Here is a 72089-nt window from a genome sequence, read left to right on the forward strand (position 1 = left end):
ACAGCTACTTTGTATTATTTTTTGAAATGTGAATTTCACTGAAAATTTAATGTTTTAATGTTTCTTACTTAAACTGAGCAATCTTTATAAGAACATCTTTATAAGAACTAGATTTTTTGTTAACGCAAAGGTGGTTCTTTGAAAAATGTGAATGTATCGTATCTACTGTATTTTTCCGTGTATAAGACACCACCTATTTTGGGGGACGCCAAATTAAGAAAACACCCCTCAGCACTACCCATATATAAGACAAGCCCCAATTTTTAACTAACTTTTTTGGTAAAGAAAGCTAGTCTTATACACGGAAAAATACGGTACTTTTGCCATAGAAATGCTTTCTTTAAATAAATGGCTTCTTTTCATTTCTCGTTTTCTTATGCATTTTACAATAATCATTCTGTTTGCTTCTTCTAGTACAGCATTAATTCATGCAGCTATAGCCAAAGTGAATTATTTTTCTCTAAAGGAAAAGTTAAGAAGGAAAGCTTCACAAACCCTTTGAGCAATTATGGCTGACGTGTGAGGCTTTTCAGCACCACCAAAGCAAATAAACAAAAAACAATTAGGGCCAACAAGACAACTGAGGATCAATGAGCAAGCAAACTTTTAAAATAGCCAAATAGTAAAACAAAGTACTAACTCTTTGTGTCCTCCCCCTTCTCACAATTTTTTGGCCTTTTTCCCACTCTTCCACTCCTGCCAAACCAGCTTTCCCCTTCGTTTGTCATCTTTTGCCAGCTGAGCAGAACACAACCCAGAAGCTGTCCCCACTCCCCAATTTATCCTAACCCCGTAATTCCTGAAACTATCCCAAAATTCTGCAGGTTCATTTTCTAGGGATACATCTACAGTGTATTGATTGATTCATTTTTAAAAATACCCCAAAAACCAAAAAGATGCTAATCTCTCTTAGTCCACCCACCCAAATAACAAATAACTATAAAAGGTACTTGGCACACAAAAACAACAACCCTGGATCTATTTGTTTGTAATTTGGCTGGTTTCTATGTTGTATGCCATTTCCATATAAATTGCTCATAAAACAATAGGAGAGAACAAAGGAATAAGGGAAAGCCTTCTGCTCCATGCCTTGCTTGTGAGCTTGCAGGGATCCCTGGCTGACTACATCTCAGAATGGAGTGCCTAGTTGGATATGCCTTGGTCTCACCCAAATAGGCAAGGTTTCTGCTCTTGGCCAGAAAACGACCGAGTGAAAATTTCCCCTTGCATAGCTAGGTGCAGCAGATGAACAGGTCCTTGGAGGTGCCATGCATGGCGTAGGAAGTTCACCCTCAACAAATTTATGATTACAGTGGTACCTCTGGTTAAGAACTTAATTCGTTCCGGAGGTCCATTCTTAACCTGAAACTGTTCTTGAGAGCCAGTGTGGTGTAGTGGTTAAGAGCGGTAGTCTCGTAATCTGGTGAACCGGGTTCGCTTCCCCGCTCCTCCACATGTGGCTGCTGGGTGACCTTGGGCCAGTCACACTTCTCTGAAGTCTCTCAGCTTCACTCACCTCGCAGAGTCTTTGTTGTGGGGGAGGAAGGGAAAGGAGAATGTTAGCCGCTTTGAGACTCCTTTGGGTAGTGATAAAGCGGGATATCAAATCCCAACTCTTCGTCTTCTTCTTCTTAACCTGAAGCACCACTTTAGCTAATGGGGCCTCCTGCTGCTGCCGGAGCACAATTTCTGTTCTCACCCTGAAGCAAAGTTCTTAACCCGAGGTACTATTTCTGGGTTAGCGGAGTCTGTAACCTGAAGCGTATGTAACCCGAGGTACCACTGTACTCATGTTTGTAAACAACAGTAGCCTATAAAAATCCAAGTCTTCTCATGTGTAAACTAAAGCCCAAGAATTACACAACTTTGAGAAAACATCTGAAGGCTTAGGGAAGTTTTTAATGTCCAACATTTTATTATTTTTTATATCTTGCTGGAAGCCGCCCAGGGTGGCTGGGGAAACCCATCCAGATGGGCAGGGTATAAACAATAAATTTATTGTTATTGTTATTGTTATTGTTATTGTTAATTCTCAAGGAGTAGCTGCATACCAAACTATTGGGTTCTTTATTTACTCCGTAAATTAAGTGTAACAAAAGGAAGGATGGCCTAATGTGTGCCATCTGAGACCCATCAGTTGTAGGGGAGAGCTACTTTTCTTATGTAACCCTCTCACCTCTTCACTGGAAGAAAGTAAGGTTGGGGTCCTGGGGGTCTACTAGTGTTCACAAGGCAATTCTGCACGCACACACCAACACACACACAAAAGCCTGGATTTCAACTGTTTTTTATTTAAACGTGGGGGGAAAGGGACAATAACTTGCAGCATCAACTGTTTTGTATTAGAAAAAACAAAGAAAGGTGATAACACAGGGTTAAAGGGCAACCCAGTAGTCTAATATACTCCCTAAAGTCCAGACATGACAAAGAGATGCGTCACATGGGCAATTGGGAACCTACAAATAACTCTACGAACGGTGCAAATTTCCCTACTTTTCCCTGCAAGATTCCTGTTGCGTTTGCCCCCTGCTTGCAGGCTTTCCGTCGGCACGTGGTTGGCAGCTGCAAGAATAGGATGCTGGAGTAGATGAGCCTTTGGTCGGATCCAGCAGGGCTCTTCTGAGGTTCTCTGAAACCACTCCAAGTAACGTTGTTGTCTACTTACTGCTGAGTTGGTCCACGTAGGTCTTGCCTTCTCAGGCATGCTAGGTTGGCCAGCCTTCTCAGTGATTGAGGTTTTGGAGAAGACCTGAGAAAGATGAGGCCACCACAATACCAAGCCCTCTCCAGGTGTATGTTCATAGCAGTTCTCACAGACTGGCAAGTCCTCAGACAGCAGCACTTCAGCCAGACAGAAAGGAGACTCAGGAGATCTCATCTTCGCCTCCACCCAGTTCACGGACTTGTTACTATTATTCTGTTTTTTAGTCATGTTGGATTAGGATCACAGTCATTCATTGGGCAGTGGTAACAACATCCAACCAAATGTAGTTTTTGCAGCCTGATCATTTTACACGAGTCCGTGTACTCTCAATTCACACGTAAGTTGACTTATTCCCAAGTGATTGAGCTGTTTTAGGGGTTCAGCCTCCTGCAGTACGTCCAATCCTAGGCACATTTGCTCAAAATTAAGTGGTTTGCACCCAAGCAAAGGATCATAGGATTGCAACCCCAAAGTGTGACCCTAGGCATATTTACTTAGAAGTAAGTCCTATTCTGTTCAATGGCTTTTGTCGCGAGTAAGTGTATGTAGGATTGCAGCCTCAGCACCCACACTTTCATGGGAGCAAGCTTCATCGGACTTACTTCTAGGTAAATATCCACAGAGATCAGCTGCATGCCTTGTAAGATTTATTCACACTGAATAGATGTCAAGTGGGTCTGAAAGTATGGCAGCAGCCATCCTAAAGGAGAAGAAGTTCCCCATTCCCCAAAAGGAGCTTCAGTTATTCTTCCTTATGACTGGATCATGAGTAGCTGTGTCTACTGGCAATGGAGAGTCGACTCCGCCTTATTTTCCCAGAGTTTCTCATCTCCTTGAAAAATAGGGCTGCAATCCTTACCCCATTTCTGTGGGAGAAAGTCCCATTCTATTCCTATAAAAGGAAGCGGGAGTCTTCCTTTATTTCCCTTTTGATTAACTTCTGGCCTCCCCAGGGCTGACCTGAGATACCTTTCATTTTGTTCTTGTTGCACATGAAAAGAGTTGCACATGAATAGCGCCTGCTTAACAACACTTTAGACAAACAAAAAGAGGGGAAGGTATACCTTCACCCCCTCAAACTTTTGCTTATACTCTTTGGCTACAGAGCTGCAATACCAGAGGATGAGGGGAAGGAAAGGGCAGCCAGCTGCCTAACTCAGATTGGACTGGTTATCTTCAGGCAAGTGGATGGTTTCTGATCTGCCAGAAGGCAGAAACATCTTGTATTATTGTGGATGAGGTGGGTAGCGCCGCTGAAAAATCCTTGGGCCGGTGCCTGAGGCTGCTGGCGTGGTAACCTGTTAAAGAAAGAATTAAGTTGAATTTCTAATGCAAACCATTCAAAAATAATGCAGCCCAGAAGCACATGGAATTAAATAAACATTTGCACATGCAACCCATTTGGATACAAGGCCTGCATTTTCATGCATTTTATAGTCATGGATTTTGAGATGCTTGACAGAATTTTAGACACGCACCCTCTCAAATAGTCTTAGCTCTCCCTCTACACAATGGCACAATGGCAGGGCCAGCCTTGAGCACAGCTCTACACTCAAACCAGCACCTGCATCAGACGTGCTTCATGAGCTTTGACAAAGGAACTTTGCAAAATGGTAACTGTCCATGAAACCAGCCAAAAAAACAACAACACTACAATGGAGAGGTATCATGGTTCTTATCCAAGTGGAACCTACACGTGCATAAGCAGTATAGCTCCAGGGAGAAAGAGCAGGAAAGGCGACACCCACCCCCCCATACCCTAACAACAGGCTGCTGTTTGAACGAGAGAGCTGGACTTGAACACGCTTCCCCAACTTGGCTACTCCAGTTGTTGTTGCACTGAATGCCTTATCACCCCTATGAGTCAGGCTCTCAAGGAACTTGATAGCCCAAACAGGGGTCAGCAAACTTTTCAGCAGGGGGCCGGTCCACTGCCCCTCAGATCTTGTGGGGGGTTGGACTATATTTGCGGGGGGGAATGAACGAATTCCTATGCCAAGGAGTGTGGTGGAGTCTCCTTCTTTGGAGGTCTTTAAGCAAAGGCTTGACAACCATATGTCAGGAGTGCTCTGATGGTGTTTCCTGATTGGCAGGGGGTTGGACTTGATGGCCCTTGTGGTCTCTTCCAACTCTATGATTCTATGATTCTATGATTCTATGCCCCACAAATAACCCAGAGATGCATTTTAAATAAAAGGACACATTCTACTCATGTAAAAACACCAGGCAGGCCCCACAAATAACCCAGAGATGCATTTTAAATAAAAGGACACATTCTACTCATGTAAAAACACACTGATTCCCGGACCATCCATGGGCCAGATTTAGAAGGTGATTGGGCTAGATCCGGCCCCCGGGCCTTAGTTTGCCCACCCATGGTCTACCCTTTGCAGATGGCTGAACAAGGAGGGGTGCCTGGCCTCACCCAAGAAAACAATTCTTACATTGCTGCTCCTGCTGCGGTTGTTACCATCATTACTAGAGTTTATTTGTATACAACATTGTGGGAACGCACATGCGCAGAAACCATACCTGAGCAGGACGGTAAAGTGGAACTGCCCCTCCTCTTGGGGGTGGAGGCACATGATCAGGGATGGAGAAAGTAGCCTGAAACATGAACCAGAAGAGCCAAGGCGTGAAACCCAGTGAAGACGCCAGGATCCGTTGCTGGGGGGGGGGCAGAGGAGGAAGGGGGCAGCAGAACCACCAGAAATGCAGGACATTATATTGGGAGATAAGTGGGTGGTGCTGTGGATTAAACCACAGAGTCTAGGACTTGCCGATCAGAAGGTTGGCAGTTCGAATCCCTGTGACGGGGTGAGCTCCTGTTGCTCTGTCCCAGCTCCTGCCAACCTAGCAGTTCAAAAGCACACCAGTGCAAGCAGATAAATAGGTACCACTCCGGCGGGAAGGTAAAGGTTGTTTCCGTGTGCTGCTCTGGTTTGCCAGAAGCGGCTTAGTCATGCTGGCCACATGACCCAGAAGCTGTACACCGGCTCCCTTGGCCAATAAAGCGAAATGAGCGCCGCAACCCCAGAGTCGTCTGCAACTGGACTTAATGGTCAGCGGTCCCTTTACCTTTACTATATTGGGAGAAATGCTCTCAAGGCAGCTGGATTTGCACTTCTGTCAACACAGATTCAGAGGAGCAGTTTTCCAAAATTGAGGCCTCTCCTCACAAGGAACATGTTATTCCCGCCCCCACTTTCTCTCACCTGGCCTCCGGCATCTGGAAACATGGAGCCTTCCCTGCTGCTATGGCCCAGTGGAGTTTGGGCACCTGTGACGAAAAAAGTGCAATGAGATTATGTCAGTTTGTACAAGGGGGCTTTTCTGCCACAGCCCCTTTGCCTTACCACTCCCCACAAAAGCTTCTGCAAAAGTCTGGGGGATCCCTCCAGAGTTATTTGCGGGGTCCTATGGGCCACAGCAAGGTTCGTACACAAACAGCCTTTATTATCACCCGTCAAGAACACATTCTGCAATGCACACAGGAAGATACTTACGAAGAGAGCTTTTGGGGAGAGGGTTGACACCTGTGGGTGGCAGGTGAGGAACAGCTGGAGGAGGAACTAATGCAGGCCTTGTCTCCTCCACAGGAGGAAGGGATGGTTGTGAAGTCACCTGCTGCTGCAGAATGGAAATAACATTATCAGTGATGGAGCCAGGTAGAATTTACCCTCAGTCTACCTTTGTTAGGAGGGACGCGGGTGGTGCTGTGGATTAAACCACAGAGCCTAGGGCTTGCCGATCAGAAGGTTGGTGGTTCAAATCCCCGCGATGGAGTGAGCTCCTGTTGCTCAGTCCCTGCTCCTGCCAACCTAGCAGTTCGAAAGCACGTCAAAGTGCAAGTAGAGAAATAGGTCCCGCTCCGGCAGGAAGGTAAACGGCGTTTCTGTGCACTGCTCTGGTTCACCACAAGTGGCTTAGTCATGCTGGCCATATGACCCGGAAGCTGTACACCGGCTCCCTCTGCCAATAAAGCGAGATGAGCGCCGCAACCCCAGAGTCGGCCACGACTGGACCTAATAGTCAGGGGTCCCTTTACCTTTAACTTTGTTAGGATCCCAACAGATTCCCCCACCACTTCTTTTTTTAATGTATTTTTTAAAATGATCACTCAGTACTAGATCCTGCACTTCACTTGGGGGGTGTGTGGTTTCCCTAACTTGTTTTGTTTTGTACTTTCACAAACCTTGCAGTACTCCCAGACATGCTGATACCTGCCTCTGGTTTCTTCATTTGCCTGCAACCCTGTTGGCACTCGCCAACTGAGCTTGCTATTAGAGGAGCGAGTCATTATTTTTTGACCACCATCGAGAAAACTTATGACAGGCCACATGGCTGCAGGCTCACCATAATGACATGGGGAATTGGGAACAGAATACAGGATTTGAGAGGCATCTTTCAGAGGAGACAACCCTGAAAATATGAAGCAAGGTCCTATAAAGCGGTTCGCTCCCCCCCCCCCCCGAACTCTTGGGTGTTGCTGAAATTATTGGCAGGCCAGTAAAGGATTATTCAGCCTGTCGTAGCAATTGTAATGCACTGTGATAATGCTATATGATTTTTAATTGCCTCTTTATTGCCTCTTTTATTTCATATATTGTATTTTGCTCTACTACAATTTGAATCCCACAGAATTCAAATTGTAATACGATAAAACACAACGGAGGAAATACAAGAAGCAGTAAAAAAAAGTACAATTGGATATCAATGTGAATATTTAACATATGGACGTGCCATTTCCCGTCTACGGCCACAAATCCACAGTTTGGGAAACCCTGGACTAATAAAACTCAGAAGTCAGAGTTCCAGCAGATGAACTTCAGTAACTTGGACAATTCCCTAATCCTTTTCCATCACTCCTGTTCGCTCCTCCTCTGGCATTCCTGAACTGTGCCCCTTCCTCCTCCTTTATTCTCTGTCATAGAACCATAGAATTGTAGAGTTGGGAGGGAGCGATGCAGGACTCTCAGCTGAAGCATCTATGACAGATGACCATCCAACCTCTGCTAAAACACCTCCAAGGAAGCAGAGCCCAAAGGAGCCCATTCCGTTGGCGGACAGCTCTTGCTGTCAGAAAGCTCTTCCTGATCTTTAGCCAGAATTTCCTTTCTTGCAACTTGAAGCCATTGGTTCGAGTCCTGCCCTCCAGAGCAGGAGAAAACAAGCCTGCTCCATCCTCCATGTGACAGCCCTTGAGATATTTGAAGATGGCTGTCATATCTTCTCTCACACTCCTCTTTCCAGGCTAAACATATCCAGCTCCTTCCATCGTTCCTCATAAGGCTTGGATGCTGTCCTCTAGACACTCTCCAGCTTGTCAACATCCTTCTTAAATTGTGGTACTCAGAAATGGATACATTATTCCAGCTGTGGTCTGACCAAGGCAGAATAGAGTAGTACTATTACTTTACTATACTTCTGTTGAGGCAGCCTAGAATAGCAGTAGCTTTTTTTGCTGCTGCATCACACTGTTGACTCACGTTAAGCTTGTGGTCCACCAAGACCCCTAGATCTTTTTCACACGTACTGCTAGCAAGCCAGGTGTCCCCCATCTTATATTTGTGCAGCTGGTTCTTCCTTCCTAAGTGCAAAACCTTACATTTGTCTCTAATGAAATTCATTTTGTTAGTTTTAAAGCCTGAGTCTGTTGTTTCAGTCAAAGAATTCTAAATGCCATGTGAATTATCGAACAAACAAAATCTGTGCAACCTAACTTTTTAAAGCACAGGACTGGCCTTGCTTCATTCCAAGAGCATATAATCCTAGTTATTTTTAGCTTATTGATGATTTTATATTTTGAATGATTTTAAAAAGTTGTTTTTTACTGATCATTCTGGGATTTCACTGATCATTTCATTGTTCTTGTTGTAAACACTTTGAGGGCTTTTTTTAAAAAAAGCATTCAGAAGTGGTGTATATAAATTATGAAATAAAATAAGTAATTGTAGACACTGGGATTAAGAGCTGCTATCTGTTACTTCTGCCCCTGTTTGCCCTCACACCTGCTTTCCTTTCCGCTTCATTTCTGATATTACAATTTTAAGCCCACCAATGTCTCATGACACCAACATACGACAGGCGCTTATGAACTACACTCCTTGCATGGATCTGTGGCAGCTGTTTTCAGGCTGTGCACCTGAAAATTCCTCTTAAAGAGATCCTGCATTACCTGAGAATCTGGAGCAGCAGCAGATGGTACCTTTTTGGAGGGTTCAGCTTCTTTAGAGGGTTTCGATCGGAACCAACGGAACCAGCCAGACCCAGAGGCCTGGAAAAATAGAAAGGGTGGGTTCAACACTGTGCTATTGCAAATGTTGCATCTGCATATCAGCTTGCCAGACAGAACAACCCGCCCTCTTTCCCTGAGCTCTGCTCTGCAGGTTCTCCAGGTCCCTTCAGAGGAAATTTCAAAGGGATGCAAGAGAATTGGGGGGGGGGGAGCCCTGTTGCACAAGCAGAAGCTCTTGTACAAGACTTCTGCTGGCAGAGTTTGGAAGGTGAACCCTGCCCAAAATCTGGAGTGAGAGAGCTGGTAGCTTTTTCTTCCTTCAAGAGAGCTAATAAGCACCAGAGGAACACAGAGAGGCACCAAAAACCCATGTAGACAGTCATTTGTTTGTACTGCAAACCCTGATGTTTTGCAAGGCACACATACTTTTACAAATAAATAAATAAATAATTTCCTGTTTTGCTCTGCCTGAACACAAGAAATGTCCCAAATTCTTAACTCCGTTTCACATACGACACCAAGAAGAACATGTGAGACGTGTTCTCCCTCTCCCTCCCTTCTCTCACACACAAACACACACACACACACACACCTACCGGTAATACAGGACAGAATGTGGAAGACAAATGATTGTGAAATTCTAGCCATAGATTTTATGTTCCAATTATAAAAGCACAAGTCTGTGAAAATACCCTTAGACTTTGCGAGAGAATATCAAGCAGATGAAGGAAACCCCAATCGCACCTGTTGGTGACACAGGAATATAAGCAGTGCCTTACTGGATCAGACCACAGTTCATCTTGCCCATTACTCAGCTTCCAACAGGATGCCATTCGGGTGCTTCCTCCGAGAAGCCTCCAAGCAGGGCGTGAAGTTCTGCAGCCTTCAGCTGTTGCCCTGCTATCTGCCATTCCTGCTGCCTCTCAACAGGGAGATTCTATTTAGCTACCATGGCTAATAGAATCACGTTGCCTCGTCCTGACAATGGCTATCAAATACTTCTTTTAAAACCATCTAAGCTAGCAGGTAAGGGACGCGGGTGGCGCTGTGGGTTAAACCACAGAGCCTAGGGCTTGCTGATCAGAAGGTTGGTGGTTCGAATCCCCGCGACGGGGTGAGCTCCCGTTGCTCGGCCCCTGCTCCTGCCAACCTAGCAGTTCGAAAGCACGTCAAAGTGCAAGTAGATAAATAGGTACTGCTCCGGCGGGAAGGTAAATGGCATTTCCATGTGCTGCTCTGGTTCGCCAGAAGCGGCTTAGTCATGCTGGACACTTGACCCGGAAGCTGCACGCCGGCTCCCTCGGCCAATAAAGCAGCATGAGCACCGCAACCCCAGAGTCGTCCATGACTGGACCTAACAATCAGGGGTACCTTTATCTTTAAGCTAGCAGGTATCACCATATCGTGCAGCAGGAGAGAGTGTTGAGAGGCAGAGGCACTTCCCTGACTGGTGAGTCACTGCTGTTTACCAGTGTGCTGGGCCCGGGGGTTAACCCAAGCAACGCGGTCCAGGTCCGGCCCCGAATCCAAGGATTCCACGAGGAGTCAGTCCAACAGGGCTAAGGCCAGTCTCAAGGCAGGAAACCAGGCTAGGTCGGGCACAGGGTCTCAGGCAGGTTCCAGCAAGCAGCAATGTTGCTCCCGCAACCTGGGGCAGGGCCCAACAGCCTTTTATCTCTGTCGGGGTAGCGGCCTGTCGTGATCCCCCAGCGACTCACCTCCCTGTTTCGCCCGAAGGTGAGCACTACTCCTGCGAGTACTCAGGTCTCTCCTCTCAGAACTGAGTCTCTGCAGCTTGGGAAACATCGGTGGGTTACTAGACCCAGAGGCCGCCTCAGCCTCCCCTGACCCAACCAGTAGTGGAGCAGCTGTACTTGATTGCCCAGAAGCAAAAAGGTAATCCCCGCATGTGTTGCCAGGGCAGGCTCAGGCCCCTGACTCGGGCCCAGCTGGTGCTCGTTGCAAGGTTACCTGTGCAGACTGGGGCTCTTCAGAATCAGGCCCCAGACTCGGTTCAGATGCTGCCTGAGGCAGAGGATCCGGTGCAGACTGAGACTCCTCTGGTTCTGAGTCCGAGCCCAAGTCCATCACAACCAGGCGGAATGAGATCAGCTCAGTGAAAATGCCCTAATGAGCCACTCTGATGTTCCTGCCAGCGCATTCACACTGCCCTGTCCTCCCCACCATCTCCCACTCCAGTAAGCGCCAGTGACTCAGCTGCCAGGAGGTCAGGTAAGTGCTTTTGCCCCACGGCCCCACCACACCATCTGCTACTGGTATGTTCAAGACAAAGAACTCCATATATTAAGGCTACAAACCCTCTGCACACTTACCTGGCCATAAGCTAAACACAGCGAGAGTCACTTCTGAGGAAACATGTATAGGACGGGGCTGTACTTAAAAGGCTGTGTGAAGTTCTATATGAATGAATTAATTGCAATACTCCCAGCCACCTGAAAGGTGAATTAGACCTTGATCATGGCTCTAAATCCAAGAGGACATGATTCTGTCCTTCCTAATCTGCTGCAAAGCAGAAATGAAATCCTGTGGGCCTGGGCATATTTTTCAGACACCACAGATGCCCTTCTCAGCCAGATGCCTCACCTTTGCTTCTTTTTGTTCCGTTTCATCCTGTGGTAGCTTCTCTGATGTGGCTTCCTCCCCTGATGCTTCTGGGAGCTGTGGGGCATCCTCGACCATGGATATTGTGGAACTCTCAGAAATGGTCCGAGTCCGGGCATTTAAAGTGTTCTGGCACCAAGAAGAAAACATGGAGCAGGTTCTCTTCACTGAAAAAACTTTGTGGCTTCATCTTACCGGTTTATATTTTAACCTTATCCCCTAAGGGCCTCTCCTGACATCACTCACCATCACAAGAGTCCTGTGAGACAGATCAGTATTACTCCTGTGGGAGCGGAAAGGGCCAAATGAGGCTGGAACATGGCAGCCTCGGACAAGTCACAAAGGAAGTCCTGCTATGGCAGAGTTGGGACGTGAGCCCAAGTTTCCTGAACCCACTTACTTTTTGAAATTGCTGTATAGTTTAAAGAAAGATTAAAATGTCATATAACCATTAAAGCAACAGCTCTCCCCCTGGCATTCCACTAGACCACATGGATCACTGTTTGTTTGTTTGTTTGTTTGTTTGTTTGTTTGTTTGTTTGTTTGTTTAATAAAATAATGCTTGATTGTTCCGCCTGGCCTTTGGCTTGGAATCAACTTGATCCCCTCCCCATCTTTCCTTTTTCCTTCCTATTTGGGGACTTCCCTGGCTTTTTTCTGGCCCACGTAGGACCATTCTGAATAGTTGGCCTTGGTGAAGATTTGACGTTTTCATCCCTCAAAAGTTTTTGATTTGAGTTTCTATTGAAATGAGGCTGAATTTTAATGTTGTATTTTAATCTTGTTTTTAAGTTGTATCTTAATCAATTGTTTAATATCTGGTGTTAGCCGCCCTGAGCCCTGTCTTGGCTGGGGAGGGTGGGGTAGAAATAAAATTTATTATTATTATTATTATTATTATTATTATTATTATTATTATTTTAAAAACCAACCACCTCAAAGCGGTTTACAAAAAGATTAAAAGCAATACAGTACAATCGAGAAAAATTCACAACCCTACTTTAAAACATACAAAAGTTAAAATACTGAAACAGATTAAAATTCCCTCAGTTTTCTAAGCATTTGGGTTGGCTTGTCTAAACAAGAATGTTTTCAAGCAGGCACCAAAAAGAATCAGATAGGAAGGGGCCCCGAGGGTCATCTAGTCCAACCCCCAGGGTAATGCAGGAATCCTGCCCACAGCTGTCTCTGGTGGGCTCAAACCACTGACCTTCTGGTTAGCAGACAGACGCACTGACCCATTGCGCCACAGGAGGGCAAGGGCAGAGACACGTCAGCTGAGAAGGGTAGGTGCATGTGTCAACAAGAACAAAATAGCAATAAGAAGATGAGCCCTGCTGGGTGAAACCAAAGGCATATCTCCCCATCTGAGAAGCTCACAAGCAGGACATATAGGCAGTTGCCCTTTCCTGGTGGCTTTCGCCATCATGACTAGCAGAAATTCAATTCAGTTCACATTGGAAGCAGAGGTTTATCAAATTTGGACTTTGCAAAACAATATCACAATTGAAACACAACGGTTCTTCGAAATTCATACTTTCGAAATTCATCCAGATTTTGTGACACAGTTCTCCAGCCATCCAAAGTTCACAAAAGTGATTGTATTAGGTGAAAGTGTGCATAAAAACCTAACATGTTAGTGAAAATAGCATTTAAAAAACAGGTCAACAATGCATATGAAGTGGTGCAAATTAGGAGCAATTTGCACAAAAATGTTGAAGGATGCTCGTGAGCAGCTATTAAAAGGAAATCCACCAATTGCTTCAGAAAGGTGGGGAACTAAATTTATGATTGGATTAAAATGAGAAACGGAGAGATCTTTCCACCCCTAACAGACACTGTAAGTAAGCCTTATCCTCTGTGGATTTGCCTAATCCCACTTTAAAACCATCCAATTTATCACCATATCTTGTGGCAGTGAGTTCCATAGTTCAGCTACCCCCCCCCCAAACTCTCACCTGATGCTCCGGAATGCTCTCCTGATCACCCAGGAAGTGGTACGGGCCACAGGATTCCGCAGTGCCCCCTGCAGATTACACCAGAACAGGTTTTATTGTACCCACCAGCCAAGATCTGGAGTTCAAAATGGCAAGAGCTGTTAGGAGGCAGTTCCCTGGAAATGGCCTCTGCAGCCAAAGCGTCCAGGAGACAAGCAGGTACAAACAAACAAAGGCAGAAGCAAGAAGCAAACTCTTACGCCTTTCCGCAAAAGCAGGGGCCTGCTTTTCTCTGCTCTCCCCGCCCAATCCTAAGCATGTCTGCTGGGAAGAAAGTCCTGCTGGTTTCAATAGTGCCTTGTTCTTTGTTGGGACAGGGCTCCTTTGCCTTTAAAAAAAACCAGCCTGAGAAGTTGAAATTTTATGGGTGAAGCGCTCTCCATCATATAGACCAGGCACAGGCAAACTCGGCCCTCCAGATGTTTTGGGACTACAACTCCCATGATCCCTAGCTAACAGGACCAGTGGTCAGGGGTGATGGGAATTGTAGTCTCAAAACATCTGGAGGTCCAAGTTTGCCTATGCCTGATATAGACTGTCAAGCAGCTGTTAAATGCTTAGGAGCCCCTCCACCTGCAAAAGAGGAGCGACAATCATTTTCCAGAACCCTGATTTATCACTGGTTCTTTTGTCCACCCTCCGTTTTGGTCATCTTAAATATATCTGTGCCCCCCAGCAGAGACAGAGGCAGTGGGAAAGGTCATGGCTTGCCTTATCTCCCAAGGCCACCAAAATCAATACATTTAAAAAAATGCAATATATGTTTTCCAGATGGAGACCAGGGAACTAGTACATGCACACACCATCGCAAATCATTTCAACCGTCTCTTAACCTGGTGGCTGATGTGAGGAGAGGTCAGCTGGATGTCCTCCAGGAGGGGAAACATAACCGTGGTCACTTCCTGGAAGACAAGTCTCCACACCCGCATCAGTTGTATCTACAGGAGGCCCAGGATAGAAAGGCCTTCTCTGTCCCACATCGGGCTGGTCCTGAGCTGTGTCCACCGGTGGCAGGTAAGTCGAAGGATGAGGCTCCAGGTCCTTCAAGCAGCCTTGGCTTTGTGCAAACTCAGAACGGGGAGCCAAATCTGGATAATGTAAGGTTTGATGGATTAGATCAGTATATCCCCCATTTCATAGATGGCCTGCACACCTGTTCAAACTCCAAGGCTACAAATGAGATACTTTAATGCCAATAGCTATTAGATCAGAACAGCTGAGCAGCTGGATCCAACCCTCTTATTATTCCCACTTACTGTTTCCAGCAGAAGCCAGTCTCTTAATAAAGCATGAAAGAGTGGGGCTTCTCCTTTAATTTGTCCACAGCATCTGGTATTCAAAGGTAGACTGCCTTTTACCATGAAAGTTCCATTTAGCTACCCGTTAGAAAGCCTATATCCCATGAATAGGCTTCAGTTATATTTTCAGCTTTAAAAAACAACAACAAAGCCTTTCAGAGACTGGGGCTGAATATCTGGGAACTTTAGTAGCTGATCCTGTTAAAACTCCTCAGAATCTTTAGGTTTGAACAGTAGTGGGGAAACCCAGCTTGACAGACCACTCATCCAGCTAACATTGCAATCTTCCCCATAAGACCCATTGAACTCTCCTGGGCTTTATTCAAAAGCATACAGGAAGCAAACAGGCCTTCTGAAGGGCTTGTAGAATTTAGATCCCTTGCCCCATGAAGGCTAGAGACAGGAAGAACAGAATGAGACCCTCAGAAACAGCCAAACCCGAGCCCCTTTTAACCTATTCCGATGCATTTACTGCCTGAGCAACAGGGTCCACCTGTTGTTCAAATTTCAGGGCATCCACACTGTTAACAAGGGGCTGTTATGGTCCAAATTGGAGACAATGGGCCTAGAACCTAGATTACTTTACCTGATCAAAAAGCTTTACACAAAGAACACCTATTGCATAAGAACAACACCAGGGAATGTAATGACAGATCCTGTTGTTATAAACAGAGGAGTAAAGCAGGGCTGTGTACTCGCTCCCTCTCTTTTTAATCTTTTTCTTAACGACCTCGCTTCTCTATTAAAACAGGTGGATGCCCACAGCCCAAAACTCAACCCATCAAGCATTCCCATCCTTCTATACGCAGATGATATGAATTGGCCTAAAACGTTTGTTAAATTCCTGTATTGACTATCTGTCCAGAATGAAATTGTGCATGAACTTTGATAAAAAGCAAAATAATGGTTTTTGGGAATTCACGCAAAAGCTATAGCTGGATATTTGGTGGAAAACCCATCTAGCAGGTATTCAAATTCATCTACCTGGGAATCACATTCCATCATAGGCTCCTATGGTCCTCGCACCGTGCAACGGCAGTGAATGCCAGTAAGATGTCTATGCAGGCCATAATGCATTTCTTTATAACAAGAGGTAATTCGCATATCCCCTCTGCCCTTAAGATCTTCAACGCCAAAGTTATAGCTCAATTGCTCTACGGAATTCCAATCTGGCTGCCAGGGTTTACCCAGCTGGTAGAAGGAGTGCAGGCAGCTTTCCTTTTTAAGATTTTTGCTGTCCCACATTGTGTACCCTATGCAGCCTTGTGTCTAGAGGGAGGTCAACACAAGGTAGAGACCGTAGCCTGGGCGAGATTTCTTACATGCTGGTTAAACATCAGTCTCACAACAGATAAAGATCCTCTCCTTAGTGAAGTTTTGCTAGATCCCTTTCTTTCCCCAGGACTACAACAGTTTAACATAAAGGTACAGCAACTTGGGCTGTCAGTGGAATTTTTGCGATCGATGCCCCCACCATCTGCCAAGGCTATAATAAAAACTAGGTTGTGGGACACTGAACGCCAGGAATTAGCAGCAGCAGCAAAGAAAACATGTTCCCCTCTTAACTTTCAACTTTCTTGGGCACATGAAATTAACCACAATTATCTTGAATTTTTGATTGATCCTCAAGAAAGAAGGGCATTTTCGCTGGCCAGGTTTAATTCAAATCCTTCAAACCTCCAGTGGGGAAGGTTCTTGGGAATGGTGGAAGGAGAAAGAATTTGCCCATGTGAAGACCATCAGGTGTAAACTCTTACACATATGGTTCTTAAATGTAAACTATACGTTGATCTCTGCCAGCAGTTCCTAGATCAACTCTGCATCCCCAAATGGAAACCAGAGTTAGAGGCCATAAATTTTCTATTATTGGGGAATAATCAGGAGCTCACCAAGTTAGTGGCTAAATATCTTTATCTGGTTTTTTGTCATCTAAACACATTGCAGACGTCTGATCTCCCTGGAGACCTAGAGATGTAATGTTAGATTGCTTTGCCTCTTTCATTTGACAAATGTTTTGTGTCACTGGGAAGGTGGGAATTCAGTATTGATTTGCTATGGATGCTTGTAAAGGTAAAGGTACCCCTGCCCGTACGGGCCAGTCGTGTCCGACTCTAGGGTTGTGCGCTCATCTCACTTAAGAGGCCGGGAGCCAGCGCTGTCCGCAGAGACTTCCGGGTCACGTGGCCAGCGTGACGAAGCTGCTCTGGCGAGCCAGCACCAGCGCAGCACACGGAAACGCCGTTTACCTTCCCGCTATAAAGCGGTCCCTATTTATCTACTTGCACTTAAGGGTGCTTTCGAACTGCTAGGTGGGCAGGAGCTGGGACCGAAAGACGGGAGCTCACCACGCCAGGGGGATTCAAACTGCCGACCATGCGATCGGCAAGTCCTAGGCGCTGAGGTTTTACCCACAGCGCCACCCGCGTTCCTATGGATGCTTGTATGTGATTCCAATAAAAGGTTTGATGATGATGATTAAGGATACCAATAGGCTTCTGCAAGTCATACTTCCAGAGAAGTCTTTGAATCCAATCCAATAGCAGAAAGGAACAGTCTCAGATGTGCCAGAATAAATGTAAAGGGGATTCATTTAACTGGCCCCAGTGCAGCTGTGTGCTCCTTTCTGTGAACACCTGCCACTGTTCATCCTTTCGTTCTTTTACCTGGTGTTGATCCACTGGTTCTGGGAAATTCCGGCTGGGTGCAGTTGGCATTGCAAAGACTTCCTTCCTCCTTAAATGAGACGAGAAGGAAAAGAAGAAAAACAGGTTAGGCAAAGCTTGGAGCCAAGTGGGGGCAGCTCTGGGGCAGCAGGCAAGAAGGCAGATGAAGGGCCAACAAGGGACAAGTCACAGAGGCCACAGACAAATCACCAGGGCTCATCATAAACAGTCTCCATCACCCACCATTGGGAGGAGGTGGGAGTGGAAGAGTTTGGATTTGATATCCTGCTTTATCACTACCCTAAGGAGTCTCTACCCTAAGGGTGGCACTGTGGGTTAAACCACAGAGCCTAGGACTTGCCGATCAGAAGGTCGGCGGTTCGAATCCCTGCGACAGGGTGAGCTCCCGTTGCTTGGTCCCAGCTCCTGCCAACCTAGCAGTTCGAAAGCACTTCAAAGTGCAAGTAGATAAATAGGTACCGCTCCGGTGGGAAGGTAAACGGCATTTCCATGCGCTGCTCTGGTTCGCCATGCTGGCCACATGACCCAGAAGCTGTACGCCGGCTCCCTTGGCCAATAAAGCGAGATGAGTGTGCAACCCAGAGTCGGCCACGACTGGACCTAATGGTCAGGGGTCCCTTTACCTTTAAGGAGTCTCAAAGCGGCTAACATTCTCCTTTCCCTTCCTCCCCCACAACAAACACTCTGTGCAGTGAGTGAGGCTGAGAGACTCAGAGAAGTGTGACTGGCCCAAGGTCACCCAGCAGCTGCATGTGGAGGAGGGGAGACGCGAACCTGGTTCACCAGATTACGAGTCAACTGTTCTTAACCACTACACCACACTGGCTCTATATAGAACTCTATGTCATATATATAGTCAGAACTCTACATAGCAACCCCAATTACATCCCCTGAACCGAGTAGCACATCCAGGGGTTCCCCCCTTTAGGCAGCAGTTCCACAGATCTCTGCGGATAAATCTTCTGTTCATCAATGCAAAATGTATACACCACACTCTCTGAAATCAAGATGGCACCCGATGTGGTATAAAACCACAAGAAAGCTACGCGAAGCCAAAACAAGTGTTTTCTGAAAGCAGCCACGTTGCTGAAGCCAAGGGAGGGAAACCAACGGAGGAGAGGCGAAACTGGCAAGTGCCAGATTCTGCCGTCAGCGTGACAATGGAGGCATGGCCTCGCCCGTCCGTCATGGGGAATGGTATTCAGAGGAGTACCATCGCCTGGCAATGGAGACATATCCCCTGGTCTTCCCAGAGATGGCAGCCATGCGGGAGGTGGAGCAGGAAGCAGGAAGTCCCTGTTTTCTGCCTCAGATGGTAAAGCAGGCTTTGGGTGCCATGTGCCTCAAGCTGGAAAACAGCTGCTTCTCTTCAGCTTAATCCAAGCGGCCAGAAAGAGCTAGATCACAAATCAGCCCATCGACACCCCACCCAAGAAGTCTTACCTCCCACTGCCGACATCTGGTTCGGAGCTCCGAAAGCCAACCCGGTTCCCAAATCGCCTCTTGCACGGGCTTCTCTAGCAGGCAGGGGTCAGAGAGTTTCAGGCGCTCGGCCAGCTGTGCGATTGGGAAGAAGCGAGGAGAGGGGCAGTTAGTTCAGAGGATCTAGAGTCCCTGCTCCAAACAGTCAGCAGAGGGCTCTTTAAGTTAGGTAGCAAAATAGGATTATTATTTTTTAAAAAAAAATATTAGGGATTTCAACATATCAATTTAATAAAAATACATCATCCACATTTCCCCCCTCCCCTTCCCCCCCCCAAAAAAGAAAAACCCACCCTCTCACCCCCCACCCCCAGACTTCCCTCAGCTCCTCTCTCTGGTTTCTCAGCACATGTTATTCTGGGCATGTTATAAAATTGTAAAGATCCTCAGGTTATCTGTCTGTATGTTACCAATACAGAATTTGTGAGTGTTTATTCAAAACCTGCCAAGGAGTCCAGTTCATTTTGTTGTTTCTTTAAATACTTTGTAAAAGGTTCCCATTCTTCTTTAAAGTCACAGTTGTCCTTGTCACGTAGTTTTTGTGTCAATTTCGACAATTCCGCATAGCCCATCAATTTCTCTTGTCACAGTTCTTTAGTTGGGATTTCCTCATTCTTCCATCCTTGTGCTATTAAGACTCTTGCCGCCGTTTTCGCATACATGAAAATGTTTTTTTTAATTTCCCTGGCAGGTCTTTTCCTACAATCCCTAACAAGGAACCTTCAGGCTTTTTTACAAGGCAAAATAGGATTTTTACAGGTGGGGGGAGAGGGAAACCAAGCAAGAGCTGTTAACTCTGCCTTCAAGAAATCTCTAGGACAAAAACTCTTCTTTTGATAATACCAAGGGGGGAAATTCTGATCCTCTCAGCTCCATTCTAGAAGGCCAGTTGTGGTTACTGGGAGCAGAAGATGGGATGCTGGCGAGTGAAATTGTAGCCTTATTGGAGTTCACCAATTGGGTCTGCGTTGCTCTGGGACAGGGGGAAGGAAGTCAAATGACACCGAGGTTGGTTCCAAGAAAGAGTTTATTCTGCTCTCTGGATAGCAGAAGGCACTTGCATGATCAAGTCCACAGCAAGTCCAAAGATATGACAAGTTTCATGCAGTATATATATCCTCCAGGCACCCTCTCCCTCCTTCCCATATAAATCCAACCATGTCAGCCTATGTACGCAGGTTGACATCACATATGTTCTTGAGCTGGTATTCTTAACCATAAAAGGGTGTTCCTTCCTGTACTTCTGACCATAAAAGGATCTTCCTATTCCTACTCTTATCTGGAAGGAAGAGGTCATCATCTCCGGGAAAACGCTTTTGGCATTGTTCCCGGACATCGGTCTGTGCGTCTTTTGTGGTCAGCACATAAGATAAGGTACTGACGTGTCTTCTCTGTTCCCCTGGAACAGCCAGGGTCATCCCTTGCCGTGACTGATAAAGGAGAGAGTTTGTTTATGCAGCTGTGTCCTTGTTGTGTTTTTGCTCAACAGCTCAAGTTTTAGCCATTTTAGAGTGCTCTCTTGGAGAAAGAAGAAAAGGGGGGTTTGAGTCAGTTTTAAACTCACTGCACAGAAACCCATTCCTTCAAAATCATTGGTCCATCTAACTTAGCCTAACCTATTGCTTTTTTATAACACACTGACATGGTGTTTAACTGCATTCCAGAAGGCTCCACTGCCTGTTCACCTGCCTTCTCCAAACATTCAAGCTGTGGGGAAAAATCTGAGTGCAGCAGCATCTTTCTCTACTGGCCTCTCCTCCCCACAATCTCAGCAGTTGTGTGGACTGGGCCAGAGAGAGAAAGTGTGTGTCACAGCTGCAACATCGCTTGTGCAGTGCCAAGAAGCTGGGCCCACAGGGAACATCACCCAACAGCCCCCAGAATCTGACATGGGAATTGGATCTGCCACCTGCCTATACCTGGTGACTCCACTACCTAACATCTCAGAATGTCCCAAATGGCACATTTTGTCCCAAATTTTGCCCCACAGAACTCAAAAGCAGCCACAGAGAACCAATACTCGTCTCCACAAGAGCTACGCTTGCTAAATTACTTCTCTAAATTGCAGCGCTTATCCCACCTGTGACAACTCTCTCCAAATTCAGCAGTTATTAGCAGGTTATTCATGTCATTTGCTCCTCGCGAGAAACGTGTTTCTTGGAACATGTCGAGGCCCCTTCTCAAATTGCGGGGCTTTCAGCCATTCGTGTTAACGTATGTGCGAAACACAGATTAGGCAAATGCGATTATCATCAAATGAAACATTAGAAAGGAATTAACAGCTCAGCCTGTAACTAACTGAGCTACTTAAGCCCTGTGCCGCATTTGTAATTTGTGCTGTTTCTGATTTAGCCGTCTTTCCTTCCATTTATTCTGAATATTTATACAGCTGAATCCACTATGGAGGGCAAACAGAGGTTGTTTGCTACGGACTGACATAATTTCAGGTCTCCTCCTCAATCAGCTGCTGAACAAGTCCACCATGAAGCTGACTCCCAAGCAACACCCCTTCTTGGGATACAATTGTTTGACTTCTCAAAGCATGCTCATGTCACATCTGAGTCGGGTTGCTGGAGCATTTTCTGTGCGGGGCAGCCCTAGGGAAGTGTTTGGAAACATGGGCTGGTTCAAAACATGGCAACCAAGTCGTTAACAGGAACTGGCCATTGTGAGCATAAAGGGACCCCTGACCATTAGGTCCAGTCGTGGCCGACTCTGGGGTTGCAGCGCTCATCTCGCTTTATTGGTTGAGGGAGCCAGCATACAGCTTCCGGGTCATGTGGCCAGCAGGACTAAGCCGCTTCTGGCGAACCAGAGCAGCGCACAGAAACGCCGTTTACCTTTCCGCTGGAGCGGTACCTATTTATCTACTTGCACTTTGACATGCTTTCGAACTGCTAGGTGGGCAGGAGCAGGGACCGAGCAACGGGAGCTCACCCCGTCGCAGGGATTCGAACTGCCAACCTTTTGATCAGCAAGTCCTAGGCTCTGTGGTTTAACCCACAGCACCACCCGCGTCCCTTCATGTCCCTCTTGTGACATGAAGTTCATTCTGAGCATAGCACACCTATAATCAGATCCCTCCCCGTGAACAGAGCTAAAGGAATCAGGCACGTAAACAGGTGTGTTCCAACAAAAGACACTTGTGTTCCCCATATATACTGTATGAGTCTCAATATAGGAGGTGCACTCCCACCCTTTAATCTGGCTTGTATAAAACCTGTGCGGCCTACAATTGTGCTCCTATAGAAATAGAAACCGTTATTTAGGACGAGACCTTGGGAGCCATGTGGAATTTCAATATACTTTGGTAGTTTTTGTAAATGTTGGATGGCGGCTAACAGATTGAGGTTGAATCCTGACAAAACAGAAGCACTGTTTTGGGGGGACAGGAGGCGGGTAGGTGTGGAGGATTCCCTGGTCCTGAATGGGGTAACTGTGCCCCTGAAGGACCAGGTGCGCAGCCTGGGAGTCATTTTGGACTCGCAGCTGTCCATGGAGGCACAGGTCAAATCTGTGTCCAGGGCAGCTGTTTACCAGCTCCACCTGGTACACAGGCTGAGACCCTACCTGCCCGCAGACTGTCTCACCAGAGTGGTGCATGCTCTGGTTATCTCCTGCTTGGACTACTGCAATGCGCTCTACGTGGGGCTACCTTTGAAGGTGACTCGGAAACTACAACTAATCCAGAACGCGGCAGCTAGACTGGTAACTGGGAGCGGCCGCTGAGACCACATAACACCGGTCTTAAAAGACCTACATTGGCTCCCAGTACGTTTCCGAGCACAATTCAAAGTATTGGTGCTGACCTTTAAAGCCCTAAATGGCCTCGGCCCAGTATACCTGAAGGAGCGTCTCCACCCCCATCGTTCTGCCCGTACACTGAGGTCCAGAGCCGAGGGCCTTCTGGCGGTTCCCTCATTGCGAGAAGCAAAGCTACAGGGAACCAGGCAGAGGGCCTTCTCGGTAGTGGCGCCCACCCTGTGGAATGCCCTCCCATCAGATGTCAAAGCAATCAACAATTACCTGACATTCAGAAGACATCTTAAGACAGCCCTGTTCAGGGAAGTTTTTAATGTGTGATTTTAGTGTATTTTTGGTTTCTATGGAAGCCACCCAGAGTGGCTGGGGAAACCCAGCCAGATGGGCGGGGTACAAATAATAAATTATTATTATTATTATTATTATTATTATTATTATTATTATTATTAATGGATGACCCACTCCAGTTGTCCAGGGATTTATTTATTGTGAGACAAGCAGCACTGGATGGTGCCAGAGATTGACTATACACATAAAATTTCATTTCAAAGGGATCTCATTTTAGGGGTGCAGTCTATATTCAGGGGAGGTTTCTATTCAAAACCAATACTGTACTAATTTAGGGGTTGGAATAACTGCTGGCATAAAGCAGAAAAGGGAAGGTGAGAGAACAGCTGGACACAAACTCGTACCTTAAAAACGGTAATGGTCAGAAACCAGGGGAGGCTGTGCACACTTCAAAAGAAAACTCCACTGTGGAGGTAAATTTAGACATGAATAAATCAATTCTAACACTATGGCACTTGGGCATGGGAAGGGCGGGGCATGTCTTGATTTTATTGTTATTTACACTTTATACCGTATTTTATGCTGTTTTTTTGTTTTGTTTTGTTTTTTGTAGCATCAATTAAGTGTTTTAAAATTGTTGTTAGCCGCCCTGAGCCCAGTTTTCTGAACCGGGAAGGGCAGGGTATAAATAAAAATTTATTATTTATTGATTGATTTATGTCTAGCTCGCTGTCGAAAGAGTTTGTCCCTCTTCCATATCAGCATTCATCTTGCCAGTTCATCACCAGTTTGGAATAAGGATCAAGCTCTCTTGCAGGCGTCAGCAAACTTTTTCAGCAGGGGGCCGGTCCACTGTCCCTCATACCTTGTGGGGGGCCAGACTATATTTTGAAAAAATGAAGAATGAATTCCTATACCCCACAAATAACCCAGAGATGCATTTTAAATAGAGGGCACATTCTTCTGATTCCTGGACCATCCACGGGCAAGATTGAGAAGGTGATTGGGCCGGGGCCGGCCCCCAGGCCTTAGTTTGCCTACCCATGCGAGTCTCTTGTGACATGTAGTGCATGGCTTTTCCTCATAACCCAAAGCCCACCTTGACCACTTGCTCCAGGAGGACAGGGTACGTGTTCTGCTTCTGAGCAAGAAGCCCTGTTGCTGCCGCTTCGCAGTAATGCAAGGCCTGGGCAGGAAGGCCGCAGTCCACCAGGCGAGAGGCATAGATCAGCTTGTAAACCTGCAAAAGACAATTGGGGGTTGCAGGGGGAGAGGAGGGATGAGATGCATTTGGTGGCACTCTGTTCAGGTTGCTGTGGGGAGCTGAGCCACTGAAAAGTAATCAGATAACCCTCTTTCCACCTTTGCAAGAGAGCAGCAGTCCCGCAAAAGTGGCAGGGTTGATATTTGGGGCAGACCTCATCAAAACAGCTCATGCACCTGAAGGCCGGCTTACATGATGTTAAGTTCTTTTAAAGTGTTTACAGTTGTTAGCTGTAGCGTACTGGCTAGGAGACAGCTGTGTAACAAGAAACTCTTATCTCTTAACCCAGGGGTCTGCAACCCATGGCTCCGGAGCCGCATGTGGCTCTTTTACACCTTTGCCGTGGCTCCGGGGCGGATACTAGCGAGGGGAGGAGGCGCATTGTGCGCCCCGACACTCCCCACTGTGGCGGGCGCTGTACTGGCTGTGACGTCGTATGGGGGCGGTGCGTGCGTTAGTCACGCACCGTCCCGACGTCACCTTCCCACCCACCCGCCCGCTACATTGTAAGGGGCATGTACGCTGGTCACTGCATTGAAAGGGGGCATGTACGCTGGTCATTGTTTTGAAGAACACACACACACAAAAAGGTAACTTGTTAATTTAACGTTTATTTCTATGAGGAGGAGTAATTCTGAGGGGTCAAACAAAGAAATAATAAAAAAGTGACAAAAAAGTTATTTTTATAATGACGAGTTTTGCGGCTCCCAGTTTTTTTTTCTTCGGAAACGGGTCCAAGTGGCTCTTTTTGTCTTAAAGGTTGCAGACCCCTGTCTTAACCTGAAGATAGTGTTATGAGTTCAGGGTGGGGGGCAGAGGCCTGGGCCCACTTCTAATTCATGGATCCGGCATGAATTCAATTCCTGGAATAGCCAGTCTAGATTCCTGGTGAAGTAATGGCCCTCTAAGTATGGGGCATTAAGGTAACAAAGGAAGTGGCTCTGTGCCAGATTTCAGATGGTTAGGCCTTCCTCCATCAACTCACTGGAAGTCAGAAAACCAAAAGCCAGAGTTGAGGGTTGAGTTCTGTGAGCTATAAGTTGGGAGCTGGCAGGCTGCAGGCTGGGAGACAGAGCTATGCTTTGGATTATGTTGGAATCCAAGGCTGCAGCGATGGGAGAAGATCCACTTGGGATGCCAATGCTGTGAGCCCCTTCGCTGGAGGCTCAGGTGGCTTATATGTGTAAACAAACCATGTATCATAAAGACACCACAGTCTCTCCTGTGCCTTATTTCAAGGGAACTGAATCCTGGGTAAGCTCCTGGAACCCCTGGAATCTTGCAGGGCTTGGAGACTGGGCAACAATAGAAAGGCAGATCCCTCTTAAAAACCTGTTTTGCACGTCACACTAAGCTAGAGGAAGGGGCTTCAGCCTGGGTGAAGTCTGGTCTATAAACCCTTATCTACTATCTCTTAATAACTCAGCAAAATTTGCCAAGGCAAATTCACTTTATGCATTTGGTTTGCTTGATTCAGCTACCACAGAAGGCAGCTGCCAGGGGTGTGAGTGTGATATGGAGCAGATAAAATGGCCAGAGGTGAAGAATAAGCAGCACCTCTCTCCCCATTCCCGACCCCAATCACTCATCCTCTGCTCAAGATTGCAGCTTCCACAGCGGCTTTTGATCTGCCGAAAATGTCAGGGGGAAATTATATGTGATTGAGCATCAAGCATCCTTGGGTCCTTTAAAATCCTGCCAAAGGCCAGGCAAAGAGGCTTGATTTCTCCTGCCCTTGCGATAGACAGGACTATTTTACTATTTTAATCATGCTTTTTAAAGGGCACTTCCACAAATGAGGCTTCGGCCTAGTAATGATGTATTGCACTCATCCTACAAGCTGAATCAGGTTGTATACCAGGGCCAGCCCTGCTACAAAGCAACTTAGCTCTGTTCTTCAGAGTTACTCCCCCAAACCCTGCCAGTTATAGGAGGCAGGAATGGGGATTAACATTGACCCCCACCCCATAACAGGGGTGGGGTGAAAGGAGGGAGCATAGCACCTGCTAAGTGGGATTTGCTTGATTCAGATTGTAGTGGCTATTGTACAAGATGCTCATTCACATAACAAATGCCTCTCTCCTTCTTCATATTCCACATTAACAATGATTGCACACTGATAGGCCAGGAAAAGCTCAAAGGTGTGAGAAGTCTCAAAGTGCAACTTTGGCCAAGTACAGACCAATATCCTAAACTGGCCTTATGTCAGGTTAGATCAGAGCTTTCCAAACTTCTCATGTTGGCAACACACTTTTTAAGACATTCATCATTTTGCGACACAGTCATTCCATTTTACAGTGGTACCTCGGGTTACATACGCTTCAGGTTACATATGCTTCAGGTTACAGACTCCGCTAACCCAGAAATAGTACCGCAGGTTAAGAACTTTGCTTCAAGATGAGAACAGAAATCGTGTGGCGGCAGTGGGAGGCCCCATTAGCTAAAGTGGTGCTTCAAGTTAAGAACAGTTTCAGGTTAAGTACGGACCTCAGGAACGAATTAAGTTCTTAACCAGAGGTACCACTGTATTAGCAAACCAGAGGTTAAACTGACCCCTTTCCAGCCCTGGGGGGACACACCTACACACTGCAGCTAATACACTAATGTGTCACGGCACACAGTTTGGAAAGCTCTGGGCTAGATCATTAGCCCAGACTTCCTATAGGCAGCAACCCGCCCAAAGACACCTCCTGGTCCCTCCAAATGGAAGTTGCTGGGGACTGAACCAGGAGCTTTAAACATGGGGTGCAGGTGGCCCCTATAGCCCATCCCCTAGGGGGAGCTTTGTTAACCCTGACAAGGCTCAAGACCCGAGAGCTCTTGTTTAAAAAGCATTTTCAGAGATGACCCATTAAACTTCAATGAGCTCCGAGGGCATCTGTTACCTGGAAAGAGGGAATGAAAGCCTGGGGACTCCTCAGCAACTGGCAGTACTCAAAGATCTCTGTCCTGTGGATGCCCTCTGTCCTGGCAAACTGGGCAAAGGTCTGGCTGGAAGGAAGAAGCGGACAGAGAGTCAGGGATGGAAAGCAAACAGCATTCTCTAAAGCAGCCTCTTAGTTTCCGCTCTCCACATTTCCGCGTCACTTTGTGGTGGTTTTTTAAAAAAAGCCCTCGTGAAAATTCACCAGTATTTTAATGGGCATTTCTCTTGATACACCCATTTTGGCAAAGTAATTTCCCCCATTTTTTATGTTATTTTCACTAATAAACACATTTTTTATGGAAAGCTTACCCTAGCATACACATTTTGTACACATTACTTGGCTGGAGAGCTGCACTGCAAAATTTGGAAAACCACAAATTTCAAAGGATGGCTGTGTTTGTTTTGAAAAGCGCAAATCTAGGCAGATTTTGTCCTTAAACAAGAACCAAAATGGATTTCTCCACCCATCCCTAACTCATTGAATCCAACAGGACTCATTTCTGATTAACTACTGGCTAAACTTTTGGTTATTTAACAGGGGAGGGGAGGACTGTAGTACTTGAAGACTTAGGGAAGTTAAAACAAGAAAAGGGAGCAGGGACCGAGCAATGGGAGCTCACCCTGTTGCGGGGATTTGAACTGCCGACCTTCTGATCGGCAAGCCCTAGGCTCTGTGGCTTAACCCACAGCGCCACCCACGTCCCTTTCTGGCTAGCGGTACCTGCAGCCAATCAGAAGGAGGCTATAGCTGAGCACTCTGGTGGATTTCCCGAGGCACTTCATCACCCAACCTCTGGTCCAGCGGAGCTTTTCATCACATGCCCCCATCCCTAACGCACTGAATCCAACAGGAGTCGTTTCTGACTGCGCATTGAAAAGGCTGTGCTGCAAGCCTTTCTTCCAACGCCTGGAGCTGGCAGCAGCCACTGAATTCATTTCAGTTCATTACTCACCCACCCATTAACTGGTTAATCAGTTAGGCTTAAACAAATCTGCAAATTACAGAAACTTCAGTAGATCAGCCCTTCGGATAAGTGAAAGGAAATGTCACACAACCTACACTTAATAAACCAAAGCTAGTTGCCATTGCTAGAATGAAATACCATTTTTAATTCCCACCCACCCTCCATTACATTCCTTACTAAAGTAAGACACAAGAACCAAAATAGCTTTATAAAAAAAAGCCTTTAAAATAAACAAACGTTTCTGTGGCTTATAGTCCCACCAGTTTGCCCTTGCTAATTGGAGTTTGTCTGCACAACTCAGAGAATGTGTGTTCACTTTTCTGTTCCCTGGTGAAGAAGCAGACGAAGCAGAAGGTATGGCTTCTCCTACAGACCCCAGACCATGTCCTTTTATGCTGTCCCTACTACCAAGATGCTTGTATAACGATTATTGCCCCCTTGCTTAGAAGAATGCCCAGATGTTCTAGTTTGGAATTGTCCAGTTTGCTTCTAGAAGATGGAAAACCAGAGATTACAGCATTAGTCACAATATTTTGCATGACAGCCTATAAAACACATCAGACATTCTTACCTGCTGGATCTACATGGACTTTTTAACTCTCTCTTAAATTATTAACTCTTCAATTTTGCTTACTTACTATTTTGTTTATTTTATCCGTGTTAGGATTTGTTGTATGAAATAGAGTCCACAAGCACATTCCAGGCAGAGGGCCTTCTCGGTGGTGGCCCCCGCCCTGTGGAACGCCCTCCCATCAGATGTCAAGGAAATAAACAACTACCTAACTTTTAGGAAACATCTGAAGGCAGCCCTGTTTAGGGAAGTTTTTTATGTTTGATGTTTTGTCATGTTTTTAATATTTTGTTGGGAGCCTCCCAGAATCCCTGGGGAGGCCCAGCCAGATGGGTGGGGTATAAGTAATAAAACACAGTGGTACCTCGCAAGACAAAAAACTCGCAAGACGAAAGAGTTTTTCGTTTTTTGAGTTGCTTCACAAGATGAATTTCCCTATGGGCTTGCTGCGCAAGACGAAAACGTCTTGCAAGAGCAACTCATAGCACGCGGTGTGGTAGCCTTTTTTGAGGTTTTTGGGAAACCGTGCTTCGCAAGACGAAAAAACTCGCAGAACGAATTAATTTCGTCTTGCGAGGCACCACTGTATTATAACAACAACAACTTGAGAACCTCATCATCAGTCCATCAACTAAAGCACTGGTTGACAAATCTATTAATTAAACCAATTTTAAAAACCACCTAGCCCTAGTAAATGCAGGAACCAGAGTTAGCAGGAACCAGAGTCCTTGCCACTTTCCTCCTTCTCTAAGCAGACGGGCATTTCCTTTTTCTAATTCTAAGCTAGGAGGTTTCACTGTTTTAAGGCACCACACCACTCAGCTAAAACTGGCTGCTTCTTTCTGTTCTTGTGCAAAACACCAAGCAGAGTGGGGGTGGGGGGTTTAATGCTTCAAGTCAGATGCTTGGAAAGAAGTCTCCAACTCCTCATGGTATCATAGAATCGTAAGGTAAAGGTAAAGGGACCCCTGACCATTAGGTCCAGTCACGGACGACTCTGGGGTTGTGGCGCTCATCTCGCTTTATTGGCCGAGGGAGCCGGTGTACAGCTTCCGGGTCATGTGGTCAGCATGACTAAGCCGCTTCTGGCGAAACAGAGCAGCACATGGAAACGCCGTTTACCTTCCCGCCGGAGTGGTACCTATTTATCTACTTGCACTTTGACGTGCTTTCGAACTGCTAGGTTGGCAGGAGCAGGGACCGAACAACGGGAGCTCACCCCGTTGCGGGGATTCGAACTGCTGACCTTCCGATCGGCAAGTCCTAGGCTCTGTGGTTTAACCCACAACACCACCCGCGTCCCCATCAAATCGTAAAACTGTAGAATTAGAAGGGATCCAGAGGGTTATCTAGTCCATCCCCTGCAATGCAAGAATCTCAACATGATGCAGTCCCTCATCCAGTTTGAACCCATAACATGCTTAGCTTTGCAAATGTCCTGGCAGTTTTGTTGCTGAACCTGTTGCAGTTTGTTTCATTCTTCCTCACTCAGCTAAAAAAGAAGGTGTGTTGCAACTAGAGACGTTTTCTTTCAAACTTTGAACTGTGTAAGCCATCCTGAAGTCAGAGATAATTTAGGGCAGTATCTGAATGCTTTCAATAAATCAAACATTGGCTTCCCCTTCTCCAGTGCTTGTTGTTGTTCTTGTTTAGTCGTTTAGTTGTGTCTGCCTCTTTGTGACCCCATGGACCAGAGCACGCCAGGCACTCCTGTCTTCCACTGCCTCCCGCAGTTTGGTCAAACTCATGCTGGTAGCTTCAAGAACACTATCCAACCATCTCGTCCTCTGTCGTCCCCTTCTCCTTGTGCCCTCAATCTTTCCCAACATCAGGGTCTTTTCCAGGGAGTCTTCTCTTCTCATGAGGTGGCCAAAGTATTGGAGCCTCAGCTTCAGGATCTGTCCTTCCAGTGAGCACTCAGGGCTGATTTCCTTCAGAATGGATAGGTTTGATCTTCTTGCAGTCCATGGGACTCTCAAGAGTCTCCTCCAGCACCAGAATTCAAAATCTCCAATGCCATGCTGGTTAAATCCTTCCTTCCTCCCTCCCTTCAGTGCCTGCTGAACCAAGCCAGACTTGGCTTCTCTGCTACAATAGAGCTTGCTTGGAGAGAGAAAAAGGAATGAAGACCAAGGGAGAGGGAAGGCTGGGATAATAAAGAACCTTGTTTTCTCCCTTTGAGCTCCCCATCACTGATAGCATTCAGAGTTTATATGCGTCGGCGAAAGTCTGAACTTTGCACTGAAATCCCTTGGAGGAACACGCTTGCCTTGGAAGCAATTACACGGAGGCCTTTAGTATGGAAAATAAGAAAGCTAAGTTTATCATAGCAAATATATGTTTGATGGTAAAGAGCTCCTAGTTTTATTTAACTATGTTGGAAAGGCAAGAAAGAGGCGCACTGATCTCAGCGGAGACACACAAAATGCCTAATCTCCCGTGGTGGGTCAAATAAGAAAGGAGGAAGAACAGGAAAGGAGAGCAGCGACTCTGCGTGGTATCAGTTTAACACCAGAAGGAAGCTCAACACGGCAGTCTAGGACGTCTGGAGGTCCCCTCTCTACATTTCCCCCTCTCTACAAACTTCATTCGCCTTAATACAAGCTGAGCTGTATCCCAACCCTTCCAACTAAGAACACATTGACTGCACAGCAGTCATAGAGGCCCCATTCAACAAACTTTTTACAGCTTTCCCAGAACTATGAGACATTTGTCCAACAGTCTCCATGGTCCCACTTCAAATGTTCTAGATTCAGGGAGGTAGCCGTGTTGGTCTGACGCAGTTGTTGTTGTTTAGTTGTGTCTGGCTCTTTGTGATCCCATGGACCAGAGCACACCAGGCTCCGGTCTGACGCAGTAGAAATATATATTAAAAAATTACCGTATTTTTCGCCCTATAGGACGCACTTTTTCCCCTCCAAAAATGAAGGGGAAATCTGTGTGCGTCCTATGGGGCAAATACAGGCTTTCACTGAAGCTTGGAGAGCGAGAGGCGTCGGTGCTATCAGCAAGCCTGGGGAGCCCGCAGGAGTTCCCGCAGGGCTCCCTAGACTGTGGATAGCAGCCTGCTGCCCAGCGCGCAGGGCGCCCTGAAGCAGAGCACCCCTCGCGCCGGGCAGACATCAGCCAGCCCCACAAGCTCGGGGGACAGCGGGGAGGCGGAGCGCCACCATACAGCTGTTCCCCAACCTGGTTTGGTTTCCCCGACCTGGTTTTGGGGGGGAAATAAAGGGGGGGAATTTCCTTTAGTTCCCCCCCAAAAAACTAGGTGCGTCCTATGGGACGGAGCGTCCTATGGAGTGAAAAATACGGTAAATTGTCCAGTGACACCTTAGAGACCAACTAAGTTTGTTCTTGCACACTTTCAGTGTATCTGAAGAAGTGTGCATGCACACGAAAGCTCATACCAAGAACAAACTTAGTTGGTCTCTAAGGTGCCACTGGACAATTTTTTTATATTTTATATATACAGTGGTACCTCGCAAGACGAAAAACTCGCAAGACGAAAGAGTTTTTCATTTTTTGAGTTGCTTCGCAAGACGAATTTCCCTATGGGCTTGCTTTGCAAGACGAAAACGTCTTGCAAGTTTGTTTCCTTTTTCTTAAAACCGTTAATACCCAGGGGATTTGCTTCCCAAGACGAAAAATTCGCAAGACGAAAAAACTCGCAGAACGAATTAATTTCATCTTGCGAGGCACCACTGTATATTTCTACTTCAAATGTGGTGGCGCTAACTGACAGATGTTTGTGTGGGTTTGAAATATACACCAAGATTATTTCTCTCCTCATACTTCTCTCTCAGACCTCGAGCTGAGAGGTCAACTTGGAGCTACTCTCTGAGAGAATGCAAAAATAATAATTTATTATTTATACCCCAAGCAAGTGCGGCTGCCTTGTTCTGCTCCAGACTAGTTAGTTAAACTACAACTAGAAACTTTGCCGTCCAAGTTGTGTATTTCCCATGCTAAGCAGCTAACCTACAAGCCAAGGGTTGCCATAGGTAGCTGAACCAGTTAATCCCAGTACAAAGCGCAGCATGGGACGTGGGGAGTGCCGCAACAGCTGGGTGGCTGCTGGATCCCCTCTGGCAACAGAAGTTGAGGCTCAGCTTTGAGGTGGCAGGAAGTCCAATTAGATTTCCTTTTAGAGAACTGTTGTGTGTCCCCCATCACCAATGCCCTGATTCCAAAGGAGCTACATTCAACAGCACCACAGTTGTCAGTTACATGTGTTGCTTGAAGACGCAAGGCTTGTTTAGACCTGTAATTCTAATAAGGAGCGAATGGTTTAAAGGTGAAATGAATCGTTAAAATCCTTTCCTTTTTATCTAGCCAGAGCACCATTAGCATAAGTGGAACTGCTGGCTCTTTAAATTGGATTTTTAACCTTAGCGGAGCCTCTTAAGGTGAATGACTAAATCGTTTGCAGCCGGCATGTCTCACCTTACAAGAAGCTGACTTCAGTGGGGCACTTTAGAAGACGCAGAAAACCCAAACCTCTGTCTGTCTCACTGGTCATGGAAGCACTTGTGCAGAGAATCATAGGATTGCAGAGTGGCAGCTGGCATTTGGCAGAAGCCAGGACTGGACTGTGACTTATGTGTCTCACTCAACAAATACAAGATTTGACAGGTGACGTGCAATAATGTCAGCGCTATTGTGCATACACCAGTTTGACAATATCAGAAACAGGGCACACAATAGCAATGAAGGTTAAATTGCCAAATGTTGAGTTCAGATTCGGGGAGAGGTTGGTACTGAATTTAAGCCTATTGCAAAATTTCGTTTTGGTTCTAAAGTTACTCCAGCAAGAGTAACTTTGGTCCGGCTGTGGAATGTTGGTTGCAAGGAGACCACCGGCATCTCAAGATTTGCTGGTTGGCTACTGAAGTGCCATCTCTCAGCTTCGGAAGAAGCTAAATGCTGTAAATCTAGTTTCCCGTCCAAGACTCCTAAATACTGCACAGCGGGAAAAGTGAGCTTTAGTTCATCCCGTAACTTAAGATTAGTTTAGAGCTACAGTGACCTCGTGTGGCCAGGTTCTGGCATTACACTCCACGCCCACAGCTGGTATTTCCACAATATGTGTCAAGCCCATATATCTGGCTATCGATGGAAATGTCGCATTAGGCCTTGGGGCAGGAACTTGGAAAATAATGAATAGGTGTAAGTTTGCACAGGCATAGTGCTGTAATTATACATGCATAGCCCTAGCCCTCCCGCTCAACCCTATCAGAAAGATTTCTTTTTTCTTTTTTTATAAAAAAAGGATTGCTAGAGCCAGTTCCTACATCCCTTCTACAGTCACACCTCATGTTATGTTTGCTTCATGATACATTTTTTCAGGTTGCGTCCCGCGGCGACCCGGAAGTACCGGAAAGCATTACTTCTGGGTTTCACCGCTCGCGCATGTGCAGAAGCGCTAAATCATGCTTCGTACATGCGCACAAGCGCCAAATCGCACCACAAACCTGCGCAGATACGGCGCTTCAGGTTGCAGGCTTTTCATGTTGTGAGCGGGCCTCCGGAACGGATCCCGTTCGCAACCAGAGGTACCACTGTATTACCATATCAGTTGCCACCATGCAGTAAAAATCAGTTAGCCTGTCAGAAGAGCATAGCGGATGATGCCTCCGCAAGCAGCAGTTCGTCTTATACACTACCCAACATGACATTGCACATCAAGGGACACAAGGCAAAGGCGCAAGAGCAGGCCAAGCAAAGTCCTTCTGCCTCGCCAGTCTGCACCCCTTGCCCCAAGCCAGTCTCACCTCACAGCCATGCCCTCGCTGGAAGGGCTTAAGGACACACCTGCTCTCCCGTTTTTGAACCCCCGGCCTGCAACAGAGGAGGAAACTTGGCTGGCTTCAGAGCAGCATTGTAATGCTGAGCTAATGTGCCGTTTTGAATGCTTGAAGTGAGCTACAGAAACGCCAAGCGCTGCTAATTAAGTTGGACCTTTCCGTTCTTACTCACCTCTGGCTACTGCCCAGCAACACCATGCGGTCTGTTTTGACTCCGTAGTGGCCAAAGGGGACGTCTGCCACCAGGTAGCAGAGGTGAGCAGCTTCTGTTAATCCTTTTCCAGCTGGATAGGTAAAAAGAGGAGCACATTGCATCATGGAAGGATAAGAAGAGATTAAAAGGTAAAGGTAAAGGGACCCCTGACCATTAGGTCCAGTCACGGACGACTCTGGGGTTGTGGCACTCATCTCGCTTTATTGGCCGAGGGAGCCAGTGTACGGCTTCCGGGTCATGTGGCCTGCATGACTAAACTGCTTCTGGAGCACTAGAGCAGCGCACGGAAATGCCGTTTACCTTCCCGCCGGAGTGGTACCTATTTATCTACTTGCACTTTGACGTGCTTTCGAACTGCTAGGTTGGCAGGAGCAGGGACCGAGCAACGGGAGCTCACCCCATCATGGGGATTCGAACTGCCGACCTTCTGATCGGCAAGTCCTAGGCTCTGTGGTTTAACCTACAGTGCCACCCGTGTCCCCTAAGAAGAGATTACAATATGCATTATATCATAAGTGCTGCAGCCTACCCCTGCTGTAATACAGGAAATACGGGGTTTTGTTTTTGAGAAGGGTTTTCCCTCCCTTACATCTCTAACACTGATAAAACACGAGCACAACACCCAGTTCGCAAACTCCATAGTGAAATTCAGCGTTCAAATCCACAGTGGGAAGGAGGACCCAATGTGGCTATTGCTAAATACTGCCCAAGGTGACCTTAGTGGTCCTGACTCAGTGTCTCCAATCAGTCCAATAATGAAGCTGAGAGACCAGTGGTCTCCTGGTATAACCCTCTTAGCGAGTGTTGTCAGTTTTCATCATTGAGCCTGCATAGCCTGTTTTGCTGCATTAGTTTCTCCAATAACACTAATTGCCACACCAGCCCTCCAAAGGTACCAGATTTTATATAAATGAACAATAGAGGGAGAAATGGCCTCAGTCCAGTATACCTGAAGGAGCATCTCCACCCCCACAGTTCTGCCCAAACACTGAGGTCCAGCTCCAAGGGCCTTCTGATGGTTCCCTCACTGAGAGAAGTGAGGTTACAGGGAACCAGGCAGAGGGCCTTCTTGGTGGTGGCGCCTGCCCTGTGGAACGCCCTCCCACCAGATGTCAAAGAGATAAACAACTACCTGACATTTAGAAGACATCTGAAGGCAGGGAAGTTTTTAATGTGTGACATTTTAATGTGTTTTTAATCTTTGTTGGAAGCCACCCAGAGTGGCTGGGGAAGCCCAGCCAGATGGGCGGGGTACAAATAATAAATTATTAGTATTATTATTATAAATGGAGGGAGAACGTGGGGTAGGTGGGATCCCATGGGAAGAACGGTGCTAGTATCCAAAGTTAGGCCTGGGCCCTGTCCCTGTGGTTCTTCCCTAGTGGGCCCCACCCCTTCCTCGCGATTCCTCCGTTCCTATGAAGCTGGAGCGGTGTGGGACGCAGCCACGCTGCTCTCGGGGCTTAAGAACAGGAACTGGAATTGTGGGCCCTTGGTGGGTGTCCTCACCCAGCGTATCTCCCATGGTGACAATGGCTCTGGAGTTCAGATCTGCCTCCCCCACTCGATTGGACAGGATAGCAGCCAGATGTGGCCTCCAGTCGCCCCATTTCTCATCGGCGCAGCACTGCATTCGAAGAGGGGAGGGAGGGAAAAGGGAGGGAGGAATCAGGGCGCAAAATACATGAAACATTAAAATGCATTAAACTTTGCTCAACGTTTAAGAAACAGAAGAGATGTTTCCACATGAGATTGCCTTTCAGGAGATTTGCCTCGCTTCAGTTCACAAGTTCACAGCAGAGAATGGAAAAGAAAGGAAATGCTTGAGTCCTGGAGCAAATCCAAGGCTTTTGTCCTTAGGAGAATATTGTAGCTATAAACATATATGCCAACGCTGCTGCCTCCATGGCAGCATCCAACAGATGAAGGACTTTGTGCAACGCCGTCAGCAGCATCTTGTGCCGCTGTGGAACTTTCCTTTGCAGGACAGGCCCTGCCATGAGACAGGTGGGAGAACCTGCCTAGGGCAGATGCTTCAGAACGCTGCCAGGAAACTTGCTGTCAAGAACAGCTGGATCTTCCCCTTAGACTCTGCAGCAAAGGCTAATCATGCAGTGGAGCCAGTGCATGACAGCGCCACCCAGAAGCTTGGGAGCTCAGGAGCAATAGAGCAAAAAGGAGGCATTGCCAGAACAAAACCCAATCACTTGCCCCCACTGCCTATTCCACATGGACCTATGCCTAAGCAAGAGAACCAGGAAGGGATGGCAAAATGTCATCCATTACATTACATTACATTACGCAGTGCCTAGCAATCAAGCGGCAGCTACAAAAAGTTGAATCAGTGTTTCACCTTGGGACAGGGCATCCTGGCTCTTAGGATAAGGTCCTTGGGCTTACCTGCCCGGTTTGTCCCTATCTCAACCACCAGGGCTTTTGTGGATCCAAAAGGAACTTTTGTGGAACCACCAGGGCTTTTGTCCCTGTCATGGGAGAGGCAACAAAGCCCGGCCAACACTGTGCTGTGCTTTCCTTTCCACTGGTTCCAGCGGAAAGAAAGATGGCGGTGTCTACAGGCAGAATGCTGCACCGATCAGGGCGCCCTCCCACGGATGCTGGCACTTGGACTGGCAACTTCTGGGGCTGGGCCATGAGACTGTGTGCATGCAGGCGTGGAACCCCTCCTCAGGCACAGAAGGGGGGCTGCAAGTGCAAGCATCAGATCGTAGGACTGGCGGGCAAAACAAAGCTGCTTCATTAGTCAGGATTTTTCTAACACGCAGAAAAACCTGCCCTTCTGCACTTGCCTGGTCAAGAAGACAGTGCCTGCTGCTTTGTACTTGCTCAAGTGCCTAGTCCCAGTAATTGGCTGCAGGGACCTACACCTGGAAAATGCCAGCCTGCTCCATCCTGATTCCTAACCTGGGCTGGAAGAAGCTGGGAAATGGTGGCCGTAGCTCCGCCTCGATGCTGTTGATTGGCTGATCTACAGAACAGCATTTTGCAGCTGATGGTTTTGCATAAATGATATTCTTAAATGCCCAAAGAGCTTTGGCCAGGACGCAAACTATCAACAATAAGCAAACAATCCCCCTTGTATGAATGCCAGGTTTTGGCACATGAGGTGAATTAAATTTGCCCGTTGAGCTCTTCCATGCCCTTCCTCTTCTCTTCACAGCATAACAGAACATCACATTCAGACTCACCACCATTCACCCTTAGGACACCTGCATGTTAACTGTTTGTTTGGATGGATAGATGAATGAATGGAATCTAGGAAATTAGCTAGACACCATCTATCCAACAGCTAAAATGCAGGTTTCCTAAGGGTGAATGGTGGGAGGTTGGTGTTCATACGCTATAAGAGCAGCCTTTTGCGCCAGCAGAGTCTTGTGGACACTTAACTGAATGGCACGCGGGCAACAATAACAGCGCCTAACTATGGAATTAAAGCACCTTCAGGTGGCAGCCTTTGCTTTTGAGAGGCAGCAGGAGGGGCAAAGCAGAGGAGCACACAGGAGGGGAAAGAAAAAAAAACCTGGCCAATAATTTCTCTGGAATAAACCTCCTTAGGGGTGGAGTGGGTCTTCACCCAGAGCTGACACTGGGCTCTGCAGAGTGCCAGGGGGGTCTCAAAGCAGCGACCCTAGCAAACAGGAACAAGCAACACAGAGCGCCTTGGAAGCCACCCAGAACTGCTGTCCTGGTCTCTGCTTTGCCAGAGTGCTACTACTGTAGGTAGTTAGCTACCAGTTCAGCAAAGATCTGGTGACAAGGGGCCAAAGAGGTTTCCACCTGGTCCTATCAAGCTGCTGTCTGGGGCTTGGCTCCTTAGTCTAAACTGCCCTGGGGTTGTGTATCCCGGACCACCAGCCCTGACAGGTTCAGATGGCTGATCCTAGATGCAGACAAGATACTTAGGCAGAAAAGGCGGCAGACATCAGTACCAGGGATGCCTGAGGTATCCTTCCAGACATGAGCTGGAAAAGCGTTTGTAGGGGGTCATTGAAGGCCAGAGTGCTAGTGAACCTGCAACGAGATGGAAGAAAGCATTTTTAATAGACTTGGCAAGCGATGAAATGCTTGGCTGGTCTAAGACATTCTGTTGCCTAAATTGACGGACAAGGTGGTGCCCTCATTCATACATGCACATGCGCACACACACACACACAGAAGTTGACTGACAGTTGAACTTTTGCATTGCTTTTCCACCACACCCGAGGACAACAGCTAGCTTACAAGATGCAGAGCAGGCCTCATTGCACACAAAGCTCTGTCCTCCAACATGACCCAACAGTTTTCTGCACACTCCAGCATTAGCTGCCTCATTCTGCCTAATGTTAGGGCCGGCCCTACTGAAATCCAGAGAAAAGTGCACGGAGAGATTTTGTGGTAGTGGGTGCTACATACCCACTCACGACCCAGCTATAGGTCCTCGGGTCCATCTTGCTTGATAGAAAGAGAGCGTGGCCCCACAGATGGTTTCTCATGGCCCAATCCAGAGCTTCCTGCAAGAACCAATAAACAGCCAGCTCTCGACATTCCGTCAAACTCCCCTGTATTCTGTCGCACTCCAGCATTGCTAAGAAACAGAAGCCAGTAGAAGGGACTGTGCAGAGAAGGGCTGGCTTAGTGGTCAGAGGCCAGGATTGAGTTCCACAGACAAGACATTGGTCGACCTGAGGCAGGGGCATCAATGAGGGACAGAAAGTCCAAGAGAAGCACTGGGAAAACACTGGAATGCTCTATGTCCACTCCTTCATATGAAATTATGATGCTGGCATACATGGCTCCCTCTTCCTCGCCAAGATGCTAATGTGAATGCCAATGAACAGGTACCCACATGCATTTCTGGATTTTAATTTTTCAAGGGACAGGTATACATTTAACCTTTCTCTCCAGATGGCACCTATAAATTTATTTGAAAATGGAGATGTACCTTCTCATTGTAGTGTCACATCTGCTAAAAGCAGCCAGGCCTGTTATCACCAGACACTGAAAAGACTTAGAATCATAGAATCATAGAGTTGGAAGAGACCACAAGGACCATCGAGTCCAACCCCCTGCCAAGCAGGAAACACCATCAGAGCACTCCTGACATATGGTTGTCAAGCCTCTGCTTAAAGACCTCCAAAGAAGGAGACTCCACCACACTCCTTGGCAGCAAATTCCACTGTCAAACAGCTCTTGCTGTCAGGAAGTTCTTCCTAATGTTTAGGTGGAATCTTCTTTCTTGTAGTTTGGACTTAGTTGGGGCTAACCTTTTATCATGCTTCAACAAAGTGGGGGAGATAGCCTTACTGGAAAATCTTACACACCGATTAAGAGTGGCAAGGGGGCAAAGCAAAACAGAAATTATTTGTGATGTGGTACAATTTTATTATGTATGTTAAAAATGATTCACACAACTTAAATCCACATCCAGCACCCAAAAGACTATGGATGATTCAATAAAATATATTTGACAACTCTGCCCCCTCCCCTCTCTCTCTTTCTATTTCCTATGTACACCAATATGTCTATTCAACATGCAATGTTTTAATCTTCTCTTTATAAGAACTGTACAATGTGCTTTCACCAGTGCCCTTTGTTTTTTTCCTGTATTTAATAACTTTTTGCTTTATTATTTCTGTATTGCACAATTTTAAACAGGTGCTCTTTTACAGATGTGAAAACCTAAGTGCTTCTTAAAATTTAACAAAAGAGTTATTTACAAAACAAACTAACAAATTATGAATATGCTGTTGGGCGTCAGACCATTGGATTGTCTGCCTTGACTGGCAGCGGCTGGCCGAGGTCACAAGCAATGGTTTTTCCAAGCTCTGCTACCTCAAATCCTTTGTAAGAGAACATGGGGCATTCTTTACACAAAGCACAACCAAAGTTAACAGTTTTTACATAGTGCTTTGCTTTTTGATGCTACTTACAAGCAACGCTGTAAGGGAGGCCACCACTGAAAAGTAACAGGCATGCACTGATTTTTGCTGGTGTGAACATTGCTGTAGCAGAAGTGGCTTCTGTGCTGCAGTGATTAATTTGTGATGGCTCAGACACAGGAGAAATCATTTGATGCAGCTGGGATGTGTGTATGTGTGCGATCCAGGCCGTTTTCTGTGAATTAAACCCACAAGACTTGCCACAGAAGACATAAGCTTTCAGCTTACTTTTTTCCTGCCGTAAAAGAGGAGTTTGGTGAACTTCTCCACTCTTTGCTCTGGTGTGGCGGCACTTGGGACAATCTCCCCTGTGAGGAGGTCTGGAGTCCCACAGCCCTGCACTGGCCACTCCTCATCCGTCAGGTTGATCAGGTTGGCTGCTGGCTCTTGCCTTTTGTACCTTTCCCGGCGCCGGCTGTCCTGCATTAGCAGCTCAGCTGTATCTGAGCCCACCATGGACTGCAAAGGGATGAGGAGAAAGCACAGAGGCTACAGGATTCAGACGTAATTGCAAACATTGCAAATTTTACAAATGTACCTAGTTGGACAACAAACAGCTCAAACTCCTGAAACTTGCGTACTGACACTACACAAATTCTCAAATTGCTATGCGTTCTTTTCTTAACAGCTTGCATTTTTAATTTATATTATTTATTTGCATAACGTTTTATGGGTCTTGACCGGTGAAAAGCAGGATAGATTGTTAAATAGACATGCATATTGCATGGTGCCAATTATGTCAAACCCTCTCCTTAAAAAATGGAAATAAAGGTGACATTTTGACACTTCTGACATTTTGAATATAAAGCATAGGATTGACAGTTTCAAGTTCACGCTGCACATGATTCAAATTTATTTCAGGTTTTACCGGAAAAGGCCAAAAGGTCTGCCTGGTATTATACCCAGACCTCAAAGCTGAACACTTGAGAAGGAAGAACAAATACCATCCCCTTTCTTCTAGGGTTTTTGGGAAAATAAGGGTAATGTAAGGATACCAGACATGGGATGTGGGTGGCACTGTGGATTAAACCACAGAGCCTAGGACTTCCAATCAGAAGGTCGGCGGTTCGAATCCCCAGGCTGCGGTGAGCCCCCGTTGCTCAGTCCCTGCTCCTGCCAACCTAGCAGTTCGAAAGCACCTCAAAGTGCAAGTAGATAAATAGGTACCACTCTGGCGTGAAGGTAAACGGAGTTTCCGTGCGCTGCTCTGGTTTGCCAGAAGCGGCTTAGTCATGCTGGCCACATGACCTGGAAGCTGTATGTCGACTCCCTTGGCCAATAAAGCGAGATGAGCGCCGCAATCCCAGAGTCGGCCATGGCTGGACCTAATGGTCAGGGGTCCCTTTACCTTTACCTTTAAGGATACCAGACATTGAGAAATCCTTCCAAAATCAATGGGAACCTGCACTCACTTCCCAGAGGTCTGGGTCCACACTGCACATACAGACTCCAACACCAAGGAAGACATCAGATATCAGTTGCAAAAGTGATTGGGGAGGGATAAAGGTGAAGTCTAAGAAGAGGAAGTTGGTGAAAACTTGACCCACAAGGGGGTATGCTAGCCAGGCTCTCTAACTTATCTCTGCAAAGATTCGCCCCGTAGGAGATACACACCCCGTTCTGCCGGCAAAGGAGGAGGAGGAGTTTCCAAAGCAGGGCAGAATCTCTGCTTCGGCTGGAGTCCAGGTCACAGCCCACAGTTGCTCTGCGCTGGCAAAACGTCATCACGTCCACCTTGTGCAGATCCTCCCTGGAAGAGCAGAAAAGGGCGCAAGGACTTTCAGATCCATAGGTGGCCCAGATCTCGAGGACTGGGTAGATTTGGAGGTTTGGAGGGCTGCGGAGGACAAGATTCCCCATTCCTGATCTATAACATTTCCAAATGTGACCCCTCCAAACTGAACGCACTCACACACTCTTGTTGAAGCAAGTGTCATCCCGCAACTCTCCGGGGCCTTTCCCCCGTCACTTTCCTTACTGCAAAAAGTCCAATTCTGCAGGTAAGTTGGCTTACTGCGCAAGACCTCCCAATCAACTATAACTGTGCAACCTGAATGTGTAGCTACATGACTGAATCCGTCCTGAAACCAGTGACTGAGCACCCTTCTCGACAACTCAGCAATCAATGCAATAATTTGAATGCATAAGCAAACCCTCTGGCTTTTGCCCAGGCGCTGGTGTGAGGAGAATCAAATAATAACGACAGTTTAAGAGAGCGTTCACCATGACAACTACTTGGGGGAGGGGGAGAACTTTTATTTCCACCTTCCCTCACCCTCAACTTTTTATTCTAATCCCATATCATTAGAACACTGTGACCTGTACAACATGTTAAAATAGCCTCCTGCAGCCCAAATGGCAGAAATGAAACACTTTCTTCAGGCTGCTCTAGTGACTGAAACAGAAAATCCAACCAGCACCCTTCCTCTGATAGACAAAGAACACAATTCACCGGGCAGTTTTTCTGTCACAAGAAAACAAGGAAGAGCTGCAAAGGAGGGTTTGTGTGCTCTTGAACAGCTCCTATTCATCTCAGTGGGGCTTGCACAGCTGAACACCCTGGTACACAGCGCCCCATGAGTCAGATCCCCTGACTCCCATTTTGCTACCCATCAATAACATCCAGAGTCTGTTGTTGCCTGGGACGTCTCAGCTTGCTTCAGAGTAGGGCTGCCTCACGGCTACGGTGGAGAATGAAAACTTAAGTTGTACTCTTTCAGAGGTCATGTACCTGATTAGAGGTCCTGGGAAAACTCTCAGTTCTTCCTGCTCAGCTGTATCATGTAGGATCACCTGGAAAACAAGGAAAGAGTCAGTGAGTGGGATTCGGATAATTGCCTGCACTCACTGTAGCTAAAGTGGTTGTAGAAAGTATGCTATGTTGTGCTTGGTTTAGGCATCTAGGGTTGCGTAAGCTCTTTGAACATCTTCCTGCCCTTGTCTCTCTTCCTGGGACACGCAATCAGGCAACTGCAAATTTGCTTGTGCAGCTTTCTGGTTTTATGCATATCTGAGGGATCTCCCACAAGGAGAAGGGGACGACAGAGGACGAGATGGTTGGACAGTGTTCTCGAAGCTACAAACATGAGTCTGACCAAACTGCGGGAGGCAGTGGAAGACAGGAGTGCCTGGCGTGCTCTGGTCCAAGGGGTCATGAAGAGGCGGACACGACTAAACGACTAAACAACAACGAGGGATCAGAAGTGTGTGTGTGTGTGTGTGTGTGTGTGTAAGCTGCCATTGGCTTGTGCAGTTTTCTGGGTTCGTGCTAATCTGAGGGATCAAAAGAGAAAATATATATTCTTCCATTCAGAAGCACACAGGAAATAATTATAAGCACAGCCTGTATTTTAATACTTTGTTGGAAGCCACCCAGAGTGGCTGGGGAAACCCAGCCAGATGGGCGGGGTATAAATAATAAATTATTATTATTATTATAAGAAACGAAAAAAAGAAGTAGAAGGCCTGAAAAGAGGAGTACCAGAAAGTGACAACTGATCCACCTGCCCCAAAACACCAAAACAAATAATCCGCAATCCCGAGGGGAGTTGTTTGGAGCCCAGTTTCCCCCAATTTATCAAATTATCCCCATTTCAGGTAAGCCCACATATACAGGGGCAAAGCATGGGACTGGTGTCATCGAGGGATGTGGGCTATGCAAATAAAAACAGTTACAAACGCATAGAAAATGTCTCTGTAGACAAGCCCTAACAATATTATGATGCCTGCACAGTAAATCAGCTGAAGCTGAAAGGTAATGGCTTATCTGAGGCAACCTAGTAAATTTATGGTGGAGAGATTTGAACAATGATATTTGTGACCCCTTAATAACTAGAGTAGCTATTTCATAGGAATCCCCATGGCTAAGGGATCACAGAATAGAGTCTGCAATATAATTTTTTCCAGCTGCCTGCAGAATCTCTGCTTCCTTCTTTTTAAAAAGAATGTTTCTACTGATTGTGATGAACCTTGAAATGGATGTTGGGTGTTTCTGCCAAACAGCTGGAAACCGGAGGGTGTCTAGAAGACGCTTTAAGCAAACACCAGGGGACAGGCTGATGTTGGGAGGTGCCAGCACAAAGAAGACACAGATAATGGAGTTGTTAAAACAAGGCTCAAAGCTGACTGACAGCAAAATAAAACAAAGAGAGAGGTGAGGCAGGAATGAAAGAGTGAAGTCAAGACTCAGGAGAAAGGACTGTCAAAGCAACGGAGGGCAGATTTGCAACAATCCATCACACTTCCAAGGGGCAAGTTAATGTTTACCTCCAAGCTGTGCATTTCGACAAGAGCAGGTTGCCCATCTGGTGGGTAATTAGGACATCCTCGGACCAGCTGCCCCGCAGCTCCAAAGCACACAGGTACATGGGGGACTCGAAACTTCAGAGGTGCCACAGGGTGAAGAGGAACTGGCAGGTCTTCTGCTAAATGACAAGACCAGGACCGTTAGTGACTTGTCATTGGCTTAGGCCAGGGGCTGATCCCAGACTGACAAGAAAGCAAGCCAGCTAAAACGCACATCAAATAAGCTGCTCGGTGAACTGTAAATCTGAAAGCAGGCAGGGAGAATAACTTGTCATAGGGGGTGACAGTGAAGGGAACAGAACTCAACTCAACAACAGAAAGCAGGAAAGACATAGAGGAAGCTGATGGGGTAACACAAAAAGAGTTTGGCCAAGTTCAGACACATGTTGGGCAGCTGCAATCTTTGCACTGGGAAGGTGGGAGCTTTTGTGTTTTCAGGCAAGTGTGGCCCCTGCATCACACATTATTGTAGATCAGGGCTGTGGAATCTGGCACTCTCCAGATCTTTTTGGACTCCTACAACTTCTACCCATGCCAAGTCAGTGTATCTGATGATCAGTGATGTTGTGAGTTGTGCTTCAACCACATCTGGATGGCTACAGGTTACACCTTCCTTGTTTTATATCCACGGGGAAGGGGGAAGATGCACAGCCAGGACCCCCACCACACAAAGACAGGGGCCATCCAGTAAGTGGCTGAAGTGAGCCTTTGTCTGACATGCCTCCTGCCAGACTCTGAGCCCCAGGCTAGAAGGATGCCTGTCGTTCAATGTGTCTAAACAAAGAACTGACTTGGTCTCACAGGAGGACGTGATTTCACAAGCAAAAAGGGTACATGGATGAGAAGTACAGATCACTATTTCCTGCCAAACATTCCCACAGCTTTTCTCTATCATAGTTTTCGTCTTCAGCTGAGCTCTGACACCAGAGTTAGAAAAGAACTTGAAGGTAATTCACGTGTTCTGTCCAAATCTGCTCCTGCACCATCCTTCCACTTTTAAACTCAAACCTCACCCCTCTTTTAGGTGATGGGAACACTCCCATGTTTAGACACACACAAATAGCATCATTTATTTAACATATTCAGAAAGGACTCATTCAAGTGCCAGGAAACAAAATTCCTGCGGATCTGTTGTCTAAGGTTGTTAACAGAGAGAAACTTAAGATTTATGTACAGCGTTTGCAATTGGGTTAAACCACAGGTAATACAGGTTACACAGAAAGGGGGAGGATGTTAGGATACTGATGTTCCATTTCACCTAAACAGATGTGTGGAGCTATTGTATGTCACATGTCTGTTTACATTCCAGCACAGCTTGCTGTGTATAGCTTTTGCATTATGCTTATTGCTCTTAGACATGAAGGAAAGCAGACATGTTTTCTTTGTCTTGATCTATGCTGAATAAACTGCTTGTGAATATGCTTTACACATGCCTCTGTCCGCCCTTCCGTCGCGAAGAGTTTGTTATCTCTGCTGGCTTGCGTGCTCAGCTTCTGAAAGGCTTCTGAAGCTCTGAGTCGCACCTTTTGATGCAGAACCGAGGACTGGAGTTTGATCGGCTGCCGGCCAGTGGGCTGGAGCCAGCTGGGGGTCTGCCAATTGCCCCCGTTCCCTTGGACGCATCCCAACACTCACAAGGTGTCTTACAGTGCAAATGTTGAAAAGAAAAGGGCTGAACATGCACAATAACAACACCAGATTAAAAACCTATATAGGGGGTCAGATTGGAGGGATGAAAAAAATCCACGCGAAGAAAGAATGCACAGTGGTGGCCCTAATGCTAGCCTCAAGGTGTTGGCAAATGCCTTGGTCACCCACACACCAGCTGTTACTGCTGTTGGAATACCTTACCTGCCTGAATGGGGCTCCAGTCCTTGGAGGGAGCTGCTTCGTAGAGGCTGGAGGGGTCGTACATGTACTGGCTAAGCTCATAGCTACTCGAGCTGAGGCCCGATTCCTTATACTTTTGGAGCATGCTTGGTTCCTCAGGCAATGGAACCTACAATGGAGAAAAGGAGCAGGGAAGAGGCAGAATAGAAGGAACGATGGTCTTGATGAAAGCAAAGGAAAAACGAACTGCAATACCCTTTACAAAGAACTTTAAAGCTGGCATTTGCTCTCTAAGGCTCTCAGGCCTATCCACGTAGCACCAGCTGGGATGAGGGAAGAAGAAAGGATACCCTGGACAACCCCCAAAGCTCGCACCTCATGCGCTGGAACACTGGTGTTCTCCTGGAACTTCCACTGGAATTCATCCTGAATCTGTCCTTGTTGCAAAGGATAACTGTAATTTATATCATAGGTGCCATCTTTCTTTGAAACGTAATTATCTTCGTAGGACTCATGCCTCTTAGACCTTATTGAAGAAGGGTAGCAAAAGGTGGGGGGGGAGATAGAGAGATTTTGTTTACAAATCTGTTGGCTGCACTCTCACAGAGAGCTCATGCATCTCCCCACAGGAGAGCATGGTTATGCATTAAGGGCACATTTGCGCATATTTTGAGGCTGTTTGGGTTCCAGGGTCTTGCTCTGAGTGAAAAACAAAAACAGATCTATTAAATATGACCTCTTAACTTTGCTTTATTGAAATGTTTGCAGTGGTTGGATTTTAGGTTTGCTGCAAATAACAGGGCAACATATCTAGTTCTCCAGGACCTACACAGAAGAAGAAGAAGAAGAAGAAGAAGAAGAAGAAGAAGAAGAAGAAGAAGAAGAAGAAAACAACAACAACAATGAAGAAGAAGAAGAAGAGTTTGGATTTGATATCCCGCTTTATCACTACCCAAAGGAGTCTCAAAGTGGCTAACAATCTCCTTTCCCTTCCTCCCCCACAACAAACACTCTGTGAGGTGAGTGAGGCTGAGAGACTTCCAAGAAGTGTGACGAGCCCAAGGTCACCCAGCAGCTGCATGTGGAGGAGCGGAGACGCGAACCCGGTTCACCAGATTACGAGTCCACTGCTCTTAACCACTACACCACACTGGCCTGCAGAGTGCATATCCAGGGACTATATTCACCTGGCAAAGGTCTCAGGAGCCTCCTGAGGGGAAACGTGCTTCCCTGAGGCACATTGCAAGAGCAGAGAGTCACTAAGTGTCCTTCACAGACACTGGATTAAGGAGATCTTAGTCATTTCCCAGTTGGGTGGGTCAACTCATGGGATTTCCTTACCAAACTGGAGTCCCATTGTGATGCTCTGCAAAGCCGCTGCTTTCTACCCGGTGTTGATCTCTGTAATAGTTCTGGTCCCAGTAATTTGTACCTTCACCCCAGGTATCTCTCTGTCTTGGATCTACATGCTCAGAGAAAATAAAAAGGAGCAGCTCTAATTCCAGGTATCTGCAACATTTAAAAACTGATAAAGCTACCTTGGAGACACCAGATACGATTGCCTTTTGTTGTCAAAAGGGCTATGCTTAGAAACAAAGTACATCTGATTACAGGAGGCATAAAGCCATGTACACTGGAGGGTTTTTTTACACATGTGAATACACAAACATAGGCAACATGTGTGCACATACTTACACACCGGAACTTACAAATGTTTGTTCATTCTTAAAATTTCTATATTGCCCCTCATCAATGATACAAGGTCTGTTCACTATAATACAAAACAATTCCAATAAAACCATATGAAAAAGTGCCAGAATCCACAGTAGAACAGTCAGCTACACCCCAGGCACCAGGATTATCAACTCACAAATGCTCGGAGGAACATTTATAATTTGTTAGGCTCAGTCAAAGGCTCGCTCAAAATCTACCTTCAGATTAAGAAAGGTCTATGTAAGATTGGAACCTGGCAGGGGCAAAATGGCCTTCCCCTCTCCATCTGGCCCAAGTTCACACCTAAGCCATACCCTCTCTCCCCTCACCACCCCTGATATACGCCCGCCTTGAGTGGTTTTTGCCAGATTGAAATATGTCCTTGGACTCTGATCATGCTTTTGCTTGCCTGCCTGGATGGAGAAGGGTGGGTGTGGGTGGAAACTAACCTACTGTGTAAAGGTAAAATTCACACTCGTGCTCCACCCACTTTAGCCTCTGGTTCTGCGTTCCACTTGCATGTGGCCAGTCTCTAGCTCTCCTAGAAAGAAAGTTATGCAGCAAAATGTGCCGGTACTTTCTAAGCAATTTCTGTGAAATGAGAGTGGTGTTGGCTACCACATTTATTTTTTCTGAGAGAGAGATCTCCATAATCAGGACCAGCAGAACATAGATGATTTCCCATGGTAAGTATAAGGTTGCCAGGGGCAGCTGTCTCTCTGACTCTATGTCATGCCATGCTCCCCGTGGCAGCCATTTTGTTATGCCATCCCCACTACATGGCAGCCATTTTGTGACTGGCACCCCTAGCACTCTCCCAAAATTTGAAATGTGCCCACTAATCCAAAGCGGTTGGCAACCCTTGTCTTACTATATTGTATCCAAATTGTGCATGATGGTTCCTCAGATTAAGGAGTGAATATTCGCCTACGTTTGGATAGTGTTGGACATCATTTTAAATCAAGATAACAGGCTGAACCTTTCAAAACTTCTAGATTCTATCCACCAATTTCAAAACTGCATTGATTTTTTGGTTTCTTAAAATTCCTGTATAACTCAAGGTATAAATCTATTAGTAAATAAATAAATCTGGGACTTTCAGGGTCTGTAAATGGGTCCCATGAAATGGGATGACATTTAGGCTCAGAACTGGTTCTGAAAAAGTACTGAGAATTTTGAGCCTGTGAGACAAAAAAATCACATTCTTGCTGAGATGGACTTCTTTTTTAAAAAAACAATCCAGAATTTATCAAATGAGGAGGGTCATTGAACAAAGCAAATGAGACAATGGTAAATCTAACCACAGAGAATTGTTGGGCTGTGTACATTTAAAGCACGTCTAAAATACATGAGTTCCCCCAAAGAATCCTAGGAAGAGTAGTTTGTAAACCACAGTTCACACAATTTATTTTCTGGGTTGGGGAAAAGAATGGGGATTCAATGTGGTTTCAGTGTGTGGTGTGTACGCAGCCGATGGCCTTCTACAACACAGAGCCATGAAGGATAGACAGAGGTAGAGGACAAGCATGGCGTAAGGAAGGCTTTGAATATGTACACACGCACACACCACCAGAATGAATTCCAGAATTCCTCTTCAACTCAGTTCCATCAAGTATTTTTAAACCAGTTTTGTTTCTGTGGAGAATGCAGTACCTCTCTCACTCTGCCAGGTTTGGGGGTATCTCTGGTAGTCGCCATGCGCATAATCTTCCACAAAGGTCCGGTGGTGGTCTTCATAACCTTGCCTGAAGCGTGGCCCAAAGGAGAGAGAGCAGAAAGGGAGATGGAGGAAGCTGCTTTGGGTAACTGTCTAAATTCCTCGTTATTTGTGAGGATAAAAAAAATCAGGAGGGAAATGCTGTCAGAAACAGTTCCAAAAACTGCTATGGAAGGTAATAAATGGGCTATAATGACCACTTGGTAATTGAAATGACCTTATCTCCCACTTCCAGCTCTGTATTTGATCATTGAAAAATATGAATACAGACCACAAATAAATCCCTTGATGTTCTACTTACTTTACCTCACTGATGCAATGAATAGCAAGCCTGTCTATAATTCACCAGGGTGAATTGTGAGAGGAGACAAGGCAAATGAGATCAGGAATGAGAGCAGGAGCAAGTTACAGGATAAAGAAGCAGTGTGACTACAACAGTAGATGTGATATAGGAGATACATAGGCCCAAATCAGATAAAGCAGGAAATCATGGTTTCTGCTATGTAAACAAGCTGCAGCAAGCATAATGTTTGCATACTCCTCTTCTTTCACAAGCTTTCAATTTCAGTTCTGAACTAACCACGGTTCCCCATAGCATCCAAATTAAGGGAACTGTGGTTTGTTTCAGACTATGTTTAGAGAGAACTAGTTGGGAGCTAACCGTGACCTGTTTGTTTTCTGGAACAATAGTTTAAATCAGGGTTAGCCAACATGGTGCTCTCTAGATCTTGTTGGACTCCAACTTCTATCAGCCCAGCATGGCCTGTGATTAGGGATGATGGGGGCTGCAGTTCAGCAACTTCTGTAGGGCCCCATGTTATAATAATAATAATAATAATAATAATAATAATAATAATAATAAAAATTAGTTAACCCTCTCCTCCTCCTTTGGAACTATTTTGATTAAATGCTCTGCTTTGGAGTTCCACACAGCTACATTAATATAGAAACAAAAAACATTGGAATTGAAGTAATAAATGAATGTTTGAGGCCCTCTGTATGAAACAGAGGGCTAGGAGACTACATGGAAGAAGAGGCTATGCTGATCTCTCTGCAAAGTCCCCCAATCCTTCTGAGTGTTATCTTTCTCAAGTCTTAATAAATAATAATAATAATAATAATAATTTATTTGTACCCCACCCATCTGGCTGGTTTTCCCCAGCCACTCTGGGCGGCTTCCAACAAAGATTAAAAATACATTAAAATATCACAAATTAAAAACTTCCCTGAACAGGGCTGCCTTCAGATGTCTTCTAAAAGTCAGGTAGTTGTTTATCTCTTTGACATCTGATGGGAGGGCGTTCCACAGGGCAGGTGCCACTACCAAGAAGGCCCTCTGCCTGGTTCCCTGTAACTGCTCTTCTCGCAATGAGGGAACCGCCAGAAGGCCCTCGGCGCTGGACCTCAGTGTCCGGGCAGAACAATGGGGGTGGAGACGCTCCTTTGGGTATACTGAGCCGAGGCCGTTTAGGGCTTTAGAGGTCTTACCTTGAATATGACTGGTTGGGATAGCCAATTTCATAATACTCTGCTCTGGAGTTTGGCCTCCTATAGTCCTGGAGTCTTGGGTGATGGGCGGCATGGTGGTATTCTACTCGAGCATCTGGCCAAGGCTGAGGCCTAGCCCAGGGTTCATGGTGGTACAGCCACTCACTGCTGTGCCTGGATTGAGGCGGTGGAATGCCATGGGAAACTGCCCTCCATGGGCCCCTCTCGTAGCCTTCCACATGGGGAACATGTCTCCCTTGTGGCTGGGGCTGCTGCGGTGGGACGCATGGGTCCATCTTGTACTCTCTGCAGGGCCTGCTTTCGTTCAGATTTCCTTACCAAACCTGCTTCGGCTTCCTGCAAAGATAAGCATAATTGTAAGAGAGGGGACACAACAAAAACAGCCCGTCTTTAAAATGAGATACACAAAATCCCAAGCTTTCCATGCCTCATGGTCCTCTGAGAACACGCATTGGAGCACATGGGCAGTAGCCTGCAAAGGGCTCCCGTGTAAAAAGCAAGGAAGCCCTTTGACAAGCTCAGTGGCAGGGCAGGTCACAGGTTCAATACCCGGTGTCTAAATAAATGCACTAAAATTGTATGACTTAGTGCAAAAGATGCGTCTGTGTAAACACGTTGTATTTTACTTTGCTTTATTTTGAACACTGAGTTTGTTCAGAGGTTGACATTTTAGGCACAGAGTTCTGACAGGCTAGGAACACTGAATGGACAGCATTCAACATGACTGATCTCAACATTTAACAACAAGAATTACAAAGCACTTTTTCTAAGTCCTCAGAGAACTTCACATACACTATTTCGGCATCTTACAGCAGTCCGGTAAAACTGTGGCTGGCATATGACCAACTAATAAACTCATAACTGAAGTGAGAACTGAATTGAACACTTATTTGCTCTCTCAACTAGTACATCCCTGTATTCAAAACACACCTGCGAAGAAATCTTAAATGCCATGTTCTGTAAGAGCAAAAGGTATTTCTTCCCCTGCTGGCCCATTTTTTAAAGTAACCCATGCCCCCTATATTTTGCACTACTCATCTTTGTCAACCCATCTTCGGCAAGTCCTAACATCTGACCCTACACAAATGGTACTGACTCAATTTGTTTTTGCTTTTGTTTCACACCCACATCCTAGCAGAGCAAACCGAGTTTCAATGGGATGTTCCAGGATAAATCCTGGGGTGAGCAACAATATTCCCACCAGCACGTGAGCTTGTTTACACACACAGACACACAGACACACCACACCTGTTTAAAAGTGAGACCACCAGCTACAGCTCTAAATGCCGGCCTCAGTCCTTCTCGTCCCCAAAGGCAGCTGTCAAAGTCCGCCTGCCACATCACTTGATGGCTCACTAACTCTGAGCCTGCGCTGGGTCAACGCTCCCTGCTTCTTCCTGTGCCAAAGTCCCAGCCACTTCCATAGCACTGATTAAGCCGGGCAAAGGGCGCCTGGCCTGCTTGCTCAGAGACAAAGATACCTGTGGCTGTTTCCAAACGGCAGAGGGGATCCTTAGCAAACAAACAAAAAAGGCAAAAGAGTTTTCCGTATGTAGAAATACCAGGGAGCAGGAGAATTTGAAAACCCAGTATAGGGATGGCATTAATGTTCAGCATTTATTTTCTTTTTTTCAAAAAAATTTATTGGGTTTCACAAAATTATAAACAAACATAAATCATCAGTGGCGTAGCATGGGGGGTGCAGGGGGGGCCGGCCGCACCGGGCGCAACATCTGGGGTTAGGGCAAATCCACGGGTTAGGGGGCGCAAATCCACGGGTTAGGGGGCGCAAATTACTTGCCTTGCCCCGGGTGCTGACAACCCACGCTACGCCACTGTAAATCATAACCTTATTAAAATTACACTTATTAACATTGTTAAGTGACTTCCTTGCTTCCCCTTGGTTGAATTTCAATGCATATCCTTTTAACGGTTTTCCAAATCATAGTTCTTACAAATTTAACTTGAACATTAACATCCTTAAATCTTTTCATTTTGAGACTGAACGTATTAATTCATTACTTAACTTATATAAAATCCTAAGCCAATCAAGTATCTGCAAGCTGTTTTCAATTAACTTATTTAACTAAATAATCATTAAATTTTGTCCATTCTTCCTGATACTCCTCCTCCTTCTGGTCGCGGACTCTTCCGGTTAGGTCAGCTAGCTCCGAAAACTCCATCATCTTCATCTGCCATTCTTCCACCGTAGGTAATTCTTGCGTTTTCCACTTTTTAGCCAGCATCTTTCTTTCTTTCTTTCCTTCTTTCTTTCTTTCTTTCTTTCTTTGCACCAGTGTTTTGCCTCACATCTTCAAACATCCTTCTGCAGGCATAAGGGCCCAAAAGTTCTTCTTTTTTGGTACTGAAAAGTAAGTTGCTCCAAGAAGGAGGTGTACAGAGGATTCCCTTCCCTGAAAGAAACTGTTCCAAAGCAATGTGCAGCAGCAACTGGTGAAAAAGCACTGTATGTTGCAGGACTAACTGCACACTCTGAACCATGCGTGGCCCATTCAGAGGAAGTAAGCCCCACCAGACTTGGCATGTCACCCCGTGACATCTTTTCGACAGTCGTCCACATTGTATTTGTTTGTTTTTTGTATTATTAATTGAATTTATATACCACTCTACAGTGGTACCTCAGGTTAAGTACTGAATTCGTTCCAGAGGTCTGTTCTTAACCTGAAACTGTTCTTAACCTGAAGCACCACTTTAGCTAATGGGGCCTCCCGCTGCCGCCGCACCACCGGAGCACAATTTCTGTTCTCATCCTGAAGCAAAGTTCTTAACCCGAGGTACTATTTCTGGGTTAGCGGACTCTGTAACCAGAAGCGTATGTAACCCGAGGTACCACTGTATATCCAGAGGTCTCACATAAAGTTTCCATCCTTCCCCCCCCCCCCCCATCTTCCCTAATGTAATTATTTAAGTTACAGATAGGTAGCCGTGTTGGTCTGCCATAGTCAAAACAAAACAAAAATTTCCTTCCAGTAGCACCTTAAAGACCAACTAAGTTAGTTCTTGGTATGAGCTTTCGTGTGCATGCACACTTCTGTGTATCTGAAGAAGTGTGCATGCACACGAAAGCTCATACCAAGAACTAACTTAGTTGGTCTTTAAGGTGCTACTGGAAGGAAAAAAAATTTTTGTTGTAATTATTTAAACAACTGGTGCTTTTACACACACACACACCCTGCCCCCAGCTAGACCTTTCTGTGCTTAAAAATCTACCAGTCAACATGCCCACTTGATTTAAGCATTTTAGAGCAAAGTTTTACACAATTCCTGCCAGGGTTAAGTCCTTGGGATGCAGCTGAAAGAAAACACAAGTGACTTTAAGGTACAAAAGAAGGATTATTAGAATCAAAGGCTCCCCGCCCACCTTCAGAGAGGGATCAAGTTTCCTAAAGACGTTAACAAGTTGCATTTCATGCATTCTGCTTTTCCCCCTGTCTTTACTTGCCTTCTTCTTTGAAATGACTTCCTTTATTTATTGCTAATGCTTTAAAAAAAAGGGGGTTTACTTACACCACCTATCACTAAAACAAAGTCTTTGCTTATGGCTCTACATCCCATCATGTCAACAAGCAGTGCTTCTGTCTGGCTTATTAGCATAGCCACGCCCACAGGCATTCCCCGCCACGTCAGCTAGTCGGAACCTTCCAGCTGGGATCCTTGCTTGCCGCCGGAACGTTAGTTACGCGCACTACAAATAAGGGAAAAGGTAGGCGGCCGCATTGGCACCGCCATATAGAGAAGGTCACTTCGCTACTGGGCAGAGGAATGAATTCCTTGGGCGCCTGCAAAGCGTTTTCATGCCCCTAATCGCTCCAAGCATCAAAGTAGCTGCACATATGTCAGCTATGTCTTGAGACAACTGCACCAAATGCATTTTTTTAAAAAGAGAGGTTTTATCCCCATGGAGCGTTGTTTGCCATGTTATTGTTATTTATTGATTAAATTTGCATGCCACCCTTGATCCGAAGATCTCCGGGCGCTGTACGAGTTATGGATTTTGCACTCTTGTCTGCAAATGCATGAGAAAAAGTGGAACCTGCAACAAAACGTTGCAGTGCAGAGTGCTGCCTTTTCAGGATCTGAGCCACTCTCTTCCCCCTCTTCGCACCTCCCTTTCCAGGCGAAATTATTATTATTATTATTATTATTATTATTATTATTTATTTATTTATTTATTTATTTATACCCCGCCTTCCCCAGCCAAGGCCGGGCTCAGGGCGGCTTACAAGCAATAATAAAAACAAGTTGAATGATTACAACTTAAAGACAAAATTAAAACACAACATTAAAATATTGAAACATTAAAATATTAAAATGTAGCCTCATTGCAGGAGGAGAAGGAAAAGAAAAAAGAAAGGGAGGGAATCAAATTGGCTCCAAGCCAAAGGCCAGGCGGAACAACTCTGTCTTACAGGCCCTGCGGAAAGAAATCAGATCCTGCAGGGCCCTGGTCTCATGAGGCAGAGCGTTCCACCAGGCAGGAGCCATCACTGAAAAGGCCCTGGCTCTGAATTGGCGGAAATGACTGGCAGAATCCGAGACCAGGGAGAAGAGTTGGTGGAAGAAGATTGGAAGAAATTTAAAGACTATTTGCAGAAATATTGTAAAATCAATGAATGTTAAAATGATGCTGGATTGAAATTAAGTGGCATTAGCAACAAGGTTAATAAGAATATGCAAAAATGGATTGATAATGGATGAAATTATATAGCTATAATATGTTAAGATATAGAGTTAAGACAAATGAAAGAGGGTAAGGATTTGCTGAATTGATTATGTAAATGGGAATACAAAAAGGGGAGGTGTGAGGAGGTCAAGGAAATAAGCAAATGAGCTTAAAGATTTCAAAAAATGGATTTGTTTTTAATTTTTTCCTATCTATTTGTTTTTTGTATTTTGTATTTTCTTCTTTTCTATGTATTTTTGTATTTTTTGTCTTTTTCCTTATTTTTTCCTTTTTTTGCTTTCTTTTTATTCTGTAAACTTCTGTTTTTTGTAAAACCTTAATAAATATTTTATAAAAAAAGAAAGAAAGAAAAGGCCCTGGCTCTGGTTGAAGCCAATCTAACTTCCTTAGGCCTGGGACCTCTAGGGTGTTGCTATATATGGACCTTATGGTCCTCCGTGGGGCATACCAGGAGAGGCGGTCCCGTAGGTACGAGGGTCCTAGGCCGTGAAGGGCTTTAAAGGTCAAAAACAGCACCTTAAATCTGACCCTGTACTCCACCGGGAGCCAGCGCAGCTTCAAAATTTCATTTTGAAATGTGTGTTATCAGTCTTCCTTGGACTGTTCGTTTGCAACGTTTTTGTAGTTCTGCAACACCAAGCCTGCTGAGAGCATTCTCTGCATGGAAAGTGCCATTTTGGCTGCACGCATAAGGCTGTTATTAGCATGTGGGACCGTGCAACAAAATGCTGCAGTGGGAAGTGTTTCAGAGCAGAAACATCTGCATGCCCTTTAAGCATGTAATCCTGGTGTGGAAGACAGGAATGTCCTGCATCAGCCTGCAGGTAAATGGACACTTTTGTGATAAATGAAAACACTCCCAGCCAAATTAAAAACTAACGTAGCGAGGAGGAGGCTGGAGAGACCCTTTCCCCCTGACGGGCTAGCTTTTTACTTGCAGGTAATTGTTTTATTACATGATGGAGCAGTCGTTCTGAAGGAGGTGAGGACAGGTGACCCCACCTAGGCCCGAAGTCATCCCCCCCAAGCAGGCTCAAAGCTTTTCAAAGCTTTTCAAAACCATTTTCTCAGCAGCTAAAAGGCATTAGCTAAGCATCAGAAACATTTCACTCTGCTGTAACTGTTGTGTATTGAGTCAAAGGATTTTATATCTGTATTATTATTGTCTGTATTTGCATTAGGGTAAAGTAACTGCCTTTTGGTTCCAGAGGGTACAGCTACTATTGGTTCATTTAAGCTGCTGTATTTGGATCCTCTGTCTTATTGGTTTCCTCCAAAAGGCAGGACTGTGATTGCCTGATATTGTTCCCTCCAAAATGTATCCTTTCTAGCTAGTTCCCTGTCCCTATAAATGTAGCTCTCCCCTCCTCAGTTCTCAGTCTTGTTTGCTTTAATAAAGAAGTGTTACTACAGAACTGTCTCCAGCATATGATGTCAAGAGAGCTGAAATCACAAACCCCACGTCACAACAGTAACCAAGGTCGCTTCTCAGGCTAGCTGACCTTGCCAAAAGGTACATTCAACTTGCCACTTTTCTTTCCGGGAATTGTGCCAATAGAGCAAGAGAAAAGAAACATATCTTGGACACGATGGAACGCCAGGCTTCTCATCCCTCTTTCCTGTGGAAGTAAAGGATGAGATTCCCCTACTACTCCGCCTGGGGTCTCCAATGTGGTGCACCCAGCCTCCACTCACACTATTCCTATGTTGGGAAATTTGGGGGTGGTCTGTGGGGATGTTATGTACTGAGTTGAATAGGATCCAAAATGCAACAGTCTGATTGGTCCTAGAACAATGCAGCAGTCTGATTGGTCCGCAGGAGCCACCCAATCCAGCTCCAGGTGGAAGTGAATCCACAACCTGATTGGCCTACAGGAGAATCCCAGAATTAGCCAATCACGTGCAGCCCATTGTGTAAATAATGTATATAAAGCAGATATTGTGGGGGAACTTCCATTCCTCGCTACTATGAGGTGAATAAAGAGCATGAAATCCACACTCGACTCCGAGCATATTTCAGGGGAAGAGCTGTTTGGGATATTTCCTGCTTGTGAATTATTGTTGTGTGTGTGTGTAAAACACATGCCTAAAGCTTTAAATCTGGGATGGGCATGGAAGTTCCGAGGTCGGCCACCAGGTGGCACTGCAGGCCACGCTCCTGCTGCTGCTGCTGCTACAGGTGCCAGTAAGTGTCGCATTTTCAACCTCTTCCTCCTCCATTGCACTGGCTAAATGATTCATTGCTGGACTCCCATCGCTGAGGCCAAATGTACCTTTACAGAGCAAAATATCCTTTCGAATTATACACCCAGCACATGGAACCTGACAAAGGGGCAATACGAGTGGACTCTCTGTGCCCTTACTGTAGCCTTTTTAGCCTCGGGTGAGAAGAGCTTTGCGCCCGGGATGGGGAAATGGGAGTCAACAGACACTCAAGGAATAGTTTCGGAGAAAAAGCTTTATTCTGCCATCCGGGGTGGCAGAAGGAGCAAGATTCACAAAACAAGCACGGCTTCACAGCCATTTGCACAGAGCGTATATTCGCCTTCCAGTTCCCTCCCCTTTCTCCTCCTCTTCAAGAGTCCTGCCCCAGGAGTTCCCCTGAGCATGAACAGAAAGCTCCTGTCTTGGGACTCTTTTGGACTCTTCCCAGGAAAGGGGGATGAGAAGCCTGGCGTTCCATCGTGTCCAAGATATGTTTCTTTTCTCTTGCTCTATTGGCACAGTTCCCGGAAGGAAAAGTGGCAAGTTGAATGTACCTTTTGGCAAGGTCAGCTAGCCTGAGAAGCGACCTTTGTTACTGTTAAGTTGTGGGCGAACATATCAGATGACACAGCGATTCTTCCAAAGCAGCTTTTTATTTGTAAGCTGGAACAGAACTGACTGAGGAGCTCAGTCAGCCTGCTTATATAGAGCTCCAGAACAATGTAACTGTTGCCATTTCCTAAAACTATCCAATCACTGAACGTCACTTTCGATCCTTCATTTGCATACAAACAATCCAATCACTGAACGTCACTTTCGATCCTTCATTTGCATAACTATCTACAGTATCCCCCTGCTGGCCCAGGGTGAGAACTTCAGTACATAACAGTTACAGCAGAGCGAAATGTTTCTGATGCTTAGCTAATGCCTTTTAGCTGCTGAGAAAATGATTTTGAAAAGCTTTGAGAAGCTTTGAGCCTGCTTTGGGGGGGGTGACTTCGGGCCTAGGTGGGGTCACCTGTCCTCACCTCCTTCATTGGGCGCAAAGCTCTTCTCACCCGAGGCTAAAAAGGCTACAGTTCCACCTAAAGCCAGCTCTGTCACCTCTATATTCCACCAACTCATTTGCCCGCATGCGAAGTGGAGCAGCTCCAGCGATTTCACACCGGCTGAGCACTCAGCCTCTGAGCACGACTTTTCGTCTGAATCGTTAGTGGAAAGGCACACTTCTGTTAATTGACGGAGCAGAAAACAAAACATTTCCTATCCACTCTGCCATGGCTCTGTAATTAAAAATGTTCCTCTGGGCTATATAGTATAGCCAAGAGACAATGGCACTGGAATATCCATAATTCAAGAGGATGCATTATTTATTGGACTGCTTTAAATTTTAAGATTGGTTTAAAATGAGAATAAAACACTCCACATGCAGTTTATGTGCAGCTTGGTGGTGGTTGTTTAAAGACCAAAACTCTAGATTCTTGGTAGCTTATGGATTTTGGGGGGGGGGGAGGTTCTGTCTTTCTCTGTGTAACACCACTGCAGCACATCTAACACAAACACATATAAAAACATACAGAAATTGGCATCCTAAAACTAAGCACATGCCTAGATCTCAGGATGGCTGAGAATAGCTTCTGAAGACGGCTTAGGAACCAGAGGAGGGCTTGGCAGAGCAGGGGGCGGTGTGGAGGAAACCCAGCAAAACGTTTTCAGTTGATATAAAGTTACTACAGGTTTTTGCTTAATCTCACAGGGCACGTTGCTCATGCATAAGAGAAAACATCCTTGTGACCAGGGACAGGTTCCAGATTGCCATGTGCTGGACTGATGTGATGTGTACGCTGAAGCACTTGCAGTTGCACCCATGCTAGGTCATATTGCTGTAAGGCAGGGGTGGGGAACCCAAAGGTGGCCCCCCAAGCCTCTCCGTCTGGCTCTCACGACTCTCCACAGGCCAAGGCCCCTTCCCAGCCACCTCCCCCACTGGCTTGGCCTTGCAGCCACCTTGGGAGTGTTTTCACCTTATCTCCCTGAACTCTGGTGGAGGTGTTTGTGTGTGTGTGTAGAAACCAGGCTACTGATTCTGTTTTGCGTGGAATGGGTTTATATGTTTTTATTATTGTACAGTTTTTATAACTAGACACAGGGCTATTTTTCTAGAACAAGAGGTGATGGAACTCGCCTTGAATGGGTGATGCTTGAGCTGGCCAATGTGCCTTCTGGCTTAAAAACCACAAAACCATGTGGAGGGCAGTAATACAGAACTTCGGGCAATGCCTGGTTCGGCTCTCACTCCGTGGGACCTGCCTTCCATTGACATAGTCGCAGCAGGTGCTGTAACTCCAATGATTTGACTTCCCGCTGTGGCGATCACACAGGGTCCCTGGACATTTCACCGTCTATTGATCCCTGTGCCACCACTTTATTTCTCGCTGCCACCACCCAGGCCCTGGTACAATACTGAGTCCAGTCAGGGTTAAATTGGAACATAAACTTCTGTTTATTTATTGCAGTTTAACAAGCGTGTGGTTTCATAAACGGTATCGGTGAATTACAATCATAGGGTGCCTATCCAGACCTATAACTTCCGCTACCTGCTCTCACTCACTAAACCACCTCTCAGATATTTACTTGTCTTCCTAGCCCTTAACTGTCCCTGACTCAGCTTATTTCACTACACTAACTCAACCTACCCACAAACTCTATCCCACTTCACTCCCACTCCAACCAACTCAAAACGAACTCCACCCTTCACCCCTCCCAGAGCTGGTTTTATAGTCCCTCTGACTCCACCCCTCTGGCTTCTGATTGGGTAACTTGTTTAACTATTTCACCTCCAGCACTCTCATATGTTAATGTCACACCGCCGTCCCCCAAGGCACACTCTCCTGTTGTCTCCTGAAGTAGGCGGATGCCGACTCACTCACAGGTGAGAATTAGCTTGGCAGAGCAGGAGTGGAGGAGGAAATGAGGATTACTGAAGTTTACAACACCAGTAGACCTGGTGCCTTCTCCACCCTGCAGTACAGGTAGGCAAGAGGGTCCCCTGGCTTCTCATTTGCCAGCCTTGAGATGGATACGAAACAGGGCAGCAGAGGCAGCAGCAGCAGTGGAGGTAAAGGGTTTTGCCAGCAAGTCACTTTGGCAGATGGTTGAGCCTTTGTCTTCTACCCCTCCTTTCTTCTTAGTCTAGCACAGGCATAGGCAAACTCGGCCCACCAGATGTTTGGGGACTACAACTCCCATCATCCCTGACCACTGGTCCTGTTAGCTAGGGATGATGGGAGTTGTAGTCCCAAAACATCTGGAGGGCCGGGTTTGCCTATGCCTGGCCTAGCAGCAGCAAAAATAGGTGCTGAGCATGCCACCAGAGACAGCTCTACTCTGCTCCCTTCTGTACTGTTCTTCCTGCAAAGAACTCAGAGTGGTTCCTAAGCAGGCTGTCTCCCTTGCAGGCAACTTAGAGGGCCAGAAATGTCTCATTCTCTAGGCTTGAATACTCTAGGAGTGTAGTCTGGGGCTTGTACACATGCCAGCACTGCTGCTGCTGCTGCTCCAATATCTTTTGAAGATGGCAAGAAAGCTGGGTGAAGAGCAGGCAAGGGTATAAATGCAACACTGTTGGGTTCTGACAGGTAGAAGCTATACGGATACCATGCATTCAGCGGCTGGGCCTGCACAGTATCCTGTCCCCTCCCATAATCCAAAACTGCCTTAGTGGCTTAAGTGAATTATTTGGCTTTCATGGTGGCAGTCTCCTTCCTCTTCAGCAGGATGGAGCCAAGGGTAAAGGTAAAGGTAAAGGTACCCCTGCCCGTACGGGCCAGTCTTGCCAGACTCTAGGGTTGTGCGCTCATCTCACTCTAGAGGCCGGGAGCCGGCGCCGTCCGCAGACACTTCCAGGTCACATGGCCAGTGTGACATCGCTGCTCTGGCGAGCCAGCGCAGCACACAGAACGCCGTTTACCTTCCCGCTATAAAGCGGTACCTTTTTATCTACTTGCACTTAAGGGTGCTTTCGAACTGCTAGGTGGGCAGGAGCTGCGACTGAAAGACGGAAGCTCACCCCGCTGCGGGGATTCGAACCGCCGACCATACGATCGGCAAGTCCTAGGCACTGTGGTTTTACCCACAGCGCCACCCGCGTCCCAAGGGAGCCAAGGTTGGTTTCCCCCAAAAAAAGACAGGCTTTAACAGAGATGACCACCTTTCCTGTAGACTTACGCTGCGTCACGTGTGCAAAGGCTTCATTTACCTGAAAAGAATTCAAACACAAAGGCACGAGAAGTTTTGCAAAGATGCCAGTGTACACATATCTCTGCAGCAACGCTCAAGCATTGTGCACAACAAATGAAGAAAGCAGGTCACATTTACAAACATGCACTCAAAGTGCTAGAACATCAGGCCCCTTTGAGGCTGCTAAACAGCTTTTTAGGGCAGCCAAGTATAATCCTTAATCGTTGCCAGTTCAGTTAAGTTGTGGGTGAACATATCAGACGACACAGCGATTCTTCAAACAGCTCTTGTTTATTCAGAGGCCAGAACAGAACTGAACTGAGGGGCTCAGTCAGCCTGCTTATATAGAGCTCCAGTATAACGTTACTGTAGCAACTTTCTAAAACTATCCAATCACTGAACGTCACTTTTGATCCTTCATTTGCATAACTATCTACAGTGTCCCCCTGCTGGCCCAGGGTGAGAACTTCAGTACATAACAAGTTCCTTTTGGCTTTATGCTAAAGGGCCACCCAGATTTAAACAGATTTAAACAGGCTAGGCAAGCCAAAGGGACCCACATTGTTCCTGGGACATCTGTCACTGAAATGGCCTTGCCTGCTTCTGTCTGTTTAAGTTTGTGGTTTTATTTTGCCCTGTCATGCATTTGGCTATGTCATCTTTTATTATTAAGAGCAGTATATAAATTAATAAATATATGAAATATATACTAACCAGATGGCACAGCACTTGGACTTCTTCAGATATTGGCCACGAAAAAGCCAGAATTATACAAGGTCAGAAACAAACCCCCTCAAATAGCACTTCCCCAACCTGGTGCCCTCCAGACGTTTTGGACTACATTGTGCTGGTTCCCACACAGGTATCCCAAAATATAATTGGCCAATTTGGGGAGGAAGGGATCTTTGGAGATGGTTTAGAGCTCACATCCCGGTAAACCCTCCAAGATGGAAGGGCCCTTGTAGGTCATCCTATGGCATGTGGGAAAGCTTTTCACGTGAAGAGGATGCAGGCCCCAGGCCACCTGTGAAATGTCTCCTTGAGGTTGTCCCCACCAACGGTGTCAATGACCACATCAGCCCCAGATGGCGATAGTGAGCTATGCAAAATCCAATGTATTTTTCAGAAGGTTTTTTAAAAAAGCATTTTTGCAGCATTTTTTATATGTGTGTAGATTCCATCTTAGACGCGGCTACTTGATTCTTCCTTCTCATTTCTTGCTGCCTCTTTCTCCTGCTTGCCTGCCCCACCTGTACGTGCCCCACCTATCTCCCTGATTGATTTCTTATTTAGCCAGCATTTTGCTAACTTTATTGTTCCCATAGTAACAAAGTACCGACTCCCTGCCTGAAAAAGCAGCCATTTTATAATATGGTAAAGGTAAAGGTACCCCTGCCCGTACGGGCCAGTTGTGTCTGACTCTAGGGTTGTGCGCTCATCTCACTTAAGAGGCCGGGGGCCAGCGCTGTCCGCAGAGACTTCCGGGTCACGTGGCCAGCGTGACGAAGCTGCTCTGGCAAGCCAGCACCAGCGCAGCACACGGAACGCCGTTTACCTTCCCGCTATAAAGCGGTACCTATTTATCTACTTGCACTTAGGGGTGCTTTCGAACTGCTAGGTGGGCAGGAGCTGGGACCGAAAGACGGGAGCTCACCCCGCCGCGGGGATTTGAACTGCCGGCCATGCGATCGGCAAGCCCTAGGCACTGAGGTTTTACCCACAGCGCCACCCGCGTCCCACTTTATAATATAGCCACCAACAAAATCAAAACATTTATTCACGCAGATCTACAGTATTTACATCATTTTGTGTAACATCTGTATCGGCAAAAGATCCGAAATATAGAGCAACAACCCTGAACTTTACTCAAAATGCTGCGCTGATCTGGTTAATCCCCTCACCATACACCAAAGAATGTCTGAAGGCAGCCAGCAACAGGAAACTGAATTTTGTCGGCCAGTCATAATAAGGTTTAATCGCGCTGATCTGTGTGCCTCCTCCACTTACCCTGACTGCGTCTTTGCTCTCCGTTCAAGGGTCAGAATGGCTGTGCCATAGGAGATGAGCAGAGTGGCAGCTTCTTCATAAGCCACTCCAGGTGGAATCATCCAGAGGAGCTCCACAAAAGAGACAAACAAAAATACCATACTTCCCAAAAAAGGTCTTTCTTTCCAAAGGCCTTTCCCACCCCTCTGGTTTTTTTGTTTTGAATGTTTATTTTGCTCAGACGGTCATTTACCCTCGCTAGATTCAACATGCTGCCATCTGCCTTATTGCAGGGCAGATTTGAGGGTAAACCATATGCGGAACGAGTCTGCCCCAGCGGCTTGATGGAGGTAGAAACTGTCTCTCATGCCTTGTTACGCTGCCGTTTCTACGGGGATAGACGCTCGGTATTTATTACCCCTGCTATGCAAAAATCTCCAAACTTCAATGTCTAAAATCCCTGGTAGAGGACAAGAATCCTGAGATCACGTTAAGGGTAGCCAAATTCTGTGTGATTGCCATAAAACTTAGGGAACAAGCTGTGCTATCATAATGATTAAGGTTTTAAATGATAATTTTAGGTTATATGTTAGTGACTTAAGTTTTAATTTATATATTTTTAACTGTTGCTATATCTGTATTGTCCCAGTTCTACCTAATTGCAAATTCAAATGTATCCCTATCGTGTTTTATGACTTCCTTGATATTGTATGTGGGCTGGAACTGGTCTGTGACTGAAATAATAAAATTCATTCATTCGTTTATTTTGCTCTAGGTTAGGACTTTCTAAATATGGTCTTCAGCAACAAAGAGGTCCAGGGTGTTACAGCCACACCCTTGTTCATAAGGCACTGTAGCAGAGGTCGCAGAGTACCAAATTTTCCCGTCTATAAAACACCCCCATGTATAAGACGCCCCCTATTTGGGGGGATTCGGATTTAAGAAGATGGCCTCAGCACTATCTGTGTATAAGATGCCCCCTAATTTTTGACATAATTTATTAGGGGGCGGGGACCTAGTCTTATACATGGAAAAATATGGTAATTTCACTGCAGTTGAAGCAGTCCTGGCTGTCTTCCAATACATGCGCATGAGAGGAACACACACAGCAAATGGGCCCAAGTGGTAACAGATATGGCCAAACACATAAAGATGTTGCCACTTTTTTCATTAGAAGATTGGCCAGAAGATTAACTAACCTCACTTGCTAGATTCGGGATACAACACAGCTCAGTGCTGCCCAAAATGTCATGATGAAAACTCCCAAAAATGCCAACCCAAAGTTTCACAGGCAACCCCCTCTTAACACATCTGGAGAAGTGAGGTAGCTTCGGCCAATATTTTGATGGATTAGACGTCTACACGCTGCAACCCAAAAGAATGATACTTTGGGGGCTTGTTTTCAATTACCTTTTGATCTGCAATGTACCGTATTTTTCGCTCTATAGGACGCACTTTTCCCCCTCCAAACATTAAGGGGAAATGTGTGTGCGTCCTATGGAGCGAATGCAGGCTCCTTGGCTTCAGCGATAGCAACGCGAAGCCTCCGAAGTGCAGAGGGAGCGCTCCCAGTCCCACCAGGAGATGCTGGGGACTGAACCTGATGCCTTCTGCGGCTAAGCAGTTGTTCTACCACTGAGCTATGGCCCTAGCTCACAATATTGCTGTCAGGATAAAATGGAGAAGGTGGAGGCTGAAGTGTGTATGCTCTGTGAAGGAAAGGTGGGATGGAAGTATAAGAAGGAATAAAGTATGTAAACTAGCCTATAAGTGAATAAACTACAGTATATTTTTAGCTTACTCTCCTAATAATTTGTATATAAATTATAAAAGTGGTATATAAGTTTTGTTAAATAAAAAAAGAGGAAATGTTCAGACTTTCAAACAGTATGTTATGCCTGAGCCTTCATTGCTGAAACTCCCAACAGCATTTTCATGCTCACAAACACCTGATGAAGGAACCATTGTGACATAACCCACTCAAGCAGAGTGAAGGAGCAACAGGCTGTCAACAGTGGCAGTAGTTGGGGGCTCCCAGCTATTAAAAAGCCACAGAAAGTCTTTTCATTCTGCCTGAGGAATTAATCCCTTATTTAACATTCATAATTGCTGGATCGATTTAACAGGACTGGAGCTAACATTTGCTTGGATTTGGCACCATTGATAGGGAACTGCCTACTGCGTCCTCTGCTTTTAAGTCACCCTGGTCTTTGGGCCTCCAGCACCTTCTTCAGCATGTCCAACCCATCTAAGAGGCATATGATACTGGTGTTCCACTGGGTTAGGAAGAAGCCCCTGACAGAGAAGCCGTGCTCTACCATCTCGGCCAGACCTTCTGCCTCTGCACCAGCTTGCAACACTCCTCACATTTCACCCTACTTCACGAGGAGCAAGACACAACCCGCTCCTCTCAGGAGGTCCAGCAGGCGCAAGGTGCTGCGATTGCCGAATCTCACTGACCCCAAGTTTTTAAGATCTGTCATTGGCAGCGTTGGCCGGAAGAGAGCCCACAGGCGTGGCAAGCAAACGAAGACTCCAGCAGAAACAGGAAAAGGGGTGAGGGCTAGGCTAGAGGCAAGAAGGCTCCAAAGCTATTTGTGGGGTGGGATTGCTTTGGAAGATGCCTTCTCACAATCTCTACCCTTGAACCACGTAAGGACATAAGAAGTGCTTGCTGGATGAGGCCACATTGGCCTGTCTAGTCCAGCATCCTGTTCTCACAGTGGCCAACCAGAGGCCTGTGGAAACAAGAGCATTCTGTATTCCCTTCCTGCATCTTCCAGCAACTACTATTCACAAACCTTACTGCCACTGACTGTGGAGGTAGAGCATAGCCATCGTGCCTAGTGGCCTTTCCTGCATAAAACCATCCAAACTGGTGGCCGTCACAGCTTTCTGTGTGATTGAGCTTCCAGAGGGGTAGCTGAGCATGCCTGCTGCAGGAAAAACAGGCATTAAAAGCACATTTCTCCCAAAGAATCCTGGGAATTGCAGTTTGTAAAGGGTGCTACAAATTGTAGCTATGCGGTAGAAGGCCAATCTACAGTTCCCAGGATTCTTACAGGGGAGAAGCGATAATGCTTTTAATGTATGGTGTGTACACAGCCTCAAATTAGCTCCCTCAGCTCTGTAATACTAGAGCAAAGATTATAATGCATATTGTTGTTGTTGTTGTCCTTTTATAAATATTATAAAACCCATTCCTGCAAGCCATGTAGTCTGGAATAAACTCAGTCACCCCTCCCTTCATTAATTGTTTCTACTAGGTGGGGAGGGGTGTTGGATCTGCTTCCCTGCCTTGAAGAAAGGCGCAGGTCAGATGTGTGCCCAGACCTGGCCACGCTTCGCAAGAGAGGTGTGTTGGTTCAAGGTGGCCACGCTGCCTGCAACTTGCACTCCTTCCTGACGTGTCTTCCCCAAACCCCTTCTTCCAGAGGCTGTGTTGAAGTTTTCCATCACGTGGAACACAAACTCGCAGAACTACCTCGAGGCTCAGGCAGTGGTGGAAACCCTCCTCAAGCATGAGACGCCAGAGAGCCTCTTGCAATACGAAGGGATCAAAGCAGCTGTGGAGTCTCTCCTACCATACACGGCACTTCCAGAGGCTGGGCCGGTTACTGCAGGCCTCCATGTTCCTTGATTTCATGTGACAAAACATGAAGTTGCCTGACGCCGCCAAGTGGGACGAGGAGATGGACACATGATGAGCTTTATTTATTTATTTATTTATTATTAATTTTATTGAGTACAAATTAGAAAAAAATACAAATATACAAAAAAAGGAAAATACATGTAACCAATAGAAAATTAGAAAACATTTTACCTCTTCTCATATTTACAATTATTTGCAACTCTACTAAACAATATTCACAATAAAGAAAAGAAATGAAAGGTAAAATATAGAAGAAAAGAACAAGAAGAAGGTAAAGAAAAGGAAGAAATAAGATCAAGAATGAGAATTTTAAAAGTACATAAGTATTCACTATACACAGCCATTTCCCATCTATATTTATGGAAGGGGCTCCTTTTCTCCTGCCGCTTTGCTGAAGGGGCGCTGAGCAGAGAGGGGGAGAATTTTTTTTTTCTTGCGCTCCCCCTCTAAAACATGGTGTGTCCTATGGTCGGGTGCGTCCTATTGAGTGAAAAATACGGTACTCCTCTGCCAGAGCTTTGGTATTGGCCACACCAATTACACGATCCCCCTAGTCCAAAAACCATCAATGGAAAGCTATCAACACACGAGATAAAGCGATGCCCTTCCATTTCTCCCCGCAAAACGGTAAAACATCCAGACATGTTGAAAGCAGCGCTCTTGACCTGACAGCAGCAGCTTGGCAAGCATTTTGCCAATCCCCCTGGCTCTAATCCAAATGGCAAGCTGGGATATGGGAGCTAACAGGATCTGTGCAAGCAGCAGCACCCAGGGCAGCCCCTGAACTATTTGATACCTTTGCCTTGCACGACTCCATGTCTCTGCTTCTGGCCTCCTTAAGTGCGACAGAGCGAAGTCCGCCCCAACTGAACCTGTTGCACAAATATTATTTATTTAATATAAGGCTAATATTGCTTAATGTAATGAAATTCGTTAAGCCGGTTCCCTAAAAACAATTTTAAAGAACAGCATTCAATAAACTTTCCTTTGGGGGGGGGGAAGATTAAAAGTGTGATTCAATCTGGTGAATTGATTTCCATTCCAAACATGGGACAAATAAGGAAATATTAGTCATTTTTGCCAGAATTCTCTTGACACCTCCAGCCCCAATGAATTCCTCTCGCCTCCTTTAGGCTGTTGACAGCCTCACCAGTCTCCATCACATCCCCAGAAAACTCCATTCCTAAAAAGAGAACATCAGGAATAGTGTTGGCTGCATATATTATCTGTTGCTTCCGCACCTACTGCGAGCTTTATTCAATGGACCGAACATACAGAATACAGATGCTAACAATGAATAACAGTGATATAATCCTTCTTTCCTGACGGCATTTTCCTGCCTGCCAGTACTGCAAATTATAGCACACACAAGACATGCTTGGGCATATCACAAAACGCACAACTTTAATAGAAATCAGTGCTGAGGAATGGCCAGAAGGTGTCACTACAAGCACAATAAAGAGAACATTGAACAAAGTTTTTCAAAAATGGACAGAAAGGTTGAATTATTATTATTATCATCCCCACTCCTCCCAGAGCAGAGCTTGGCGGGGGCTGAAGCACAAGGAAACAAGTCAAGTAATGTGCAGCAGGTAAAAACATCCTTCCCCCGCTCTCTGCTATATAACAATGTAAAAATGTGATAAGCCGCTTATACATGTGGCGGTTGCAGCCCCTCTCTGAAAGAAAAATGGTGTCCTGTAGAGGTCAGGGGGCATATATTTTGTTTCTCCCTCCATTTTCATTTCCTCCATATTGTCACTGGTCCTGCCCCCTTTGTTATTTGTGTTTTTATTCATTAAATTTATATATTGCCCTTCATCTCAGGGCAGTTCACAACGTAAAAATGCAATATAAAAAAACCCAAAAATACATAATTAAAATAAGAACAACAACAAACCAATAATTCCCCACCCTGCCCCTACACACAACACATTTAAAAGAGCATTGGGTGTCAATAAGCCAAAGACATAAAGGTGTGCAATGAGGTGAGCTTTCCTGGGGAGAGCACAAATGAGGAGCCACCGCAGAAAAGGCCCTGTTCTCATGTTGCCACCCTCTGGACCTCTCATGAAGGAGGCACATGAAGAAGGGCCTTAGATGATTATCTCAAGGTTCGGGTAAGTTCTTTTCTTAAACGAGGATGCACTGGTTGCAATCCTGAGTCTAGTTGGGATGCCTAAAATATTCTTGTATACTTTCCTAATCACCGGTGATCATGGATGTGTTAGAATCATTTATTTATTTAGGAAATAATTACAGAGCTCTGCAAGCAGTGTAGTAATAACTTTGTAAATTTTAAAAAACAGCTAAAATCCATAAACCAGTGGGATAGACATAAAAATATAATCATTACGAACAAAGGTAACATTAAAAAAATTATTAAAACCTGGGTAGACTGGTGAAAATAGCATTTTTAGCAGGCATCAAAAGCAACATAGCAAGGACACCTGCAATGTCAATAGGCAGGGAGTTTTACAGCAGAAGTGCTGACACTTTACAGGTACAACACCTCAGCAACGGACATTATGTGGCAATTGTAAAAGTGCAAGTTAGGCAGATTGGAGTGATCAAATCAACATGTACGGGGCATGGCAATCCCTTAAATGAAACTGGTCCCAAGCTATTAAGCGCTTTATATACCCATATCAAAGGTAAAGGGACCCCTGACCCCTGACCATTAGGTCCAGTCGTGGCCGACTCTGGGGTTGCAGCGCTCATCTCGCTTTACTGGCCGAGGGAGCCGGCGTACAGCATGACTAAGCCACTTCTGGCGAACCAGAGCAGTGCACGGAAACGCCGTTTACCTTCCCGCTGGAGAGGTACCTATTTATCTACTTGCACTTTGACGTGCTTTTGAACTGTTAAGTTGGCAGGAGCAGGGACCGAGCAACAGGAGCTCACCCCGTCGCGGGGATTCGAACCGCCGACCTTCTGATCGGCAAGTTCTAGGCTCTGTGGTTTAACCCACAGCGCCACCCGTAACCCTTTCATACATAATACACATATTAGACCCTTTAATTTCACCCAGTAACAAATCAGCGGTCAGTGCAGATCTTTGAGTAGTTTTGCCAAGAGGCCTGGCTGGCAAACATTTCTAACCCAAAAATGAGGTGGTTCTTTAAATCTTTTTGGGTTACTTATGTACCACAAATGATTCATAAAAGTTGTTAGTCTCATAAAAAGGAGTATTGTTGGCTAGTAACTTTTGTCATCTTACTTGCAAGACTGGCTCATATCCCACTGACTTCTTTTAAGCAATACAGTGGTACCTTGGTTTACGAACTTAATCCACTCGGAAGTCCGTTCTTAAACCAAAGCATTCTTAAACCATGCCGTGCTTTCCCATAGCAGCAGGGGACTCAAATTACAAATGGAACACACTAAACAGGAAGCGAAACATGTTCTGCTTCCAAGGCAAAGTTCACAAACCAAAACACCTCCTTCCAGGTTTGCAGCATTCTTAATCCAAG

General features: G+C 46.0%; 1 protein-coding gene across 1 annotated transcript; it reads right to left on the reverse strand.

The window, feature by feature from the left end:
• Window positions 1–3930: 3930 nt before the first annotated feature.
• Window positions 3931–55460, reverse strand: SEC16B (SEC16 homolog B, endoplasmic reticulum export factor). The gene is made up of 27 exons (XM_053391249.1): window positions 55358–55460; window positions 53078–53341; window positions 51809–52165; window positions 50257–50348; window positions 48232–48352; window positions 47266–47416; window positions 46912–47059; window positions 45022–45179; window positions 43487–43548; window positions 42370–42505; window positions 40984–41214; window positions 39230–39327; window positions 38767–38848; window positions 36329–36446; window positions 34778–34889; window positions 27225–27330; window positions 24175–24315; window positions 18987–19100; window positions 17523–17592; window positions 14395–14649; window positions 13523–13590; window positions 11547–11693; window positions 8913–8981; window positions 6211–6331; window positions 5920–5984; window positions 5237–5311; window positions 3931–4002 (listed from the first exon to the last, which is right to left on the reverse strand). The coding sequence occupies exons 3-27, from the start codon at window positions 52102–52104 to the stop codon at window positions 3931–3933; spliced, it is 3108 nt and encodes a 1035-aa protein (XP_053247224.1). The 5' UTR covers window positions 52105–52165; window positions 53078–53341; window positions 55358–55460.
• Between the last annotated feature and the right edge of the window lie 16629 nt (window positions 55461–72089).

This window comes from Podarcis raffonei, chromosome 6 (genome assembly GCF_027172205.1).
Source record: "Podarcis raffonei isolate rPodRaf1 chromosome 6, rPodRaf1.pri, whole genome shotgun sequence".
NCBI lineage: Eukaryota > Metazoa > Chordata > Lepidosauria > Squamata > Lacertidae > Podarcis > Podarcis raffonei.

Bases quoted from the DNA above. Each gene is read 5' to 3' on its own strand.
- SEC16B (XM_053391249.1), bottom strand. From the start codon at position 52,104: ATGGACCCATGCGTCCCACCGCAGCAGCCCCAGCCACAAGGGAGACAT. The intron at 42,506-43,486 runs GTACATGACCTC...CTGCTCTTCCAG, and splicing joins TTCCCAGGACCTCTAATCAG to GGAGGATCTGCACAAGGTGG. The intron at 8,982-11,546 runs GTGAGGCATCTG...CTATTTTTCCAG, and splicing joins CGGAACAAAAAGAAGCAAAG to GCCTCTGGGTCTGGCTGGTT.